We start from the raw sequence: 72,089 nt of genomic DNA, 5'->3' as shown, positions 1-72,089 counted from the left end.
TGGTCAATTCAAACTTTTCTTTTGATTATTCTCGTATTCCGCAAAATACAAATGCTCATTTACTCTCCATTCCACTTGGTAAACCTCCTCACTTTGATGGAGAGGACTACGGATTTTGGAGTCACAAAATGCATAGTCACTTGTTCTCTCTCCATCCAAGCATATGGGAGATAGTAAAGAGTGGAATGCAATTTGATAGTACTGATAGTCCCACATTTATCAATGAGCAAATTCACAAAAATGCACAAGCTACTACTGTTCTTCTAGCATCTTTGTGCAGGGATGAATACCATAAGGTGAGCGGCTTGGATAACGCCAAGAAGATTTGGGACACCCTCAAGATCTCTCATGAGGGAAATGATGTCACCATGCTCACCAAGATGGAGTTATTGGAGGGCAAACTTGGGAGATTCGCAATGATCAGGGGTGAGGAGCCAACCCAAACATACAACCGGCTCAAGACCCTCGTCAACAAAATAAGGAGCTATGGAAGCACGCGATGGACGGACCACGACGTTGTCCGCCTAATGCTAAGGTCTTTTACTATCCTTGATCCACATCTTGTGAACAATATTCGTGAGAATCCTAGGTACACCAAGATGACGCCCGAGGAGATACTTGGAAAGTTTGTAAGCGGGCGGATGATGATCAAGGAGGCAAGATACATTGACGATGCGTTGAACGGTCCAATCCAAGAGCCTCAAACCGTTGCTCTCAAAGCAACAAGGAGCAAGGAGGCGCTACCTAGCAAGGTGGCACAAGTTGAGGCAGCCGGGCTTAATGATGAAGAAATGGCCCTCATCATCAAGCGGTTCAAGACGGCGCTAAGTGGTCGCAAGGAGCATCCCAACAAGACCAAGACAAAGGGGAAGCGCTCATGCTTCAAATGTGGTAAGATTGGTCATTTTATCGCTAACTGTCCCGATAATGATAGTGACCAGGAACAAGGGAACAAGAGGGAAAAGAAGAAGGCTTAGAAGAAGGCTAAGGGCGAGGCACATCTTGGAAAGGAGTGGGACTCGGATTGTTCGTCGTCCGACTCCGACAACGAAGGACTCGCCGCCACCGCCTTCAACAAGTCGGCCCTCTTCCCCAACGAGCATCACACCTGCCTCATGGCAAGGGAAAAGAAGGTAAGCACTCATGATACTAGTACTTACGCTTCCTCAAGTGATGAAGAATCTAGCGATGATGAAATAGACTATTCATGTTTATTCAAGGGCCTAGATAGAACTAAGGTTGATAAAATTAATGAATTAATTGATGCCTTGAATGATAAAAATAGGTTATTAGAAAAGCAAGAGGATCTTTTGTATGAAGAACATGATAAGTTTGTAGAGGCACAAAAATCCCTTGCTTTAGAAACAAAAAGGAATGAAATGCTTTCTTGTGAATTGTCTACATGCCATGACTCTATTTCTAGCTTAAAGAGCATAAATGATGATTTGAATGCTAAGTTAGAAATAGCTAATAAATCAACATCTTGTGTAGAACATGTTGCAATTTGCAATAGGTGTAAAGATTTTAATGTTGATGCTTGTAGTGAACATCTAGTTTCAATTTCTAATTTGAATGATGAAGTGGCTAGTCTTAATGCCCAACTTAATACTAGCAAGAGTGAATTTGACAAACTAAAGTTTGCAAGGGATGCCTATACGATTGGTAGACACCCCTCAATTAAGGATGGTCTTGGCTTCAAGAGGGAAGTCAAGAACTTAACAAGCCATAAGGCTTCCATCTCTGCCAAGGAGAAAGGGAAGGCCCCTATGGCTAGTAGTGCTCAAAAGAACCATGCTTTCATGTATCATGATAGGAGACATTCTAGGAATGTTTATAGAAAATATGATGCTTTTGATTCTCATGCTATGATTGCTTCTAGTTCTTCTATTATGCATGATAGAAATATGCCTAGAAGAAATATTGTTCATGTTCCTAGGAAAGTAATGAATGAACCTTCTACAATTTATCATGCTTTAAATGCTTCCTTTGCTATTTGTAGAAAGGATAAGAAGGTGGTTGCTAGAAAATTAGGGGCAAAATGCAAGGGAGATAAAACTTGCATTTGGGTCCCTAAGGCTATTTGTACTAACCTTGTAGGACCCAACAAGAGTTGGGTACCTAAGACCCAAGCCTAAATTGCCTTGCAGGTTTATGCATCCGGGGGCTCAAGCTGGATTATCGACAGCGGATGCACAAACCACATGATGGGGGAAAAGAGGATGTTCTCTTCCTACGTCAAGAACAAGGATCCACAAGACTCAATCATATTCGGTGATGGGAACCAAGGCAAGGTGAAAGGGTTAGGAAAAATTGCTATTTCATCCGAGCACTCTATTTCTAATGTGTTCTTAGTTGAGTCGCTTGGATATAACTTGCTGTCTGTGAGTCAACTTTGTAATATGGGATATAACTATTTATTCACAAATGTAGATGTGTCTGTCTTTAGAAGAAGTGATGGTTCATTAGCTTTTAAGGGTGTACTAGACGTCAAACTTTATTTAGTTGATTTTGCAAAAGAGGAGGCCGGTCTAGATGCATGCTTAATTGCTAAGACTAGCATGGGCTGGCTGTGGCATCGCCGTTTAGCACATGTGGGGATGAAGAACCTTCATAAGCTTCTAAAGGGAGAACACGTGATAGGTTTAACTAATGTAACTTTCGAAAAAGATAGACCTTGTGCAGCTTGTCAAGCAGGTAAACAGGTGGGAAGCTCTCATCATGTCAAAAATGTGATGACAACATCAAGACCCCTGGAGTTACTTCATATGGACCTCTTCGGACCCGTCGCCTATCTAAGCATAGGAGGAAGTAAGTATGGTCTTGTTATAGTTGATGATTTTTCCCACTTCACTTGGGTATTCTTTTTGCAGGATAAATCTGAAACCCAAGGGACCCTCAAGCGCTTCCTAAGAGAGAGCTCAAAATGAGTTTGAGCTCAAGGTGAAGAAGATAAGGAGCGACAACGGGTCCGAGTTCAAGAACCTTCAAGTGGAGGAGTATCTTGAGGAGGAAGGAATCAAGAACGAGTTCTCCGCTCCCTACACACCTCAGCAAAATGGTGTGGTAGAGAGGAAGAATAGGACGCTCATAGACATGGCGAGGACAATGCTTGGAGAATTCAAGACACCCGAGCGGTTCTAGTCGGAAGCTGTGAACACGGCTTGCCACGCCATAAACCGGGTGTACCTTCATCGCCTCCTCAAGAAGACTTCGTATGAGCTTCTAACCGGTAACAAACCCAATGTATCTTACCTTCGTGTATTTGGGAGCAAGTGTTATATTCTAGTAAAGAAAGGTAGAAATTCTAAGTTTGCTCCCAAAGCTGTAGAAGGGTTTTTGTTAGGTTATGACTCAAATACAAAGGCGTATAGGGTCTTTAACAAATCATCGGGTTTGGTTGAAGTCTCTAGCGACGTTGTATTTGATGAGACTAATGGCTCTCCAAGAGAGCAAGTTGTTGATCTTGATGATGTAGATGAAGAAGACGTTCCAATGGCCGCAATGTGCACCATGGCGATTGGAGATGTGAGGCCACTGGAACAAAAGGAGCAAGATCAACCTTCTTCCTCAACGATGGTGCATCCCCCAACTCAAGACGATGAACAGGTTCATCAAGAGGAGGCGTGTGATCAAGGGGAGCACAAGTTGATCATGTAATGGAGGAAGAAGCACAACCTGCACCTCCAGCCCAAGTTCGAGCGACGATTCAAAGGAATCATCCCGTCGACCAAATATTGGGTGACATAAGCAAGGGAGTAACTACTCGTTCTAGATTAGTTAATTTTTGTGAGCATTACTCCTTTGTCTCTTCCATTGATCCTTTCAGGGTAGAAGAGGCCTTGCTAGATCCGGACTGGGTGTTGGCTATGCAAGAGGAGCTCAACAACTTCAAGAGAAATGAAGTTTGGACACTGGTGCCTCGTCCCAAGCAAAACGTTGTGGGAACCAAGTGGGTGTTCCGCAACAAACAAGACGAGCACGGGGTGGTGACAAGGAACAAGGCACGACTTGTGGCAAAAGGTTATGCCCAAGTTGTAGGTTTGGACTTTGAGGAGACTTTTGCTCCTGTGGCTAGGCTAGAGTCAATTCGCATATTGTTAGCCTATGCTACTCACCATTCTTTCAGGTTGTTCCAAATGGATGTGAAGAGCGCTTTACTCAACGGGCCAATCAAGGAGGAGGTGTACGTGGAGCAACCCCTGGCTTCGAGGATGAACGGTACCCCGACCACGTATATAAGCTCTCTAAGGCGCTCTATGGACTTAAGCAAGCCCCAAGAGCATGGTATGAATGCCTTAGAGACTTTTTAATTGCTAATGCTTTCAAGGTTGGGAAAGCCGATCCAACCTTATTCACTTAGACTTGTGATGGTGATCTTTTCGTGTGCCAAATTTATGTCGATGACATAATATTTGGTTCTACTAACCAAAAGTCTTGTGAAGAGTTTAGCAGGGTGATGACTCAAAAGTTTGAGATGTCAATGATGGGAGAGTTAAGCTATTTCCTTGGGTTCCAAGTGAAGCAACTCAAGGATGGCACCTTCATCTCCCAAATGAAGTACACACAAGACTTGATTAGTTTGGGATGAAGGACGCCAAGCCCGCAAAGACTCCAATGGGAACCGACGGACACACCGACCTCAACAAAGGAGGTAAATCCGTTGATCAAAAGGCATACCGGTCTATGATAGGGTCTTTACTTTATTTATGTGCTAGTAGACCGGATATTATGCTTAGCGTATGCATGTGTGCTAGATTTCAATCTGATCCAAGGGAGTGTCACTTAGTGGCCGTGAAGCGAATTCTTAGATATTTAGTCGCTACGCCTTGCTTCAGGATCTGGTATCCAAAGGGGTCTACCTTTGACTTGATTGGATATTCAGACTCCGATTATGCTGGATGTAAGGTCGATAGGAAGAGTACATCGGGAACGTGCCAATTCTTAGGAAGGTCCCTGGTGTCGTGGAGTTATAAGAAACAAACTTCTGTTGCCCTATCCACCGCTGAGGCCGAGTATGTTGTCGCAGGACAGTGTTACGCGCAACTACTTTGGATGAGGCAAACCCTCAGGGACTTTGGCTACAATCTGAGCAAAGACCCACTCCTATGTGATAATGAGAGTGCTATCCGCATGGCGGATAATCCTGTTGAGCACAGCCGCACAAAGCACATTGACATCCGGCATCACTTTTTGAGAGACCACCAGCAAAAGGGAGATATCGAAGTGTTTTATGTTAGCACTGAGAACCAGCTAGCCGATATCTTTACCAAGCCTCTAGATGAGAAGACCTTTTGTAGGCTGCGTAGTGAGCTAAATGTCTTAGATTCGTGGAACGTGGATTGATTTATAGCATACATGTGTTTATGCCTTTGATCATATTCTTAATGCATTTTGTTGTTTATTTATGGTGCTCAAGATGTACAAGCACTCCCCGGACCTCACAAGTCCATTTGCAAGTGATGCACATATTTAGGGGGAGATGTGCTACAACTTGACCCTTTGAGGCTAACTGTGTGCTTGAGTTTGCTTAATTTAGTCTCAAAGGAGGTTTGAAAGGGAAAAGGTGGACTTGGACCATGCAAGACTTCCACTGCACTCCTATGAGAGAGTAACTCACTCCAAGTTCATCTATGTACTCTTATTGCCTTTTTACTCTTAGTTGAAGATTTTGGTGAGGCAATAGGGTTAAAGGGCCAAAATTGATCCCGTTTTGGTGCTTGATGCCAAAGGGGGAGAAAATAAGGCCAAAGCAAGAAATGGATCAACTACCACTTGAGAATTTTGAAAATAGTAGAGTTAGAGTTTTTGTTTGTCAAAATACTCTTGTTTGTCTCTTATTGTCAAAACATTGGTCTCTTGTGGGGAGAAGGCTCGATTATGGGAAAAAGTTTGAGTTTTTGAATCTTTGATCAATTTCTCTTGAAATATCTCTCTTTATGTTTCAACAAGTGTGTTTGACTTAGAGATAGGAAATTTAGTTTGATTTGCAAAAACAAACCAAGTGGTGGCAAAGAATGATCCATATATGCTAAATTTGAATCAAAACAATTTTGAGTTCTCATTTGAATTGATGTTGCACTTCCTTTAGTTGCTTTTTGTTGTGTTGGCATAAATCACCAAAAAGGGGGAGATTGAAAGGGAAATGTGCCCTTGGGCCATTTCTAAGTATTTTGGTAATTAAGTGCCAACACAAGTGGACTTATGCAAAGTGATGGACAAAGTGCAAATCAAGAGTAAAGGTATGTTTCTATGACCTAGTACATTGTTTTGGAGACTAATATATTGTGTCTAAGTGCTAGAAACAGGAGAAATCATGTTGGAAAAGAGATGGCTTTGTTTCAGCCAAAGACAGCTCGGTCTGGGTGCACCGGACTGTCCGATGGTGCAACGGACAGTGTCCGGTGCGCCTGGCCGGCGACTGTCAACTGGCTGCTCTCGGGAAGCAATTAACGACGTACGACTATAAATCATCGGACTGTCCGGTGGTGCACTGGACTGTCCGGTGAGCCAACAGTCAGCCGGACCAACGGTCGGCCGCGGAATCCGCACGCGACACGTGGCAGAGCCAACGATCAGAAGGGGGCACCGGACTGTCCGGTGCGCCAACGGCTCTGAAACTGCAACGGTCGGCTTCGCCAAATAAGGAAAGAGATCCGCACCGGACAGTGTCCGGTGGTGCACCGGACTGTCCGGTGCGCTAGGCGACAGAAGGCAAGAATTGCCTTCTTGAAATGCTCTCAACGGCTCCTAGCTGCCTTGGGGCTATAAAAGGGACCCCTAGGCGCATGGAGGAGAACACCAAGCATTCCTTGAGCATTGTTGATCACTCATACTTCATTCTTGCGCACTTGTTCGACATTCTTAGTGATTTGAGCTCCGTTCTAGTGAGAACCTCGAGATATTGTCTTGAGCTCAAGTCTTGATCTTGTGTGTGCGTATTTGCTGTGGATTTGAGTGTGTTTCTTCCCTCCCTTACGCTTGTGCTTCATATTGATTCTTATTGTAAGGGCGAGAGACTCCAAGTTGTGGAGATTCCTCGCAAACGGGAAAGAGTAAAGTAAAGAAGAACACCGTGGTATTCAAGTTGATCATTGGATCACTTGAGAGGAGTTGAGTGCAACTCTCGTCCGTTGGGACGCCACAACGTGGAGTAGGCAAGTTTTGTACTTGGTCGAACCACGAGATAAATCCTCGTGTCTCTTGTGCTTGTCCTTATTGTGTCTATTGTGCTTCACAAGAGTTCTCCACTCTACTCACTTGATTTCATTATTCTAACTCTTAATCAAGTTTGTGGTGTTAAGTTTTAAGTTTTCGCAAGATCACCTATTCACCCCCCCCCCCCCGCCTCTAGGTGCTCTCACAGCCTTCGAGACCCCTGGCATTGCCGACAGGACCTCACGGTGCAGGGACTTGACGTTCCTGCGGGAGGTGAGTTCCTAGCTCCCACCGTACATGACATACAGCTTCTTGCAGCGGTCGCTGTCATCCCTGGAGTTGGAATCTCTCCCCCTCGGGTGGTTGATACCCGAGTTCTCGTTCTCCCGCGGCCACTTTGTCATCGTCGACCCTCTCCTTACCTGGCCAGCGACAGGGCGGGGAGCCGTCCTTGGACGACTGCTCGCGTCGCTCACTGACGCATTTCGCGAGCTTGATGATCTCGCGACATTCCGAGGCGCTGTGGCGAGCGCTGGGATGCACTGGGCACGAGCCATTGTTGCCTCCTTGTGGCCGGGGGCACTTATTGCGCTCGCCCTGTCCTCTAGTCGCGGCTGTGACAGTCAAAGCGGCAAGTTGTGGCCTCTCATAGCCGCAGTTCTTCTTCTTCTTTTTGTCGTCCTGGGAGACTGCACCGGTGCCTCCCATCTGGTCGACTCTGGTTTGCGGCGCCGAGTGCCATGCACGGCCCTCGGCTGCTTTGGCGCACTTGTCTGCCAGAGTGAAGAGAGTGGAGGCAGTCTCCATGTCGTGCGTGGCTAACTTCTCCAACATCTTTTCATCACGTACTCCCTGGCGGAAGGCTATGATAATAGAAGCATCTGATATACGAGGTATGGTGCCCCGTACCTTGGTGAAGTGGGATATGAACGTCCGGAGAGTCTCCTCGGGCTCCTGCCTTACTGCGTGGAGGTGGGCCTCCACACCGTGTTGCTGGTAAGCGCTGGCGAAGTTCGCAACGAACCGCGCGCAGAGCTCTTCTCAGGAGTAGATTGACCCTGGGGTGAGGTTCATGAGCCAAGTCTGGGCAGGTCCAGACAAGGCGACATGAAAATATGTTGCCATCAACGCGGTGTTTCCACCTGCTGCTGTGATAGCAGTGACGTACACCTATAAGAATTCCGAGGGGTTTGACGTCCCGTCGTACTTTTCCAGCAGGTGCGGCCAGAACTTGGGTGGCCATGATGCCGCGCGGAGATGATCCGCGAGAGCGGCGCAGCCCACGCCGGCCAAGGGGACACCCGCTTGGGACCGGGCGCCCATTGGGGCCTGCGGTGCTACCGCAGCGAAGTCTTGATCGAGATTGCGACCCTCGATGTTTTGGCGGCGCTCGCGCGCCCTCTCTAAAGAGACCCAGGCATCCTCTCCCGCACGCCTATGGTTGAGCTCGTCCCGGAGGTCCTTGGTCTGTGCGCCCCTTACTAAGGGCGAGCGCACAAACACCGATGCCTCATGTTGGCGCCGAGATGACCGTGGCCTCGACCTGGTCGAGGTAGAATGTGCCATGCCGAGCAATCGATCGACGTCGTCCCGCCACTGCTTCATGGCCCCGGTGAGGCTGTGGAGCTTGGAGGGTGACGCAGCAACTCCCTGGCTGCTGACAATGCTCCCGGAGCCGCCCTCGACGGAGTCCGGGATGTCTACGCAGTTGTATGCTGCCGTGCAGCGTGCACATCAGCAGTGCCCGGCACTGGGTGTTGGGAACCTGTGGCGTGGAAGAAACAACTTCTTCCTCCACCAGGAAATCCGTTGAAATCTCGGCGTGGTGCTCCACGATTTGCACCATCATGCTGAGCGAGGAAACAAGCAAAAACCTAATGCCTAGCCCCCTACCTGGCGCGCCAACGGAGAGGGAATTCTCCGGCCGGGTGGTGGAATGCACCCGCCCTAAATCCTAAGATGAGGAAGGGGCTTAAGCGTTTTGCCTGTCTTGCTAAGCGATCACCGAGCACATGAACACGCGAGGATTTAGAGTGGTTCGGGCCACCGGAGTGTAATACTCTACTCCACTGTGTTGGATTGCTGTGGAAGCTTGAGCATTGAGAGTCTGACCCTATCTGTGTCGTGTGCCCTCACTTTTATAGCTCAAGGGGGGCACGTACAAAGACACTGAACCCCGACATGTGGGCCCAGGGACATAACAGATGGAATACCCGGAGCAACTAATGTCAGTCACCTTGTGCAATCTCCCTGTGCCCCGATATCCGCCACTTGAGTAGCGTTGGTGTGTAGCAGAAGGTTCCCCGGCATCGTACAAGTCATGATGACCATCGCGCGCGCACACAGCGGCATGAGCATACTGCCCGCTGTCTGATTGGACAGCCACGCCGCCTATAGGGTGGTCTGGTCGTCGCCTGCCATCAGAGTGGACGGGGCACATTAAATGCCGAGACGGCACATCGCCAGTCTGCAGAGCGGACAGGCGGTGCGTCTTCTCCTCAATAAATGCAGAGATCGTGTGGCCCAGAGGCCTCATGTCAGGCTCTGCCCGCCGGCTTACGTCACGGGCAATAGGCCACGTGGCAGCACTGGGTCCCCGCCTGAGTGGGGAGTGGAAGCACACTAGGCAAGACCCTGACAAGTGTCTGCGCCGGACCCCTGTACGTCCTTGACTTAGGCCAGGGTATTCTTTGTCTCGGGATCTTGCCGAGGGTGGCCCGGACCTCACTTAGGGGGGTCCAGGTCCCATTCAGGGGAATGCGGAGGTCCCAGGTCGTACCCGGAGGTCCGGGTCATGTATGCTGGGGTCCGGCACTTTCTCACGGGGGTCCGGATCCACTAACGATATCACGGTATATGTTACCTTCTCTGGTCACTTGGCGGCCCCGGAGTCGCCCACGTGGTGGGGTCGGGCGCTGTTTACCGCGCCTTCATGCTATAGTAAGGGGTACCCCTGTTCTAGGGTACCGACACCTGCAACTCTAGTGCCAAAGGATAAGCATCATCAAAAGCAAAATTGCCATGATGAAAATCATCATACCATTCATCATCGTTGTATGAATTGTCTTGACGAAGCTCTTTGTGCTGGGGACTTTGGTCTTGGTCATCCTGGGTGAGGTGACGCATTTCCTCAGCGGTCTCATCTATCTTTCTCTGGAGATCAGCGAGGCGAAGCATTTTTTCTTTCTTCTTTTAAACCTATTGATGGATATCTTCGAGGTCCCTGATTTCTTGATCCAACTCCTCCTCCTGAGGTGTTGGGTTGGTAGCCTTCCTCTTCTGGCTCCTAGCTTCGTGTAGCGTCTCCTGATTAACGTCTAGTGGCTGCAGTGCAGCCCCTGGTCCTGATGTCTTCTTCAGCAGCATGACGAAGGTCAAAGCTTGCCGAAGGTGGTCGAATGAGTTCACCGGAGGTGGGCGCCAATGTTGGTCCTTGTTCTCAGATGCTATACACCAAGAACAAAGCAACACAATTGTTATTGTTTAGGGACCTTCGTCCTTCGAAGCATTATTTCCCTTAGGATATAATGATCCCTAGACGAAGGTCATGAAGCACATACCTTCATCATTTTAGTCAGAGAAGACATGAATAAAGGCGTATGAAACACAAAAAAATATAAACAATTATTCCAAATCATTAGATTATTCATCTCTTTATTTCATAATCATGGATAAACATTAATAGTAATAATATTACATTTGTACCTTCGGCTTGACAGAAGGTAAAAGAGCGGAAGTGACGCAGGAGTGATTACAAGTCAGTGTGAATAGTATTGTGTTACTGTTCATCTATTTATAGGCACAGGACGCAGCCTGGGCAAAATTGCATTCATGTCCCTGACATTTACTATTAGCCAAAAGGCAAGCTATCGAGGACTAAGCAGTATTTCCCCTTTTAGGTTGGTTTCATCCTCCACCGCTGTCCTTGTGCTAAGCCGAAGCTTCTCCAGCCATAGCTTCGTAGCTAGTTCAGTCTTCTTCCAGATCGCGCTTTTCATACCATGCACACCTTCATCTCAAAGTTGAAGCTTCCTGTGATAGTATACTATACTGGAAAACATGTTAGTTGTGTTTTTGAGGACCTTCAGAAGAGGAAGGCCCCCAATAGGGCTAGTTTGGGAACCCCATTTTCCCAAAGGATTTCCATTTTCCCAAGGGAAATTAGTTCGTTTTCCCTTGGGAAAATAGAAATCCCTTGGGAAAATAGAGTTCCCAAACTAGACCTAAAGGGTATGTAAAGATGAAAAGCACAACTTGAATCGAAAGTTTTTGCAGAAATATAATGAATATATTATTGAGTTCTGGTGGCACAACATGATCTGAGTTACATCAGATGAAAGTAAAGGCGATATTCGGCAATGGGATTAGTACGAAATGATTACATGACATAATAAGCTAAAAGTTTTGCCATGATAATAAGAGTATATAAGGGATGCTACCTGAAAAGTCATTTATGGACTAGAGCAAGACTCTAGACAGTAGCATTTAAAGTTGAAGAGACAAAAGAATGTTTGGGTTAAAAAGAATGAGAGGACAATTGTATTTGTGCTAAGTTATATAATGGGAAATTCATTTCCTAATTCTACATATATGGATGACATCTTGCTTGCTAGTAGTGATGTCAATCTACTACAGAAAAGAAGTTTGTGTCCTCAAGATTAAATGAAATTGGTCTCGGTGAACTGTCTCTCATTCTAAGATTTGAGATTCATCGAGATAAAAGAGAAAGGGGTATTATGACTATCTCATAGACATGCTAAGAAAAGTTATAAAGAAATAAAGTATGCATGCGAGAAAACCTAATCAAGGGTAATGGATTTGGCTATTTTAATGTTCCAATGTGGCAATATATAGAAGATTAAATGTGTATGGTACCATGTCGCACCCGGATTTAAGGGATAAAGTTGGGTGCATCTCATATGTGCGCCAAGGAAGAACAACACATATAATAACAGAGTGCATAGAGATAAATGTCATAATTATCATAAATATACTTATTACATAGCGGAAGTCTTACAAAATAAATGATAAAATAAAGCGAACTATTATTATTTCCCTGGTGCCACAAAGCTGAATGGGAGTCGCCACCTAGTTCAAATCGTAAGCATCAGTGTTGGGTGGCTCCTCTTCGATCACCTATTCTTCTCCTGTGGTGGGGTGTGAGACAGCAAGGGTGAGCTCACATATGTTCATCGCTCAACAAGTTGTGGGGAATAATGTACATGAACTCACCAAAGGTGGGAGTTCATGTCAAGTGTAAGGTTGATCAATAAAATAAAGGTTGCAGCTGAGCATTGTTTTTATAAGTTGGTCAAAAATTTTATTAGCAGTTACTAAGTGTAAGTAAATACCAAACCATAGTAATAATAAAATAATCCCAATGCGATGCAAATGACAAATTGAATTTAATTCCATAAATTAATCATGTGAATGTCTGAGCTGCTCATGACCGTGAGCACGGCTAGTATACCAGTTTTACACTCTGCAGAGGTTGCGCATCTTTACCCACAAGTCGTGTTACCCATTTGCCACGGGGATGATCAAGGGCACAACTTGCCTGGCACTTGAGATTCCAGTTACCAGGGTAATTCTTCAGATCCTCGTGACCGCACTGTTAGTCATAGCAATACAAACAGACATGGTATAGACAAAATTAACATCACACCAAACATAAGAACATACTGCATAATAATAGTCTACGCGCTGCTACAAGATCGTGGGTTTGAGAATCGCTAAATTCGGAGCTACGTTTAAGAAGTTATGGTTTTCCGAAGATCCACGTGGTTAAGTATATAATAGACTAAGTGCAACATTTTAACCTATATCTCATGACAAAACAAAGTTACCAGATGATAATAAATATTATTGTGAGACTAATGCAACTAGAATGGATCAAAACAGAGTTATGGTTATTGAGTTATGAATTTCTGAAATTTTTTAGCACCTAGAATAGATTAATTTAATTGAGCAATTTTAATTCAAATTTCATGGTTAAACAAAGGTACTAGGTGATAAACAATATTAATACAAAATTATTGTAACTGGAATGACTCAATTTGGAGTTAAAATGAATTTACTATGAATTTCACAAGTTCTAGAATTATTTTTGTGCTAGAAAAGTATGTTCTATATTGTTTTTCCTACTTTCCTAAATCACTGGACTAGGCGCATAATTATCAGAAACTGTAGGGGCTAAACTATAAGATTTCCCGAGACTCAGTAATCACCGCGCAGGATGGCGGGTTTATTTTTACTAAAGACGGGGGCTGTTCTGCAAATGAGTCACGACTAAAGGGGTATGGTGGCATCTTGACCGTGAGATCTGAGATGGAGTGCTTGGATTAAATCTACATATGCGCTGAACCGGTACGCGATCGTAGTCGTCGGATTCGCGATCTACGGTCGTTAATTAATGAGGCGAAGGGGTAAGTTGTTCTAATCCCGCGCGTTCATCCGCAAATCAACGGCCACCGATCAACCATCGCCAGATCGGATCGGAGCCGCAATTCTGAGATCCCACGGTCGCGCCCACTCCTTTCTCCTCGAGCTGCCTGCCTAACCGTGACCGTTTATCTCAAGACGGACGACACCCGAGCTTCTCCCCCTACGAGCACACTCCACGCCCGTGAACCCGAGCACGGCGGCGCCCCTCGCCGGAGAGGCAAAATCGATTTCCCCCTGGCGACCGATTCACGACAAGCACTGATGCAAAACAATGTGGAGGTGATCACGAGTTAGATGGTGGGCTTACCACGAATAGGACTCGTGTGGAGGTCCGAAGCCACATCGAGGGCGGATCACCCGCAACAGCACTCCGAGTGTCCTTGCCGCCCCCTGTTGGGGACTTGTTCTCAAATGCTATGAATTAAAAACAAGGCAACACAAAAGAAGGTTAAATAATTAATGTCCTTCGTCCTTCGAATCATTATTTCCCTTGGGATATAGCGATCTTCGGACGAAGGTCATGAAGGACATACCTTCATCATTATGGTATATGATAGTGAAAATGAGAAATACATGAAACACAAAAGATAGCATGAACATTTATCTATCATTATTAGATCATTTCTATTTTTATTAACACAGAAAAAATAGAAATGACATTAAATTACAAGTGTACCTTTGGCTTGAATGAAAGCAAAAGTACAAGTGTGACGCAAAAGCAAATGCCAAGTCAGCGTGAACAGTACGGGATCACTGTTCATCTATTTATAGGCACGGGACGCAGCCCATGTAAAATTACACCCATGCCCTTTACATTTGATAATAACTTTATGGTAATCCATCGAGGTCTAAATAGCATTTTCATCTTTAGGTCGGTTTCCTTTTCTGCTATCATGCCGAAGGTCCCCTGCGCATAGCTTCGGCTCTGCGCCATCCTTCGTATTCCTTGTACTTCTTCACACTGTGATTTTGATCCAAGTCCGAAGGTACCTGTTCATGTATTATACTCCAGAAACATTGTCAAATCACGTTTTTGAGGACCTTCTGAAGCCGAAGGCCCCCAACAGTAGCCTCTCGCAATATTAATTTGTTAGGATAATAAATTCAAATTGCGATATGGACGAAGGCCCTAAGCCGAAGGTCCGAAAAAACACCTTCCTTTTGCTAGAATAGCAACAGTCAATGGCAAGCGGGACCCCCCCCCCCACTTGCAATGCCCTGGGCATATAAATATGTCACGACCGCGATGTCATTTGGTATGCTTTCTTGCCATCTGCTCTTGCTTACTCAGTTTTTAGCTCTTTGCGCACCAAGACTTGCTTGGCTTTTTAAGTTTTAAGCTTCGGCTTTGAAAACAGTTTTTTAGCATTTCCGAAGATGTCTGAAGACCAAAAAGCCATTGCTGAAACGAAGCTGAGCCTCTCTGAGGAGAAGAATCTTGGCTTTATTGAATCAATATCCAAGACAAATACAGAGAAGATTACAATTTGGAAGGTTTATCTGAAGATACTGGTGATAGTGATAGTTATGATGTGGAAAGCGGAGGTGAAGACTCCAAAGACCGACCATGGCGACCAAGCCACTTAGTCTTCGGAAAATCGAGTATTAAACAAAGTCATCTTGATAACATGAGGGGGAGATATTTTCAAGACATGTCAACTGTGAGGCAAATGACGGAGAGAGGACTGTGCCAACTCCCAAAGATAATGAAGTCATGATCTTTCGGAGTTTTTTTAAAGCTGGGCTTCGGTTTCCCTTAAACAGATTTGTGGTTGAAGTTCTGAAGATATATCAGATCTACCTTCATCAACTTACCCCCGAAGCGATAATAAGAATGGGAATCTTTGTATGGGCCGTGAAGAGCCAAGGTTTGGAGCCAAATGCAAAAAGTTTTTGTAATATGCACGAGCTAGTATATGAGACGAAGCCCTGGGGTAAAGAGCAATATCATAACAATTTTGGCTGTTACAGCTTCGGTGCTCGCTCTGGGTCAAGCTGTCTCGTGCTGACTTTTCGGAAGAGATGGCCTGGAGACTGGATGAAGGAATGGTTTTATGTGAAAAACGATTTGAAGGCACGGGAAGATATTAAAGATATCATTATGCGCCCTATCTGGCAGCGCTTCGGCCTCCGGAAGCCGAAGGTGGAAATGGATGAAGCAGCCGAAGAATGGCACAGGTCCTTCGGCGTAATTTGCTCTTTCATCGGGACAAGGGATTTAGTCCAGGAGCACATAGCCTTCAGAGTATGGCCACTTGTAGAAAAGTGGGAAATGCCAAAAGAAACTATCACCAAGTCTGACGAAGGTGGACTGATTAGGATGAAGTTCACCTTCAGATACGAGGGTAAGTTTGTCGAGCCAGATGATGATTGGCTGAAATGTATTGAAGCCACAAGCGATGAACTGCTTGGGCCATACTCCAAGACAGAAGATAATGCGCTATCAGCGGCCTTCGGAGGTCGGAAAAAGAAGAGGCTGAACAGAGTTATTGATGCTATTGGATTCGTCTATCCTGACTACCGTTACCCGTTACGGGGTCAGAAAAGAAAAGGTACAGTTTCTGTGAAGGAAGTTGCTTCGGCCGCTCCTAGTGAGCCAACGCCGAAGAGAAAAAAGGTGAAGGTTCTTACCCACCGGCCACGCTACATTGAGCCGGCCATAGTGCCCGAGTTTGTCGGCGAAGCTTCTTCGGCTACTGAAGCCAAAAAACCTTTACCTGCGCAGAAAGCTGAAGAGCTGACTGCAACACCGAAGGCTGAAAAAATTGAAGAGCCGAAAGCTGAAGAGACAAAAATATCAGAAATTTTAAGCCCTTCGGCAGAAGTTGGAGTGCCACAAACTCAGAAAGGTCTAGCTGTAACCCCCAAAAGGAAAAGGATGGTTAATGTTTTGGATGTACTGGAGACAATAAAGTCTTCAAGCTCTACTCCGAAAAAAGTTGCCGAAGCTCAAAAAGCACAAATTGAAACAACAGCCTCTGGAGCCGAAACTACGAAGCACCAGGCTGAAATTGAAACTGGACCTTCAGAGTCTGCCAAGGAGAAATCCTTGGAAACCGAAGGAGAAAATACAAAGGAAACTTTAAAGCAAATTCTGTCTAAAAAAACTCTTTCTTCAACTCCCGAAGCATTTTCTAAATTGCCTGATTATATTGTACGACATGCTTCGGGCAAAATGCTATCTGAAGAGGAAAAGCGAGAAGCTCATCATTATGCCCAGAAATTAAAATATCCGAAAGGGGCGTTGATATTCAATAGCAGCGGAGAAGAAGACTTCTTGTATTGTCTCCCAGACAGCAAGGAGATCTCTGTCTGCTGGGAGATGGCAAGAAGCTTCGGATTCCCAACTCTAGAAGATGGGCTCTCAGTCTTGTCAAAAGATGAATTGGCCGATAGCTTAGCGTACAACAGCTTAAAGGTGAGAAAATAAACTTTTTGCGTGGTTAAAAATTCGTGTGTTTATTTCTTAATACCACATTCCTTTTGCAGGGCCTTATTCTTAGCAATGCCCTCAGAGCGCAGAAAAGCGCTGAAGACGAGGGATGTACCATGGCATTGAATAACCTTCGTTCCGAAGTGATTGAGCTAAGGAACGAAGGTCTTGAGAAAGATAAAATATTAAATTCATTGCTTAACAAAATAAAAAAAGACGAAGCTACTTCCAAGGCCCAAGCTGAAGCCCAAAAGTGCGAAATTGAAAATCTTCAGAAACAGCTGGCTGAAGCGAAATTAAAGTGTGCAACTGCCGAAGCTGACCGAGACGCTAGCGATTACTGGAGGAATCATTGGGAGAAAATAACTGCAGAACTTCGGTCTTCAAAATAAAGATGTTATGAAAAATCCATGAAATGTGTGGAAACATTTAAGACTAGTTTCGCCAGCGTCGACGCATATTCGAATGAAAGCAACTTCGTAGTGGGAGATCCCGAAGGTCCAATTGACTGGATCAACGGCGAGGCCGAAGTTTTTGAAGAAATTTTGAGTGGCCGTGGGGACATATGCGCCTTCTCGGGTGCTAGGGGGATAGTCGCTATCTTAGAGAGGAGAGGCTGCGAACATGTGAAATCCCTGGCGCAGACCGAGGCGGCCTTATGCATTGAAGATATAAAAGACCCCTCGGCCGAAGCAAGCTTGGTTGGTGGAAAAAAATTTACCGACATCTGGGAGAATGGCAGTCGGGAAATGGCTCAAGAAATTATAAGGAAAAGTGAAAAAGGTATTCACGACGCTAGAAAAGTAGCAGAGGCCGCTGAGAAAGTGCGGATCTTGAGAGGCGAATAGGTATTAATTAATAGCTTTTGACTTTATGTTCTAATTTTATGACTTCGAACTTATTTGCGCTTTGCATCACAGCCGCACTTTCTCCTCCCCAGAGCCCGCCGAGCCATTGGCGGACCCCAGAGCAAAGGAGGATGACGAAATTATAAAAATGGCCGAAGCTATTATGGATAAAGTTGTTGATCAACTATTAAACGAAGCTGCAGAAGTAGTTTTAAAAGAAGATTAGTTGTTATTGTAAAGACATTTGCAATGTAATATTTGCTGGACAATTTGTGTAATATTTTGTAATTTTGAATGTAATATAGAAGTTGTTTTATAATTCAACTCTTTACAATGCATGAAACTTTACGTACATACCATTTTTGAGCCTTCGGCGAAAAAACACCTTCCCTTCTTTTCATGCTTCATGAAGAATATCCATATTCCATGAAAATATACAGTTTCCGAAAAAACATTATGCTTTGTAAACAATGGATCTCCTTTTCATTTCAAAGTGACGAAGCTGTATTTCTTGAAAACTTATTTTGTGCCTTGGCACTTCTTCGAAACAATCTCCGAAGCTCAATATTGTATGTCAACATTGTCTACCTTTCCGAAGATCAACATTGCATCCCCTTCTTGTACAATTTATGCAATATGATGTATGATGATATGCTATGCACATGATGTAATGATGTAAATGACATGCAAAATGATATTTGCGCCGAAGGCACACACACATTCCCCAGTGGAGCACACAATCCTTTTGCCGTTTATTTTTCGGCCTCACCGTTTATTTTTCGGTGTATCAGCGTTGACTTTTCACTGTAAGCTTCCCTTAGGAGCTTCTTCGCCTTTTATTTTGGCGGTATCAGCGTTTATTTTTCGTTGTAAGCCTCCCTTAGGAGCTTCTTCGCCTTCTATTTCGACGGTATCAGCGTTTATTTTTCACTGTAAGCCTCCCTTAGGAGCTTCTTCGCCTTCTATTTCGGCGGTATCAGCGTTTATTTTTCGCTGTAAGCTCTGCATTCCCTTTTGGAATGACTTTTGAGCAGAAAAATTACGCTGCATTCCCTTAAGAACGACTTGTGTTGCTTCGACAATGCAATGCATTCCTTCGTCAAAACCTTTAGAACTTCGTCGATGTTTGAAGAAGGTATATTCATTATGATAATGACGAAGCTATTACAAGAAATTGAAAACAACAAAAGAACTGAGTTTTCAATGATTGTTCTTTATTGAAAAGGTAAATGATAACAAATGTAAAAGCTGTTTCTGAGGTAGGATATATCTTAGTAGATGTGCTTTGATTCTGGCACAGTACTGTTGACTGTGCGAGCTTCGGACTGCTCCCTAAAGTCTCTCTGCCGGTGACTGTGCTGGCTCCCTTCTGGCTGCTGGCCTTAAGGATAAACGGGTTGCATTGGTGGTGGAGGTGGGGGCTGTTGCCAAGATGCCTGAGGTTGGCTTGCCGAAGCAACAGAAATTGCAGGATGGTTACCCACATACTCTGGAATGTATGGTGAGTGATACGAAGCAGTATGCATAACCTGCTTCGGCTGGCTCTGTTGGGCTGCAGCTTCTGCTATCTCTTTCTGTTTTTGAATGGTGACATGGCACATCCTGGTAGTATGGCCCTTGTCCTCACCACATAATAGGCAGTAAATTTTCCTGGGCCGATCCCCAAACCTTCCTCCGAAGCCCCTGGTGCCTCTGCCCCTTGGAGCTGGGGGCCGAGGATAGTTCTGTTGCTGCCCCAAAGCCTGAGAGGAATACTGCGGCCTTTGTTGCTGACTTCCCCTATCGTCATTCTGAGTAGAATGGATAGATCTGACGTGCCTAGGGTGAATTCTCCCTCCGAAGACCCTGGTCATTTCGGAGAACCTGTAAGCTTCCTCCCTTTTTTGTCGAAAGTCATTATCTGCTCGGATATATTCGTCCATCTTCTGAAGCAGCTTCTCCAGGGTCTGAGGAGGTTTCCTGGTGAAGTATTGGGTTGTAGGTCCTGGTCGAAGCCCCTTAATCATGGCCTCAATAACAATTTCATTAGGCACCGTTGGCGCCTGTGCCCTCAGTCGTAAGAACCTTCGGACATACGCCTGAAGGTATTCTTCATGATCCTGAGTGCACTGGAACAAAGCTTGAGCAATGACCGGCTTCGTCTGAAACCCCTGAAAGCTGGTGATGAGCATGTCTTTCAGCTTTTGCCACGATGTGATTGTTCCTGGCCGAAGAGAAGAGTACCAGGTCTGTGCAACATTTTTGACTGCCATGACGAAGGACTTCGCCATGACTGCAGTATTGCGAGCATATGAAGATATGGTTGCTTCGTAGCTCATCAGAAATTGCTTCGGATCTGAGTGTCCGTCATACATTGGGAGCTGAGGTGGTTTGTAAGACGGGGGCCAAGGTGTAGCCTGCAGTTCTGCTGACAAAGGAGAAGCATCATCAAAAGCAAAATTTCCATGATGGAAATCCTCATACCAGTCATCCTCGTTGACGAAGCCCTCTTGGTGAAGCTCTCTGTACTGAGGCCTCTGGTTCTGCTCATCTTGCATAAGATGACGAACCTCTTCAGAGGCTTCATCTATCTGCCTTTGTAGGTCAGCTAGCCGGGCCATCTTTTCTTTCTTCTTTTGCACTTGCTGATGCAGCATTTCCATGTTCCTGGTTTCTTGGTCCAAATCGTCCTCCTGAGGTGTTGGACTGGTGGCCTTCCTCTTCTGGCTTCGGGCTTCCCGAAGAAAAAGGGTCTCCTGGTTCGGGTCCAGCGGCTGCAGAGCAGCAGCCCCTGTTGCTGAAGCTTTCTTTGGCGGCATGACGAAGGTCGTGCTTGCCGAAGGTGGTCAAAAAGGGTTCACCGGAGGTGGGCGCCAATGTTGGGGACTTGTTCTCAAATGCTATGAATTAAGAACAAGGCAACACAAAAGAAGGTTAAATAATTAATGTCCTTCGTCCTTCGAAGCATTATTTCCCTTGGGATATAGCGATCTTCGGGCGAAGGTCATGAAGGACATACCTTCATCATTATGGTATATGATAGTGAAAATGAGAAATACATGAAACACAAAAGATAGCATGAACATTTATCTATCATTATTAGATCATTTCTATTTTACTAACACGGAAAAAATAGAAATGACATTAAATTACAAGTGTACCTTCGACTTGAATAAAAGCAAAAGTACAAGCGTGACGCAAAAGCAAATGCCAAGTCAGCGTGAACAGTACGGGAGCACTGTTCATCTATTTATAGGCACGGGACGCAGCTCATGTAAAATTACACCCATGCCCTTTACATTTGATAATAACTTTATGGTAATCTATCGAGGTCTAAATAGCCTTTTCATCTTTAGGTCGGTTTCCTTTTCTGCTATCATGCCGAAGGTCCCCTGCGCATAGCTTCGGCTCTGCGCCATCCTTCGTATTCCTTATACTTCTTCACACTGTGATTTTGATCCAAGTCCGAAGGTACCTGTTCATGTATTATACTCCAGAAACATTGTCAAATCACGTTTTTGAGGACCTTCGAAAGCCGAAGGCCCCCAACACCCCCAAACCAAGCACCCAGGACTCCCAATCGAGATTTGGACGACGACGGCGCCAAAGTCATGGCCCAAACACTACTCCTTCCCTAATGCTCTGTTCGCACAACACACGATTCGCTCAATTCCTCCTCCCGCGCGAGCAGTGGATGCGTGACGAAGGCCCGAGGCGACCACACCCGACTATTTACGGTCTAGGAACTAGGTGCCCGCCGCGCGGATTTCGGCAATTGGCGGAGACTTTGGTTGTTGCAACAACCCAGAGGATTCGGCATGGATTCGCAACGGCCAAAGCTAGAAGAATCGGAGGAGGGGTCTGCGGATTGGGGTCGAGCTGGAACGGCCAAATTTGTAGGAGCTCGACAGGGAATAAGGGAAGGGTTTACCACGGCCGCAAGCCATGCGCGATCCTCAACAAAATCCGACCGGTCAGATCGGTCTTCTGTTGAAGACACAGCTGACTAGAGCGGCCCACAAGCAGTGACGGTGATACACCCAGCCCAGGTGGGGTTGGCCAAGATCCAACAAATTAGGGTTGCCCAGAGCCCAACAGTTCATTAAGCACACCCAACTGAGGGAAAGACCCAATCGCCCCAAAAGACTAGTCCAATGTGGGAAGGGTGCCTCTCCCTTTTAAAGTGGCTTCCTCCTCCCAAGTTAAGCGAGGTGGGATAATTCTAAGGCTCACACGGTCACCGTTCGACTATAATTGGGCCAATTGGGCCAATTGCGTCTTTGCCAACGGGTAATAGTGGAGGATGTCCTCATCATTCCCACCTTCTTAAAATGGGCCCTAGCTTTGATACCAGATGATACACCCAGCCCAGGTGGGGTTGGCCAAGGCCCAACAAATTAGGGTTGCCTGGAGCCCAACAGTTTATTAAGCACACCCAACTCAGCGAAAGGCCCAATCGTCCCAAGAGACTAGTCCAATGGGGGAAGGGTGGCTCTCCCTTTTAAAGTGGCTTCCTCCTCCCAAGTTAAGCGAGGTGGGATAATTCTGAGGCTCACACGGTCACCATCCGACTACAATTGGGCCAACTGGGACAATTATGTCTTTGCCAACGGGTAATAGTGGAGGATGTCCTCATCAGACGGCGCGCACGAGGGAGGGAGAGATGACAGACCGGGCCCGCCAACAAGTGACTCAACGCGATCGTGCCTGGAGCCAAGCACATTGCCGCGCGTGGACTTGGGCCATGCAAGGGGAAAAACTAAGGTGGGTCGAGGCGCAGGGGAGAAGTCGGCCCAAGCAGCGAGTTTCTCTTTTTTTCCTATTGTTTTCCTTTCTATTTTTAATTCAAATTTGAATCCCAAATCTGCTCTAAATTCAAGTCTTAATGCACAAATGGAATTCCAACATAATGTGCATTAATTATACTAAATTACTTTATTTAGTATTATTATTTTATTCTAGGTAATACTTTCAAAATGAGATTCACACCTTATTTATTCCAATGGGATATTATTTTAGGTGTGTTGTTAAATTAAAGGTATGTTCCAATGTTCTTAACCCCCTTTGTTTTGATAGAAAACATTTTCCAATGTCTAATCTTAATTAGGTTACGATTTAACTAATATCTCTACTAACTATTAAGGCAATAGTGTAGACTATAGCACATGCCCCCGCCCCGTCCTCATCCCGCGCGCTCCGCTAGTCAACCAACCGAACCTCTCTCTGCTAAAACCCCACTGCCTGCCTCCGCTATGGCTGCCTCCCCCACCCGACGCCCCCATTTCCCTGACCTCGGCACCATGATTGTCGCCCCTGCGGCCGCCCCCACCGTCGCACACCCAGCGCCACGCCCGGGATACCCAGAATCCACGACCACTGCCCCTGCTCCCGCCGCTCCTAGCATCGGTCGTTCTTGGTGCTCGACCTCGCATCTGCATTGGACTACGCCTCGCCACCATCCATGGCCCGCGCCCCTACCTGTCGTGCGATCCCCGCCCCGACAATTGCCATGCGGACGCCCCATTCGTGATGCAACCTATCAGTTTTAGAGGTAGTGTTTATTTGTAGCGAGACGGGGATCAAGATCGAGGGGTGAACTAAAGCTGACTACGTATGTACTGGTTGATTATTTTGGTTCTCGATTTGTGCATGCGTAGGTGGCGAGGAGCGGACCCCGGATCCAAAGCCCCGGTGGAACCCCAGGCCGGAGCAGATCCGGATTCTAGAGGCCATCTTCAACTCCGGCATGGTCAATCCGCCGCGCGAGGAGATCCCCCGCATCCGCATGCGCCTGCAGGAGTACGACCAGGTCGGTGATGCCAACTTCTTCTATTGGTTCCAGAACCGCAAGTCCCGCTCCAAGAACAAGCTGCGCACTGGACACTAGGGCTGGGCTTTGCGCGCACGCCAGGTTGCGGGGCCGCTGCGGCAGCGGCACCCGTCATGCCGCAGCCACTGCCCTTGATCCAGAACCAATTCCAGCTGCTCGCCTCGCTCGCACAGGCGCAGGCGCCAGCTTCCTCGTCCTCGTCCTCCTCCGACCGCTCCTCTGGGTCCAGCAAGCCAGCGCCGTAGCCGATGTTCGCGACGACAGCGGTCATGGACATTCTAGGGCCGCTTGGTGCGGTGTGTGCGTAGATATACTACCAAGCCCACCCTGTGGCGCCGGTCTCGGCGCCGCTAGCGCACAAGGTGTAGGACCCTGTAGCCTCCGACGAGCCCGTCTTCCAGCCGTGGCCACAAGGCTACTTCCTGTCGGCTGCCGAGGTCGCCACCATTCTCGGGGGCAATATAGGCACGACGTGCCCGTGCAGCAGCAACCACCAGCGGCGTTACCTGCGGGAGCGTTCTTGGGGCTGTGCAATGAGGTGACAGAGCCGACTGTCACTTGTCACAGGACATGCGCCTGGGGCCCGGCGGGGCTCGGGCAGTTCTGGCCCGTGGGTGGCGCTGATCACCATCAACACCATAAGAACAATACCACCACGGTGACCAACACCGTGGCAAGCGACGCGGCGCACGAGCACAACACGACGCTGGGGTTGCTGCAGTACGGCTTCGGAGCTAGCGTGGCCATGGAGACGACTTCCGCGGCGGTGTCCCTTGCTGCGTCGCGGGGAACCGCTACGAGCATGGCGACCACTAGGCTCACATCTTTTCCTACAAGTACTAATGTTGTTGTCGTCAACTATGATCTGCTGCAAGGTAATCTTGGAGTACCATTTTTAAAAGTCCATACATTTTTCCTTAGTACATTATTATTGTATCATCGTATGCTTGGATTGTGTTCGTATGGATTGGGGCTGTCACTGTCAGTGTTTCGCATCACATGATTAGGAGGTCCTTTCTCTCGCATAGTTATATTGGATCTTTCTTCAGGTAGTTTCATTTTATCGGTGACCTGGAGGGGATCACAGAGGATATTCTACTCGCACACGGTCCTCACGCAGAAGAGCCCGCTAGGCACCGTGTGGATCGCTGCGCACTTCGAGCTCTTCGAGCAATGTCAGGTCCGTCGGCTCCGCTAGCTCATGATCATATGTCCTAGAAGATGCTTAGCGACATCATCGACATCCCCACCTACATAGGTCCGTCGGCTCTGCCCATCCCTCTGTCGTCATCATGTTTTTCCCTTACCTCTGTCGTCCGCTGGTAGAAAATAGCAGGATAATTTTCTGCTCCCAATGTTTCTTTGGCGACAGATTCTTTCGAGCATCTGGTGGAGGCTTAAAAGTGCAGTGCTCTCTATGGCCTCTGGCGCAAATGCAGTGGAATCATGCGACACAAGTTCAATCATGTGAGGAATTGGTCCCCAACCGGCATTCCACAAGTTAAACAGAGAAGGGGATTCTTTGGGTTTGGGTTCAGAACTCCCGTGTAGATGATTTCCCAGTTATTACGGGTTTCTGTCCATATTTCAGTTAGTGATTATGAATTTCATCTAATGCATGGTTCTTGTCACAGAGTTTATGCATAATCGCAAAACAAAAAAACAGTCATTATCCGCCTATTTTGTTTCTTGCAGGGAATATTTAAACTCAATTGATATTCTCTTGTGTAACACTAACACTGTGCGGCGCACTCTGGTTGCTGCAAGCTGCTGGCGTACTACAGGCTCTAGCCCGTCAACGCCATGTTCTAGGCATCCCCAGCATCTGGCGCGACCACGACGGCGAATGGCATCGACTGTCATGCGTGGAGCAATGACCGACGGGTGTTGTGTTTCCAGTGCGACGCGTGCAAGGACCGATGGTTTAGTTCATAGATGTTTGGGGTTTGGTGACTATTCAGTTTAATATGTCTGTAGTCTTTTGATGTTTATACCTACCAAATGTTGACACAATTATATTACAAATAGCACCTATTAGGGCTTTAAGGAGATTATATTCCAAAATAATGCCACAAATGTTCAGAGCTAACACTTGGATGGCTATGCATTCTTTGTTGTTGGGTAGTATGCAGCAGGTGGGCTGGCAGTGCCTCAGGGCGGACTACACGGAGCTACGGTCCCGCGCCATGAAGCTCGCCGAGCTCCTGCGGCAAGCGGCACGGGTCGAGCTGTACGAGCGCCCCGCCGCGCGCATCATGGCCGACATGGAGCGGGCGCTCCACAAGGCCGCGGGCATGGCCACGCGCTGCTTCCAGAGCCACTCCCGCCGAAGCCACACTCCTTTTATTTATCCATATCTGCTTGGATTCTCAATCTCATGTTTTTTACTGAGGATGGACTATGGTTTATGGACAAAAAATTGTTGCAGTACCTATAACAAATGGGATGGTGTATTACCCTCTAAAATCTAGGTGCTGAAATTCTATGTCTCGTAGTATTTCTAGACATCCAAATTAACCATTGCTTGGTGACAACTATTAGAAGCAGCACCCTATCCGCAAACAATCGAAATCATGTCTTACCTAATGTTATGGTCACATTTGATATAGCTCGAGTAAGCTCATTTCTGCAACTGTTACCATAAAAAAGTAGTATTGACAGAAGTTGGTGCTTCCAACACCTAGGCAAATAGGTTCTTCTACTAGGGTATGCTACTGATTGACATCATCTTCAAATGGTAGGTGTTGGGGGCCTTCGGCTTCCGAAGGTCCTCAAAAACGTGATTTGACAATGTTTTCTAAGTATGCGAGCAGGTATCTTCGGAATCAGGTTGCGGGTATACAGAAGCATGGTCAAGACGAAGCTTGACTGAAATGGAAGACAATCATGATGAAGGATGAAACGATCACGAAGCTATGTGCAGAGGAGCTTCAGCATGACAGCAGAAAGGGGAAACCAACTTAAAGACGAAAAGCCAAATCAGCCCTTGAAGAATTACTATAGAGTTATTGATAGAAGTAAAGGGCATTAATGTAATTTTGTACGGGCTGCGTCCCGTGCCTATAAATAGATGAACAGTATTCCTGTACTGTTCACGCTGACTTGGCATTGGCATCACGCTTGTACCCTTATTTTCCTTCAGACCGAAGGTACATCTGTAATTTGCCATCGTTTATACAAGTAAAATAAATAGAAATAAATTAATAATAATGTTTAGAATAATTATGATATTCTATCTATTTCATGCATAAATCTTTTCTTGTCTTCTATTGTAATTATGAAGGTATGACCTTCATAACCTTCGTCTGAAATTCATTATATCCAAGGGGAAATAATGTTTCGAAGGACGAAGGGCTTTGATATTTAACATTTTATGTTGCCTTGTTCTTAATTCAAAGCATTTGAGAACAAGTCCCCAACATTGGCGCCCACCTCCGGTGAACTCACTTCCATTTCTTGAGCCTTGAACGCCTTCGGCAAGCATCACCTTCGTCATGTCGCCGAAAAAAGCTTCAACGACAGGGGCTGCTACTCTGCAGCCGTTGGACCCCAATCAGGATGTCCTTTCTCTCAGGGAGGCCTGAAGCCAGAAGAGGAAGGCTGCTAGTCCAACGCCTCCGGAAGACGACTTGGATCAGGAGATCCAAAACCTGGAGATCCTTCAGCAACAGGTGCAACGGAAGAAGGAGAAGATGGCTCGTTTAGCTGACCTTCAGAGATAGATAGATGAAGCTTCCGAAGAGGTTCGTCATCTTGTTCAAGATGATCAGAACCGAAGGCCTCCGCGCAGAGAGTTCCATCAGGAAGGCTTCTACAATGAGGAAGACTAGTATGAAGATTTCCATCATGGAAATTTTGCTTTCAATGATGCTTCTCCTCTATCAACAGAATTGCAGGCTACACCATGGCCCCAGTCTTACAAGCCACCCCAGCTCCCCATGTACGACGGTCATACAGATCCGAAGCAATTCTTGATGAGCTATGAAGCAACCATATCTTCATGGCAGAAGCTGAAGGATATGTTGATAACCAGCTTCCAAGGGTTTCAGACGAAGCCAGTTACTGCTCAAGCTTTATTCCAGTGTACCCAGGACCACGAAGAATATCTCCAGGCGTATGTCCGAAGGTTTCTGCATCTGAGGGCACAAGCACCAACAGTGCCCAATGAAATTGTCATTAAGGCCATGATTAAGGGGCTTCGGCCGGGACCTTCAGCGCAATACTTTGCTAGGAAGCCACCACAAACTTTGGAGAAGCTGCTCCAAAAGATGGATGAGTACATCCGGGCCGACAACGACTTCCGCCAAAGAAGGGAGGAAGCATTTAGGTTCTCTGAAATGACCAGGGGCTTCGGAGGAAGATTTCATACGAGGCATGTCAGGTCAATTCATAACTCCACTCAGTGATTATAGAGGGAGCCAACAGCAAAGGCCACAATACTCTTCGCAAGCTTCGGGACAACAACAAAGCTCTGTTCGGCCGCCAGCGCCAAGGGGCAGAGGCGCCAGGGGCTTCGGGGGAAGATTTGGGGATCAGCCAAGAAGAATTTACTGTCTATTCTGTGGCGAAGACAAGGGCCATACCACCAGGATGTGCCACGTCACCATCCAAAAGCAAAAGGAGATAGCAGAGGCTGCAGCACAACAGAGTCAGCCGAAGCAGGTCATGCACACTGCTTCATACCATTCGCCTTACATCCCAGAATATGTAGGCAATCACTCTGCAGCTTCTGTTGCTTCAGCAAGTCAACCCCAAGCATCTTGGCAACAGCCTCCACTGCCACCACCAACGCAGCGAGGACAGCAGCTAGAAGGGAGTCAGCACATTCACCTTCAGAGGGACTTCAGAGAGGAGTCCGAAGCTCGCACAGTCAATAGCACTGTGCCAGAGTCGAAGCACATTTACTAACAAATATCCTACCTCGACAGCAGTTTTTTCGCATTTTTACATTCAGTATTACCTTTTTGTTAATAAGGAACAATTATGGGAAGTCTAAGAGTTTTTTATTGTTTTTCAATTTCTTGTAATAGTTTCGCCTTTCGCTATAATGAAAATATATCTTCTCCATAGGCTTGAGTTGTTGAAGCATACGAATTTATGGTGGCATGAAGGACCTTTGTATTATCAAAAATTTGTTCCAAGGGACACAGTGCAATTTATTCGAAGAAGTAAAAAGTCATTCCTAAGGGAGCGCAATGTAAGTTTTCTAAGCCTACAGCGAAAAGTCAGCGCTGATTCCGCCGAAAGTAAAAGGCGAAGAAGCTCCTAAGGGAGGCTAACAGCGAAAAGTCAGCGCTGATTCCGCCGAAAGTAAAAGGCGAAGAAGCTCCTAAGGGAGGCTTACAACGAAAAATAAACACTGATTCCGCTGAAAGTAAAAGGCGAAGAAGCTCCTAAGGGAGGCTTACAGCGAAAAGTCAGCGCTGATATAAAAAGATGGTGTGCTTTATTGCAGGGATGTGTGTATTTTCGACACAAATATCATTTTGCATAACATAACATCATCACATCATTTTGCATAACATAAGCATCATACAACATATTGCATGTGGAACAAGAAGGGGATACAATATTGATCTTCGGAGAATATTTTGAAAAAGAGAAAATCGTGCTAAGGCACAAGATAAATTGAGAAGAAGTGTAGCTTCATTAGAAAGGCAACATAAAACTTTTTATAGCTTCGGAGAATATTTCACGAAGCCTGGATATTTCTCATCAGAGAAGTATGGAAATTCTTGTGATATATAAAAGATTTTCTTCACGAAGCATGAAAAGAAGGGAAGGTGTTTTTTCGCCGAAGGCTCAAAAAACGGTATGTATACAAAATTTCATGCATCGTAAAGAATTAAACTATAAATAGATTATATATTACATTCAAAGTTACAATGTATTACACATGTTACATTCTGAATATTTTTACAATAGCATCTAATCTTCCCTAAGAACTATTTATGCAGCTTCGTTCAGCAGCCGATCGACAACCTTGTCCATGATGGCTTCGGCCATTTTTCTAATTTCATTGTCCCCATTCCGGTGGGGGCCCGGAGTTGCCTCAGCAGGTTCTGAGGGAGGAGAAGATACGGCTATATTACTATTACAAACCGCGAACAAAGTCTGGAATCAAAGATTACAACAGAATAAAAAAACCACTAGTTGATACCTATTTGCCCTTCGGGCTCTGTGCCTTTCTCAGCAGCCTCTGTTATCTTCCTAGCATCATGGATGCCTTTTTCGCTTCTTTGAATGATTTCTTGAGCCATTTCTCGGCCTCCATTGTCCCAAATGTCGGTGAAAAACTTTCCACCAACCAGGCTTGATTCGGCCGAGGGGTCTTTTATGTCTTCGGAAGACAAGGCGGTTTCTGTTTGAGCTAAAGATTTCACATGATCACAGCCTTTTCTTTCCAAAACAGTAGCAATCCCCCTGGCGCCTGAAAAAGTGCATATGTCTCCGCGGCTATTCAAGATTTCTTCGAAGGCCTCAGCTTCGTGACCAATCCATTCAATTGGGCCTTCTGGATCCCCCCTTGTGAAATTCTCTTCGCTAGAGAATGTGCCAACGCTGGTGAAGCTGGATTTTATCTTCTTAACACACTCTATGGATTTATCATAGTATCTTTTCTTGGAAGCACGAAGCTCTTCAACATTTATTTCCAAATGATTTGCCCATTGATCACTAAGTTCTCGTTTTGTTTCTTCTAGTATGCGTTCTTCTTTAGCTCTGGCCAGTTGTTTCTGAAGATCTTGAATTTCGTGTTTTTGGGTTTCAGCTTGAGCCTTAGAGGTAGCTTCGTCTTCCTTTATTTTATCCACTAGTGTAAGCAGAATTTTATCTTTTTCCAAAGCTTCGTTCCTCAGCTTGATAACCTCTGCTCGTAGGTTGTTGAAAGCGATATTATAGCTTTCGTCTTCAGCATTCTTTTGCGCTCTCAAGGCGTTGCTTAGTATCAAACCCTATGTGGAAAAAGAATTACTATAAGAATAAAAGAATAATTCAAAAATTGTAAATTTCCAAATATACAATTCTCACACCTTCAGACTATTATATGCAAGGCTATTCGCAAGATCGTCCTTCGTCATAGCGCAGAGTCCAGCTTCAAGCTTCGGAAACCCCATGCTTCTAGCCATCTCCCGGCAGACGGATAATTCTTTGTTGTCTGGGAGGCAGTATAGGAAGTCATCTTCGTCTGTCCCATTGAACACTAGTGCCCCCTTCGGATATTTCAATTCTCTGGCATAGTGATTAGATTCAAAAATCTCTTCTTCGGATAATTTCTTCCCCGAAGCGTGTCGCACAATATAATCGTATATTTTGGAAGGTGCTTCGGGGGCAGCAGTGTCAGTTTCTTCAACCAAAATTGGCTCTGACATTTGTATTTTTTTGGCTGCCTTTGCAATGTTCGTTTCTTCGGTTTCCAAAGGTTTTACCTTGGTTGGCTCTGAGGGCCCAGCTTCAGTTTCAGATTGTTGCTTCGAAGCTTCAGCAACAAAGGCTTCAGTAGACACTTCAGAAGTTTCAACAGTTTTCTTTGGAGTTATGCTTGAAGATTTAATTGTCTCCAAAACATCTAACACATTAACCATCCTTTTTATTTTCGGAGTCACTGTTGGACCCTTCTGGCTTTTTCCTGTCTCAATCTTTGTCGAAGGACTTAAAACTTCTGATGTTTTTGCTTCTTCAGTCCTTGGTTCTTCCATTTTTTCTGTTGCTGGCACTTCGGCCAGCTCTTTTATTTCTGGCAGCAGAGTTGATTCTTTAGCTTCGGTGGCCGAAGAGGTCTCACCGGCGAACTCAGGCACTGTGGCCAGTTCAATGTAACGTGGCCGGTGTGTGAGAACCTTTACCCTTTTCCTCTTCGGCGCCGGCTCACTAGGAGCGGCTGAAGTAGTCTCCTTCACAGAGGAAGTGTTCTTTCTTTTTTGACCCCGCACTGGATAATGGTAGTCGGGGTAGACGAACCCAATTGCGTCAAATACTCGGTTCAGTCTCTTCTTCTTTCGGCCTCCGAAGGCTGCTGACAATGCAGTATCTTCGGCCTTTGAATATACCCCCAAGCAGTTCATCACTTACAGTTTCAATGCTTTTTAGCCAGTCATCATCTGGCTCAACGAATTTGTCTCCGAACTTAAATGTGTACTTCAGCCTGACTAGTCCACCTTCGTCAGTCTCTTTAATGGTCTCCTGCGGCATTTCCCATTTTTCCACAAGTGGCCATACTCTGAAGGCAATGTGTTCTTGGACCAAATCCCTCGTCCCAATAAAAGAGCAAACAACTCCGAAGGCTCTCTGGTATTCTTCGGCGGCTTCATTCATTTCCACCTTCGGCCTCCGTAGGCCGAAGCGTTGCCAGATGGGACACATTATGATCTTCTTTATATCTTCTTGTGATTTCAAGTCATTCTTCACGTAAAACCATTCCGTCATCCAGTCGTCAGGCCACCTCTTTCGAAAGGTCAGCACGGGGCAGCTTGACCCAGACCGGGAGCCGAAGCTGTAGCAGCCAAAATTGTTGTGATACTGTTCCTTACCCCAGGGTTTTCTCTCGTATAACAATTCGTGTATGTTGCAGAAACTTTTCGCATCAGGCTCCAAGCCTTGGCTTCTCACGGCCCACACGAAGATATTCATCCTTATGATTGCTTCGGGGGTAAGTTGGTGAAGGTAGATTTCAAATGTCTTCAGCACCTCTACAACAAAGCTGCTTAAGGGAAATTGTAGTCCAGCTTTCAAGAAGCTTCGGAATACCACGACTTCATTTTCCTCAGGAGTTGGACAAGTCTTCTCTCCTTCATCAGCCCTCACAACGGACAAGTCCCGGAAATATCTTCCCCTCATGTTGACAAGATGTTTTTCTTTAATACTTGATTTGCCAAAAACCGCATGGCTTGGTCGCCAAGGTTGATCTTTGGAGTCTTCACCACCACTATCCACATCATAGCTGTCGCTATCACCAGTATCTTCAGATAAACCCTCCAAAATTTCTTTAGTAATCTTCTCTGTATTAGTCTTCGACATTGATTGAAGGAAACCCAGATGCATCTCCTCAGAAAGACTTAGCTTCGAATCACTAACAGCTTTTTATCTTCAGACATCCTTCCAAATGCTGAGAAAGTGCTCTCAAAACCGAAGCTTTAAAATCTAAAAAGCCAAGCAAGCGTTGTTGCGCGCAGGCTAAAAGTTGGGTGAGTAATAGCAGTTGGCAAGAGAGCGTACCAAATAAACCCGGGATGAGCTCTTATTTATACGCCCAGAGCGTTGAAACTGGAGGGTCCCGCTTGTCAAAGACTGTTGCTATTCTAGCAAAGGGAAGGTGTTTTTCGGACCTTCGGCTTAAGGCCATCGTCCATATCGCAATATGAATTTATCATTACAGCAAATTAATATTGCGAGGGGCTACTATTGGGGGCCTTCGGCTTCCGAAGGTCCTCAAAAACGTGATTTGACAATGTTTTCTAAGTATGCGAGCAGGTATCTTCGGAATCAGGTTGCGGGTATACAGAAGCATGGTCAAGACGAAGCTTGACTGAAATGGAAGACAATCATGACGAAGGATGAAACGATCACGAAGCTATGTGCAGAGGAGCTTCGGCATGACAGCAGAAAGGGGAAACCGACTTAAAGACGAAAAGCCAAATCAGCCCTTGAAGAATTACTATAGAGTTATTGATAGAAGTAAAGGGCATTAATGTAATTTTTTACGGGCTGTGTCCCGTGCCTATAAATAGATGAACAGTATTCCTGTACTGTTCACGCTGACTTGGCATTGGCATCACGCTTGTACCCTTATTTTCCTTCAGACCGAAGGTACATCTGTAATTTGCCATCGTTTATACAAGTAAAATAAATAGAAATAAATTAATAATAATGTTTAGAATAATTATGATATTCTCTCTATTTCATGCATAAATCTTTTCTTGTCTTCTATTGTAATTATGAAGGTATGACCTTCATAACCTTCGTCTGAAATTCATTATATCCAAGGGGAAATAATGTTTCGAAGGACGAAGGGCTTTGATATTTAACATTTTATGTTGCCTTGTTCTTAATTCAAAGCATTTGAGAACAAGTACCCAACAGTAGGCATACTGATGATTTGGCTACCAACATAAGTACCTGACATTAGGCTTTGTTCGTTGTACACCATCTTATTGTTGCCAACTTAAAATTATAGGCAAGCTGATCACTCTACTCCTTATTTTTAGTACTTCATCATAATGTCCAAATATGATGCTGAGAAGTTGTAGTCTCTATTGTTGTCCTTAGTACAAACTGTTGACATTGGACAAGGTGATGTCATACTATGTCAAGAAGAGAAAAGATCCGATCAATTTTCTCATGCAAGCTTGAAGATGTGATGGCATATTATGGCAAGAAAAGACCTATCCCATTTTCTGATGCAAGCTTGAAGTTATGCTGCACATTGTTGAAGTTATGAAGTGTTTGATTTGTTTCAGTTTTAGTCTTAATGCACATCTGAACATTTGAAAAGGGGTCTGTAGTAATGTACTTTTCACATTGAACTGAGTTGTTTTGATGGTCGTGTGCCTAGGACTGTTGTCCTTTGTTCCTGAACTTTGAGCTACATTTGTCTATTCAGACCACTCACATGATTATGAAAAATGACAAATTAATGGAATCAATTTGGTTATCGATTTTTGTGTCATCAATATTAATCATCATTTGATATATTACATTTAATATTTATATATATATCTACTAACTACTAAGGCAATAGTGTAGACCATCTCCTGTGTTCCCGCCTCCCCCCTCTACGCGCACGCCCCCATCTTTCCCCCGCGAAAGCTGCAACCACCACGCCGAGAAACCTGCCACGCCCCCAACAGTTGTCATCCAGTCCCATCCCCATTCCACGTCCGTGATGCTCGAGGTCCGCAACTACGCACGGTAATCGACACGCCGCTCTTGCGGAGGGACAGGGAGGCAGACGCGGAGGATGTGGAGGTGGAGGGGAGAAGCGAGGAGGACTGGGCAAGGAAGACGACATGATCGAAGTCGGGATCGTAGACCTGGTACCCGCAGGCGGCGCAGAAGAGCTCGGCGCGATCAACGTCGACGGTGATCTGGTGGCCGGGCCCCGCGGAGGCGGAGGCGTGCGTGGCAGCGTGGGAGGGGCAGAAGACGGTGGCGTAGGAGAGGCAGGCGTAGAGGTGGGAGGTGGGGGCGGGGACGCGGCGGTGCAGGGCGAGCCGCGCGGGAGCTCACACGGGTCCCGCTGGATCTTGGGGCGGTCGAATGGGCGCACGCGCAGGCAGCGGCGGAGGAAGCGCAGCGGGTGCGAGGACAGGCGGTGCGCGGCGAGGTGCGGGCAGGGCGGTGGTACGGATGGGGTGGAAGCGAGGTGGGTGACGAGATGTCGGACGGCGTTGCTTTGCGCGAACAGGTCCTAACACTTGTGGCTATGGCGCGCCAGCGACGCGATGGCGTCCACGACCGCGGCCTGCACGCGCATCGGTGGCTCCTTGAGCGCAGCGACGAAGATGGAGCACACCCCGGAGTGGAGGAGCTTATGCAAGTTGTCCTCGTCACAGCAGAGGAGGCCGATCGCCATGGCCGTGGCCTCCTGCCTGTCGTCGGTGCCTTACTTGAGCAGCTTGACGAGGGGCGCAACACCGTCCTCCTTGACGATGTACTTGGCGAAGTAGGAGTTGCCCACGGCGAGGGAGGCGAGGGTGGCGGCCGCGTCGGCCCACGCGGTGAGGCCACCGGTGTGGAGGCGCGCGATGTTGTCCCATACCATGCCAAGCATGGGCTCATTCTGCGCGATGTTGGGGAGCCCCCGTAGGTCGCCGTCGTCGACCTGTGGGGACGAGACGTGGATGAGCCAGTCGATGTCCTCGAGCGCGGTGTCGAGCAGGGCGAGGGTGCGTGGGAGCCCAGACACCGGGTTCAGCATGAAGAAGCGGCGGAGGCGGGAGTGGCTCTGGAAGCAGCGCACAGCCATGCCCGCGGCCTTGTGGAGCGCCCGCTCCATGTCGGCCATGATGCGCGCGGCAGGGCGCTCGTACAGCTCGACCCACGCCGCCTGCCGCAGGAGCTCGGTGAGCTTTATAGCACGGGACCGTAGCTCCGTGCAGTCTGCCCTGAGGCACTGCCAGCCCGCCTGCTGCGCCACCTGGTCCATGAGCTGGATGGGCTTGGCCAGCATCGCCATCGACCCCTCCCCCCATTGTCGTCGCTCGGGGTTGCAGGCGAATTTTGGGCAGAGAGCGTGCTGCGTCTGGGCAATCGGCAGGATACGTCGATCACCCCCCCACCACGAACTGAACTTTAAATCGGGGGCTATAGCTCCCGTGGCGTTGGCACGGCGCCGAGGGGCAGAGGGGCTAATACGGCAGCAGGGAAATGCAAGGAAAAATCCTGCCACTAACGAACCGCCGCACGCCCAGCATGTCCAAGGCGCCGGGCGCGTGGGTTCCTAAGCTGCTTGCTTGGCTTTAGTGTGGTCGCTGGTGTGCTGTGGGCTATGGTGTTGCCGTCTTGGGTTTCGTCGCTTGGCGAGCACGGATGAGGATCGAGGAGTGCTCGGGGCAGATGGGTCAGTCAGTCGTGCAACCAGGTACATAAATTACCATGATATTATATGTTCCCGTTGCAACGCACGGGCACTCACCTAGTTATTCTATTATGAGCATCTACTTTATAAAGAGTGAATTCTAAAGTTCAAACATTTATCTAGGGCACTAATTATGATGACTTTATTCATTATTATTATTATTATTATTATTATGATTTAATTTTGCAATTTTGGGCTTTACAAATCCTACACCCTTAACAGAAATCTCGTCCTCGAGATTTGTAAGAAAAGGGTATCTAACCATGTTATCTCAAAACATATGCACAAACAAAAATCTCAGCATGATGTATGATATATTAGCAACACATGGGTCAATTAGACCTTATTATTCCTCCTGAAATAGTATCATACCATTTACTAACTAAAGTAACATTTAGATCTTACAAATAGTAGTAATTTATATATATATATATATATATATATGTTTATGTAGCTTGGTGGAGTTGGTGGTAGTGGTGGAGGTTGTTGTTGTCGTTGTCTTTCCAACTGTGCTTGCCTTATTTCTCGACGTATCTCCATCCGGTCCTGACGTATTTCCTCGCGTTCTTGTCTTATTGGTGGAGTTGGTGGTAGTGGTGGAGGTTGTTGTTGTCATTGTCTTTCCAACTGTGCTTGCCTTATTTCTCGATGTATCTCCAACCGGTCCTGACGTATTTCCTCGTGTTCTTGTCTTATATGGTTTTGCATTTCGGTAACCATGTTTGCCATTTGTTGTATTACCATCATTTGGGTGGCAACCACTTGATCGATTCCAACCAGTGGAGGATTTGGAGGATTCATTTCGGTTTGCTGTTGTCTGGTAATCTTCCCTTCCTAGTATTGACCATGAGAGTTAGAAGCATATGGCAAAATAGTTTTGCAAGGGAATTTATTCGATAAGCGGAATGAATAAGCTAGTAGCTGGTTATGATCTGATGATTCTTTAGTAGGGCTTAATCTTTGTTTTATATCAAGATTGGGATAACTAGTCGTATACGGTGAATGTCCAAAGGTATGATAGAATCTATCATAATGAGATAGATATGGGTGAGATAGACTACATGATGTAGATCAAAAGTTTGTTTGATGTTAGGTGGGGATAGATAGATTATGCAATCCATCATGACTCTACTGGTTGAGTTAGATCTTTTGTTCATGGTTGAGTTCGTCTAATGTGCTAAGTTTAGTTAACACCTGGCTAGAAGGGTCCAAGTACTACTAACTTTTTTAAGCAGACCACATTGGATTAGATCACACTAGAATCCATGATCCCATTTAAGAATACCATTTAATTGAGCATATCCAGCTGACTTATCTTTACGAAGTTCTAGTATTATATTTTTTATCTAAGTAGAACTTCCAATACGTTTTTTTCACACCTAAATTTTCATGCCATTAATAGGTGTGGTATAGAAACAAGGGTACATCATGTTTTAACTATTAGGTGAGTGTTGACATAGAATGAGTGTACCATGGCATAATCGAGATTCTTTTGGGGTCTGAATTAGGAATCATCGGTTGTGGTGTTGAATGCCTTTATCTGAGCTGGGATAACCACTGCGGTTACATGGGGTAGGTAGATTAAATAGAATTTTACTTTGCCTTTGAGATAAATGGGTTTGGGCAACCTATACCATAGGCTAGGTCGTGGTTTCACGGACGAGTTGGAATAGATCATGTTTGTTATACAGTTATGAGATAAGCAAAGTGGTGGGGATAAGTATGCTTATTAGGACAAGATGAGTCTTTAAGAATAAGATAGAATCTTTGCGATCAGGGTAAGATAAAATCTTTTCGATATAAGATGGATCTATTAAGATAAGAGAGAACCTTCTAAGATAAGATGGATCTATATAAAATAGATACACTTTAATGGAGGACAATCTAATTTGTTTAGTTATCTCATGAATTTTATTTATTTATATTTATGCCTATACGTATATGTAGATGTTATTGTGGATACTACTCCACGACTCATCACACTCAATCAAAAATCCAAATCAGACATGTATCACAAGAACAAACATTCAAGCGTGTAGATACCTATAAAAATAGTTTTGTTTTTGTTCTTAAGAGTAGGTCTCCTATTCCTAAAGGTCACTTTAGGCACAGGATTTCAAAGTGTGAAATCCACATTTGTCTTTAGAAGGAAAAGGTAAGAATAATCAGAGTAAAGCGGAAATAGATGAGAAAAGATTAAGATAAGTTTAGAAAAGAATCAAAGTAAGGTAAGTAAGTAAGGGTTATCCATTTCTATCTAGGTTTCGTCCTACAGTCAACATTTTCTCTGATACCACTTCTGTCGCACCCGGGCTTTAAGGAACAAAGCTGGGTGCATCTCATACATGGCCAAAGAAGACAACACATATAATAACAGAGTGTATAGAGATAAATGTCACAATAAAATCAGAGTACTTGTTACATAGCAGAAGTCTTACAAAATAAAATATAAAAATAGATCGAACTAAAATCCATCCTTGGCGCCAGAAAGTCAACTGGGAGACGCCACCTAGATCGAATCGAACTCCTCGATGTGTGGCTCCACTTGAACCACCTATTCTTCTCCTGTGGGGGGTGTGAGACAGCAAGGGTGAGCTCACATACGTTCATAGCTCAACAAGTTGTGGGGAATAATGTGCATGAACTCAGCAAAGGTGGGAGTTCATGTGAAGTGTAAGGCTGATCAACAAAATAAAGGTTGAGGCTGAGCATTGCTTTTATAAGTTGGTCAAAATTTTATTAGCAATTACTAAGTATAAGTAAATTTCAAACCTTAGTAATAATAAGTAAAAGTAATAAGAAAATAATCCCAATGCGATGCAAATGACAAATTGAATTTAAGTTACATAAATTAATCATGTGAGGGTCCGAGCAGCTCATGACCGTGAGCACGGCTTGTATACCCGTTTTACATTCTGCAGAGGTTGCGCATCTTTACCCACAAGTCATGTTACCCATCTGCCAAGGGATCATGAACCCCATACACCTCTACCAAGGAAGCGATGCAGGGTAACACTACGAGTCCTTTACAAAGTTCCACTAGCTTCAGAAAACACGCTACAGTTTCTAGGAAGCTCCAATGCAGGGATCCCTCGCCTGACCGTCATTGCAGCAAAATCAACCCAAGGACCTCCCTACACTAACCACTCCCCTACTGCCCTTGCCCCTTTCGGGTAAGGTAGTCATCCACTAGCTTTCCTAATTAGTCAGCCAAGGGCATTCCATACTACCCTTGTGGTAGCACTGTTTTCCCGGGTGGTCGCTCCATGTTCCCATTAACATAATGATCTTATCATGAACATAAATAACATAATAGAATAATAGGAACATGGATATAATGAAATATTAAACCAAAAAATGTGTAAAGCAATAGCATAACTACCTAATGATTCAGGGGTGAACAAGGTAAAAAGATAAACAGTCTAGGGTGACCTATTAGGTCCCATCAAAATTAAACCTATGCATGAATAAGTGATAATAAAGAACATTATTGGGTAACAAAAGTGGATCTAGGGCACAACTTTCCTGGCACTTGAGATTCCAGTTACCAGGGTAATTCTTTAGATCCTCGTGACCGCACTGCTAGTCGTAGCAATACAAACAGACATGGTATAGACAAAATTAACATCACACCAAACATAAGAACATATTGCATAATAATAGTCTACACGCTGCTACGAGATCGTGGTTTCGAGAATCACTAAATTCGGAGCTACGTTTAAGAAGTTATGGTTTTCCGAAGATCCACGTGGTTAAGTATATAATAGACTAAGTGCAACATTTTAACCTATATCTCATGACAAAAAAAAAAGTTACCACGATAATAAATATTATTGTGAGACTAATGCAACTAGATTGGATCAAAACGGAGTTATGATTATTGAGTTATGAATTTCTGAAATTATTTAGCACCTAGAATAGATTAATTTAATTGAGCAATTTTAATTCAAGTTTCATGGTTAAACAAAGGTACTAGGTGATAAAAAATATTAATACAAAATTATTGCAACTAGAATGACTCAATTTGCACCTAGAATTATTTTTGTGCTAGGAAAGTATTTTCTATATTGTTTTTCCTACTTTCCTAAATCACTGGACTAGGCGCATAAATATCAGAAACTGCAGGGGCTAAACTATAAGATTTCTCAAGACTCAGTAATCACCGTGTAGGATGGCGGGTTTATTTTTACTAAAGACGGGGGCTCTTCTGCAAATGAGTCACGACTGAAGGGGTATGGTGGCATCTTGACCGTGAGATCTGAGATGGAGGGCTCGGATTAAATGTGCATATGCGCTGAACCAGTACATGATCGTGGTCGTCGGATTCGTGATCTACGGTCATTAATTAATGAGGCGAAGGGGTAAGTTGTTCTAATCCCGTACGTTCATCCGCAAATGAACGACCACTAATCAACCATCGCCAGATCCGATCGGAGCCACAATTCTGAGATCCCACGGTCGCGCCCACTCATTTCTCCCCGAGCTGCCCGCCTAATCGTGACCGTTTATCTCAAGACGGACGGCACCCGAGCTTCTCCCCCTACGAGCGCACTCCACGCCCGTGAACCCAAGCACGGCGGCGCCCCTCACCGGAGAGGTAAAATCGATTTCCCCCAGCGACCGATTCACGACAAGCGCTGATGCAAAACAATGTGGAGGTGGTCGCGAGTTAGATGGTGGGCTTACCAGGGATAGGACCCGCATGGAGGTCTGAAACCATGCCGAGGGCGGATTTCCGATGATGAATCTGGTATGATGAGCAATTCCTCGCGCGTTGGTCGAGTATCACCCACAACGGCACTCTGAGTGTCCTTGCCGCCCCCAAACCAAGCACCCAGGACTCCCAATAGAGATTTGGACGACGACGGTGCCAAAGCCGTGGCCCAGACACTACTCCTTCCCCAATACTCTGTTCGCATAGCGCACGATTCGCTCAATCCCTCTGCCCGCGCGAGCAATGGGTGCGTGACAAAGGCCCCAGGCGACCGCGGCGGCTATTTACGGTCTGGGAACTAGGTGCCCGCCGCACGGATTTCGGCAATCGACGGAGACTTCGGTTGTTGCAACAACCCGAAGCATTCAACATGGATTCGCAACGGCCGGAGCTAGAAGAATCGGAGGAGGGGTCTGTGGATTGGGGTCGAGCTGGAACGACCGAATCCGTAGGAGGTCGACAAGGAATAAGGGAAGGGTTTACCACGGCCGCAAGCCATGCACGATCCTCAACGAAATCCGCCCGGTTGGATCGGTCTTCAGTTGAAGACACAGCTGACCAGAGCGGCCCACAAGCAGTGACGGCGCGCACGAGGGAGGGAGACATGATAGACCGGGCCCGCCAACAAGTGACTCAACGCGATAGTACCTGGAGCCAAGCACATTGTCGCGCGTGGACTTGGGCCACGCAAGGGGAAAAACTAAGGTGGGCCGAGGCGCAGGGGAGAAGTCGGCCCAAGTAGTGAGTTTCTCTTTTTTTCCCTATTGTTTTCCTTTCTATTTTTAATTCAAATTTGAATCCCAAATCTGCTCTAAATTCAAGTCTTAATGCACAAATGGAATTCCAACATAATGTGCATTAATTATACTAAATTACTTTATTTAGTATTATTATTTTATTCTAGGTAATACTTTCAACATGAGATTCACACCTTATTTATTCCAATGGGATATTATTTTAGGTGTGTAGTTAAATTAAAGGTATATTCCAATTTTCTTAACCCCCTTTGTTTTGATAGAAAGAGTGAATTCTAAAGTTCAAACATTTATCAAGGGCACTAATTATGATGACTTTATTCGTTATTATTATTATTATTATTATTATTATTTTGCAATTTTGGGTTTTACAATACGGTAAGCTCTTATCCCAACTTCCACCATGTTTAAGAGCACAAGCCCTTAACATATCCTCCAGTACTTGGTTGGTCCTCTCGATCTGCCCATCAGTCTGAGGATGGTAGGCTGAGCTGAAATTCAACTGTGTATCCAAGCACTCGTGCAACTTCTTCCAAAACCGAGAAGTGAATTGTGATCCTCGGTCAGACACAATCTTCTTAGGCACCCCATGTAGACAAACTATCTGAGTCATATACAATTCTGCTAGCTTGGCTCTCGTGTAATTAGTCCTCACAGGTATGAAGTGAGCCACTTTGGTTAGTCTATCCACAATCGCCCAAATAGAGTCATACCCTGCAGGAGTGCGGGGAAGTCCAACAATGAAATCCATGCCAATTTCTTCCAATTTCTACTCGGGTATCTTAAGCGGGTGCAGTAGTTCAGCTAGTATTTGATGTTCGGCCTTGAATCTTTGACACACATCACACTTAGCCACATATGCAGCCATATCTCTCTTCATCCCATACCACCAGTACTTCTGCTTCAAATCCTGATACATCTTAGTGCTACCAGGGTGAATAGAGTAATCAGAATCACGGGCTTCTTTCAATATAGTCTCACGAAGGCTATCAATCTCAGGAACACATATCCGATCCTTGAACCATATTGTGCCTTGCTCATCCTCCGTGAATTTTGGACCTCTACCTTCAGTAATAAGATCCTTGATCTCTTGAATTTTTAGCATCACCAATCTGACCCTTACAGATTTCTTGCTCCAAGGTAGGTTCCAATTCAATGGTGACTCCTTCAGTGTGTGCAACAATTCCTAGGTTGAGTCTCCTGAAATCTTCAACAATCTCATCGCGTAGCTAGGCAACAATAGCTGAATGGACTTGTTCTTTATGACTCAAGGCATCTGCAACCAGATTCACCTTGCCAGGGTGATAGTGAATCTCCAAATCATAATCCTTTATGAGTTCCAACCATCAGTGTTGCCTAAGGTTGAGATCATTCTGAGTGAATATGTACTTCAAACTCTTGTGATCGGTGTAAACTTGGCACTTGGTTCCCATAATATAATGTCTCCATTCTTAAGCGCATGCACTACGACTGCCAGTTCTAAGTCATGAGTGGGATAGTTCAACTCATGTTTCCGCAACTAATGAGACGCGTAGGCGATCACATGTCCTTCTTGCATAAGCACACATTCGAAGCCTTGGCCACATGCATCACAATAAATGTCAAATCCCTCCTGTAGATCTGGCATAACCAACACTAGGGGTGACATCAACCTCATCTTTAATTGATCAAAGCTATCTTCGCACTTCTCGTCCCACTTAAACTCTCTTCCCTTCTCCAGAAGTGAGGTCATAGACTTAGCAATCCTAGAGAACCCTTCAATAAATTGCCGATAATAGCCTGCAAGTCCGAAGAAACTCCGGACTTCAGTAACTGTACTGGGTATTCTCCACTCCACTATCTCCTTGACTTTAGCAGGATCCACTAATATCCCACCATTAGAAATGATATGTCCAAGGAATAGCACTTCATCAATCCATAACTCGCATTTGCTATACTTGGTGTAGAGTTAATTATCCCGTAGCTTTTGTAGCACCAATCTCAAATGTTCCTCATGATCGCTATCATTCTTGGAATAAATAAGAATATCGTCGATGGAAACCACGACGAATTTGTCAAGATACTCCATGAACACCTTATTCATTAGATTCATAAAATAGGCTGGTGCATTAGTTAGTCCAAACGACATAACTGTGAATTCATATAAACCATATCGAGTTGAGAAAGCCGTCTTGGGAATATCAGATGGCCTAATCTTCATTTGATGGTAACCCGATCGAAGAATCTTCGAGAATACCCTTGCACCTCTCATCTGATCAAATAAATTCTCAATGCGGGGTAACAGATACTTGTTCTTCATAGTAACATCATTAAGGGATCTATAATCCACACACATCCTTTGCGATCCATCTTTCTTCTGTACAAATAGAACTGACGCTCTCCAAGGTGAGGAACTCGGACGAATGTACCTAGCCTCCTGTAACTTAGTTAGTTGCTTCTTAAGTTCTTTTAGTTCTTCTACGGACATCATGTATGGCCGTTTAGAAATAGGAGCAGTCCCAGGTAAGAGATCAATGACAAACTTAACTTCCCTATCTTGTGGCATCCCTGGGAACTCCTCGGGAAAAACATCTAGAAAATCCCTAACCACACGGATGTTGTCACCAACAAACTTCCCATCTACTAAGAATGTCGCAAGTCTGGTAGTGGTAGTTACTATAATTTCAACTTCAAATCTTTCTCCTTTAGGGCTAGTGAGTTCTACAGTACCCCTACCACATTGTATAACGGCCTTTGCCTTTCTTAACCATGACATACCAAGGATCAGATCTGTCTTTCTGCTAATATTATAGGGATAGTCTAGAATTCTCTTCCCATAATTGTCAATGTCAATCTATGTGTCATATGATTTGCCTCAACAGGCCCTTTAGGTGTAATTACTATCAATGGTGTTTTCATATTTCTCAGTGGTAACTCATTTGTGTTAGCATATCGAGCAGACATAAATGAATGTGTAGCACCAGAATCAAATAATGTTGTTGCTGGAATTGCATTAATATAAAACATAGCAAGTGCGATGTCGGCACCATCAGTAGTGGCCTCAGCGTTGACTTGATTTACCGTGGCAATGCTTAATCCATTGTCAGGAGTCTGTTGCTTGTTTAGAGCTGATGCACTGAAATTCCCCGCTGGACAAGCATTTGCATAATGCCCAACCTGACTGCACTTGAAGCATGTAGGGCATGTCTTCTGTCCTGTAGGCCTTGCCGGGGTGCCAGTGGGGGTAGCCTGACGAGTGTTGGGCGTCTGTGGAGTCCCCTATGGAGTATACTGATCTGGGCGTGGTCCTCCTCCTGGATGAGCTGGTTTACCCTAGGGCGGAACGTAGCGAGGACGAACACTGCTGCTACCCTGCCCCTGGGCAATGGCCTTCCTCATCAAGTCACCCAGTTGAACACGCTTGTGTTCAATAGCTAGAGCTTTATCAAGCAGCCTCTGAAATGATGGAAATGTATGAGAAACCAATGCATATTGTAGTGGCCCATTAAGTCCTTCTGTGAAGTGCTCTTGCTTTCTCTCATCATCAGCCACCTCATCAGGAGCATATCTTAACAGCTGAATGAATTTATCACGGTACTCGCTGACAGACATGTTGCCTTGCTTCAATGACAGAAACTCCTTCTTCTTGATCTTCATTAATTCAGCAAGAATGTGGTAGTTTCTGAACTGAGTTGTGAATTCGCCCAAGTAATAGTGTCAGCAGCATCATGGGCAGCTACATAAGAATCCCACCAGTCAGCAGCAGGACCAATCAGACGACCAGAAGCATAAAGAACCTTCTCTCGGTCAGAGCATTAGGCGATGTTTAGCATCTTCTCAACTGACTTCAACCAGTCATCGGCATGTAGTGGATCTGGCGAGCTGGCGAAGGTAGGCGGCTTGTGGCTCATAAACTCCTGGTGCTTGTCCCGGGGTGGAACTGGTGGTGGCGGTGGTGGAAATGGGGCTTGCTGCTGTTGCACCCTCCTTTCCTGGCGCATCTCTTGGCGTTCCTGCCGCATCTGTGCGTGCATATCCGCCATAGTATCTTCCATCTGCTGCATTATCTACATCTGGGCTGCAACTGTTGGGTCATCACCGGCTGGTGGAGGATTAGGAGGATCCAACTCAGCTTGTTTGTTATTGTGGTTGTCTAAATATCCTCCGACTGTGTCGATTGGGGGGTAGATCAATTCCACCACCCTTCCTGGTATTGACCATCTGAGTTAGAAACATATGGTAAGAAAGAATTGTAGACAAGGCAAGTAATTACGAATCATGTTACTTTGGGGGATTTATTAGCTAAGTAGATTAATATGTTACCTACTAAGCTAATACATTACCTTATGGTGGTACATGCTAACATGCCCAACTATAATGTTTCAATCAATCAAAGAAGCAAATCAGACATTTATCATCAGAACAATAAACCAACATTTTTAAATAAGAAAATAATTTTAATTTTGTCTTAGGTCTCCTATCTCTTAAGAGGGTCATGGATGTAGGATTCCAAGGTGTGAAATCCTCCTTGTCTTAGAATAGAAAAGGTAAGAATAATCAGAGTAGAATAGTAGAAGGTGAGACAGGATCAAGATAAGTGTAGACAGAATCAGAGTAAGGTAAGTAGATAAGGGTTTTGTCCATTTCTATCTAGGTTTCGTCCTATAGTCAACATTTGCTCTGATACCACTTCTGTCACACCCGGATTTAAGGGATAAAGCCGAGTGCGTCTCATATGTGCGCCAAGGAAGAACAACACATATAATAACAGAGTGAATAGAGATAAATGTCATAATTATCATAAACGTACTTATTACATAGCGGAAGTCTTACAAAATAAATGATAAAATAAAGCAAACTATTATTATTTCCCTGGCGCCACAAAGCTGAATAGGAGACGCCACCTAGATCAAATTGTAAGCTTCAGTGTTGGGCGGCTCCTCTTCGACCACCTGTTCTTCTCCTGTGGGCATGTGAGACAGCAAGGGTGAGCTCACATATGTTCATCGCTCAACAAGTTGTGGGGAATAATGTGCATGAACTCACAAAAGGTGGAAGTTCATGTGAAGTGTAAGGCTGATCAATAAAATAAAGGTTGCAGCTGAGCATTGCTTTTATAAGTTGGTCAAAATTTTATTAGCAGTTACTAAGTGTAAGTAAATACCAAACCATAGTAATAATAAGTAAAAGTAATAATAAAATAATCCCAATGTGATGCAAATGACAAAATGAATTTAATTCCATAAATTAATCATGTGAGTGTCTGAGCTGCTCATGACCGTGAGCACGGCTAGTATACCAGTTTTACACACTGACCTGGCACCATGCGACGCAGTGGACGCTTCGTCAGGTGGGAAGGCAAAAAAGGGATCATAGACTTATGTGTCGTGCATCTAATATGAGCCATCTACAAAAGACATTGTAAGCACAAGCGTGAGAGTAGAACTATAAGACTAGAAAGTAAACAGAAAGAAAAGTGAGACAAAATTTTGTGAGATAAGTAGATAACATAGAATTGGTCAAGATGACCAACTTTTGAAATGACACTTAGGTCAAGGTAAGAGTAGGGGTCTATAGTCCTTAGGGTGACCATTCTAGTCTAGGTTAGCGTTCCTACAGTCAGCAAGGCTTTGATACCACTTATGTCACATCCGGTTTTGGAAGGCAAACCGAATGCGAACCATGTATGTGCCAGGATCAGAACTCACGTACAGAGCGATTACATAATTGGACATCATCACACAATGCTCAAAGTAAATAGCGGAAAGGTACTTTAATTACATCAAGATGTCCAAGACATCCATAGAGTCTAATACATAACCATTGTCTTTAACATTAATATCAAAGTGCGGAAAACGAAATGTAGAGGATAAGCCTACACAGGCAGCTGACTGGGGGTTTGCCACTAAGATAAACTAGAACTCATCGTAGTCCTGAAACTCCTCAAAGTCCTCCATGTTGCCAACATCTCCTCCTGAGCACTGAGTACAATGGGGACAACCTGGGGTGGGGTGGGGTGGTTTGTAAAGCAAGGGTGAGTACACATCAACGTACTCAACAAATGTCCCATTTGGTTAAAGTGGACTAGTTGTATGTGGAGTTAAGATTAAGCTGTTGCTTTTAGCTGGTCAAGTTTTGTTACTATAAGTAGAGCCAAATTTTAGTAATAAACCCAGTTATTACCTAGAAGCCCTCCCTCCAAGAGGAAATACCAGAGATCAAAATTATAACCATCATTGCGAACCATCATTATAAAAGTAACCAAAGTTCTTCCAATCAAAGAGGATCCCAAGGCCGCTCATAACCGTGAGCACGGATGATATACCAGTTTCTAACACTCTGTACATGTCGCACACTTTATCCACAAGTCGTGATTCCCATTCTGCCCGGGGTTATAGCCTCCCCATTGATCACTACCAAGGTGACCTAGCAGGGTCTCACTACGTAGCCTTTACAAAGATTTCCCAGAGGTCATAGTCGCCCGTTAGGTTTCTCCAGTTTGATAAACATAGTACATCTCCCCAAAGGAAGGGTGACTAACAAAACCAAATCAAGAACCTCTGCAACCAGCCTCGGCAGAGCAAGTACCGTGCCCGGACCCCATTGGCGGCCCTATGGCGAAGCCAACTACTCCTCTGGTTCCTCTAATTAATCAGCTAAGGGTGTCTCATTCCACCCTCATGGTTGCACTGTTATCCCGGGTTGGCACTCCCCAAACAGGTCCTTACGAAGAGGTACTCAGAAAACAGCCTGAGTCCCCTAAAGTATTACAGGAACATCATCGGGATAACATCATCGTATCATAAATATTCACATCATGTCCATTCATTAAGTTAAAGCAATAGCATCATGCTAATCAGAATAACCCAAAAGGTAAACAAGGAGAAGGTAAATACAGACTAGTCAATCCTTAAGTTTTAAATAATGTAATGCGGGACAGTGGATTATCTATACTATACTTAAAGCACCAGTTTCAACGGTCGTCATGCGTCATTTTTTTACAAATAACCCCTCACAGCTATTTCAAATTAATCCGATGCACATCTATAGATGTCAAACGACGTCCGACACGGGCTAGATGCACGCGGGCCACAACTATGACACAGACACATTATGCCGGCCTGCTAACTGTGTCGGGCCAGCCCGTTAGCCCGTCGATACATTTAATTAAATCAGCGTAACGACGCCCGATACGGGCTAGATGCACGCGGGCCACAACTATGGCACAGACACGTCATGCCGGCCTGCTAACTGTGTCGGGCCAGCCCGTTAGCCCGTCGATCCATTTAATTAAATCAGCGTAAAATGTTAAAAAACGGTGCAGGAGGTGGGGTTCGAACCCATGCCCTAATGGAAGAAGGGCGGGAGACACTGGATAAAACTGTCTAACCAGTAGAATATCACGCTAAAATATTTTTAATATTGAATATAAATTGTATATAGGTATATACGTTTTTTTTGTAAAATAAAAAAATAATCGTGTCGGGTCGGGCCAGCACTACGGGCCGAGGCTATAGCCCAAGCACGACACGACGTTCTTGGCTCTTGCAAGTATTAGGTCGTTTCCGAGACCACATTGGCGCAATGGACTACATGGTGTTTGAGGTTGCTGAATTGGATGGAGCAGCAATGATTTGTCACACTAACAGCACAATGAAAGGTTATTTATTGGTTTTAAACGTTAGTAATTGCTACGAAGTAGCATAATTTATATGTAGCACATCCAATTTTTATTGATGTCTGACTTTAGCAATCACTCCATATTTTGATCTATCTTTTTTATAAGTTTGACTTCATGGGACTTATTTTAAAAACTTGATGTCACAAACTTTATCTTATTTGGTCTCTGCATGATGGAATTATGTCATTTTATAATCTTTGTTCATTCAGTCAATCGTTGAGAACTCTCTTCTAATCACTTACTTCATCGGCTGTGTTGTACCAAGACATATTTGCATGGAGTAAACAATAACATTAGTTAGCCGAATCAAAAAATATATTATACAGAGAGCGGAGACAATCAATAAAAAATCTTGAAATTTTTTTATGGATAGTTTACGTGGATATTGTTGTAAGCCGTTGCAACGCACGGGCAACCGACTAGTTATACTTAAAGCATCAGTTTCAACGGTCGTCCCGCGTCATTTTTTTTATAAATAACCCCTCACAGTTATTTCAAATTAACCCGCTGCACGCCTATAGATGGCCAAACGGTGGCACGGGTCGAATGCCCGCGAGCACAACTCTGGCCCAGACACGTCATGCCGGCTTGCTAACTGTGTCGGGCCAGCCCGTTAGCCTGGCGGCCCATTTGATTCAATCAATGCAAAATGTTAAAAACAGTAGAACATTGTCGGCGTTTCGGGACAGGGGGGGTCCCTAAGCCGACGAGTGAGTGTGCTGCGTGCCCCAGTCCAGATGGGTCGAGCGCGTGGGCGAGCGCGAAGGGGGGAGAGGCGAGGTGGCCGGAGTCGGGCATGAGAGAGGTGGAAGTCCCGCGGCCTTCGTGTTCGTCCCGCGCCCAGGTCGGGTGCGCTTGCAGTAGGGGGGTTACAAGCGTCCACGCGGGTGAGGGAAGCGAGCGGCCCCAAGAGAGCGCCTGTCTCGTCCTCGTCCCCGCGCGGCCAACCTTTTTTAAGAAGGCCCTGGTCCTTCCTTTTATAGTCGTAAGGAGAGGATCCAGGTGTACAATGGGGGGTAGCAGAGTGCTACGTGTCTAGCGGAGAGAGAGAGCTAGCGCCCTGGGTACATGCCAATGTGGCAGCCGGAGAGGTCTTGGCACCTTGCTGGCGTGATGTCGTGGCTGTCGGAGGAGCGACGGAGCTTGGCGGAGGGACAGCTGTTGGAGCGGTCGAGTCCTTGCTGACGTCGCCCTGCTGCCGTAAGAGAGCTAAGAGCCGCCGTCGTCACAGAGCTTGGGGGCGCCATCATTGCCCATCCGGCGGAGCTGGCCAGATGGGACGCCGGTCTTGTCCTTCGTGACCCAAGTCGGCTCGGGGTAGGTTGGTGATGGCGCTTCCTGTTGACGTGGCGGGCCTGTGCCCTAGGCAGGGCGACGTGGGGGCTCCCCCGAAGCCGAGGTCGAGTCTGTCTTCCGTTGCCGAGGCCGAGCCCGAGCCCCCGGGTCGGGCGAGGCGGAGATCGTTTGGCCGAGGCCAGGGCGGAGTCCGAGCCCTGGGGTCGGGCGAGGCGGAGATTCGCCGTCTTCCGGGTCTTAGCCCGAGTCCGAGCCCTGGGGTCGAGCGGAGCGGAGTTTCGCCGTCTTCCGGGTCTTAGCCCGAGTCAGAGCCCTGGGGTCGGGCGGAGCGGAGTTCGCCGTCTTCCGGGTCTTAGCCCGAGTCCGAGCCCTGGGGTCGGGCGGAGCGGAGTTCGCCGTCTTCCGGGTCTTAGCCCGAGTCCGAGCCCTGGGGTCGGGCGGAGCGGAGTTCGCCGTCTTCCGGGTCTTAGCCCAAGTCCGAGCCCTGGGGTCGGGTGGAGCGGAGTTCGCCGTCTTCCGGGTCTTAGCCCGAGTCCGAGCCCTGGGGTCGGGCAGAGCGGAGTTTCCCATGGCGCCTTTGGCAGGGCCCGACTGCCTGTCAGACTCACTCTGTCGAGTGGCACTGCAGTCGGAGTGGCGCAGGCGGCGCTGTCCTTCTGTCAGACTGGTCAGTGGAGCGGTGGAGTGACGGCGGTCACTTCGGCTCTGCCGGGGGGCGCGTGTCAGGATAAAGGTGTCAGGCCACCTTTGCGTTAAATGCTCCTACAACCTGGTCAGTCGGCGCGGCGATTTAGTCAGGGTTGCTTCTAAGCGAAGCCAAGGCCTCGGGCGAGCCGGAGGTGTGTCCGCCGTAAAATGGGGGGCCTCGGGCGAGACGGAAGTCTCTCGAGGTCGGCTGCCCTTGGCCGAGGCTAGGCTCGGGCGAAGCGTGATCGAGTCACTCGTGTGGACTGATCCCTGACTTAATCGTACCCATCAGGCCTTTGCAGCTTTATGCTGATGGGGGTTACCAGCTGAGAATTAGGCGTCTTGAGGGTACCCCTAATTATGGTCCCCGACAGTAGCCCCCGAGCCTCGAAGGGAGTGTTAGCACTCGCTTGGAGGCTTCCGTCGCACTTTTTTGCAAGGGGACCAGCCTTTCTCGGTTGCATTTCGTTCCGGTGGGTGCGCGCGAGCGCACCCGCCGGGTGTAGCCCCCGAGGCCTCGGAGGAGTGGTTACACTCCTTCGAGGTCTTAATGCCTTGCGTAATGCTTCGGCTGGTCTAGTCGTTCCCTCATGCGAACTGGCCGTAGCCCGGGTGCACGGTCGGGGCCCAAGCTCTCGGGCTGGTATGTTGACGCTGTCAACGGTTTGGCCGGAGCCGGGTTTGCGAGAGCAGCCCCCGAGCCTCTGCACAGGGCGAGAGGACGATCAGGGACAGACTCGGCTTTTTTACATACGCCCCTACGTCGCCTTTCCGCAAGGAGGAGGGGGGAGAGCGCCATGTTACCCTCGATGGGCACCGAACATGGTGTCTCCGGTGAGCTGCAAGCGGGTAATCCGAGTGGACGTCCGTGCCCCGTTCGTTGGGGGTCGGCTAGGGGCCCAGAGGCACGCCCAAAAGTACCTGCGGGTGATTTGCCGGACCCGGTCCCCTGGCGACGGGGTCCGAGGGCTCGATGCCTCCCTCCGATGGGATTCCGTTACAAGATCGTTCCCGCTGGTCTCGGAAATGTCCTAGGGTACCTCGGGAGCGCAGCCCGAGCCTCGGTTATGTATCGAACGTACCCCCGGTCATCCCTCGCTCGGTGTCTGAGGCGACTGTGAACCCTTCGGGGGCCAGCCTTCGAACCCCTGATCAGTAGTGGGCGCGGAGCCCGAGTAGCCTGAGGCGGCCATGGAACCCTTCGGGGGGCTGGCCTTCGAACCCCTGACCAGTAGTGGGTGTCGGGCCCACGCGATCTGAGGCGACTGTTGAACCCTTCGGAGGGCCAGTCTTCGAACCTCTGATCAGTAGGGAGGGGCTCGGAGCCCGGTTCCTTCGCGGAGAAGGATCCTTTTCGGGGTATCCCCCTTTCCCGGTCCCTGTTGCAAGAGATAGAGAAAGAGGAAAAAGGAAAAGGATGTGAAATCGAACGACGTGGCGTACCTCTTTTTGACGCGGTTATTACGGCGAAGGTGAAGCGTCGTCCGCTTCTCCTGCCAGAGGCACCGCCTGTCCCGCCGCGGAGTTAATGCGACGGGGCGAGTGGTCGGTGGGGCGGCCGTTACGCGTGCGCGAGCCGTTCGAGGAACGGCTGTTTCGCCTCACGTTTTTTGAATCTCGCGTCCGGTCCGGGCGGTGCGCTGGAAACGGTTTCGCCCTGGCCTTCATATACTCGAGAGGGGGTCCGGTGACGGTTCTTTGCTCTGCTTCCTTTCTTTCCCTTTAGGTTTTCGCAACCCGGGAAACTTTAGTCGGAGAAGAGAAAAAACCGCCCTCCCAGCCCCCCGCGCCGCCATCTCTTCCATTTCGGCGATGGCAGATCGAGTGACCATAATCCCCCCGCGCGATCCGTGGCCCTTCTCCACGGTGACGGCAAGTGATCTGGAGGAGCTGGTCGGCGAGGGTTTGCTCCGCCCCCTCACCGACAAGCAGCGGCCAGAGTGGATTCCTCCCGTGGGCGGAGCCGCTCCGTCTCCACCGCCGGGGTACGTCGTGAGCTTTGTCTCCTTCCATGAGCGGGGATTTGGTGTGCCGACGGGCCGCTTTATGCGGGCCATCCTATTCCACTACGGGGTGGAGTTGCACAACCTCTCCCCCAACTCCATCTCGCAGGCCGCTATTTTCGTAGCGGTATGCGAAGGGTACTTGGGGATCGCCCCTCATTGGGATTTGTGGACCCATCTCTTCCTCGCCGAGCCTTTCGCCTTGTCGACGGGGGAGAGGAGGATCCGTGCAGCGGTGCGGGCCGGCGGCTGTATTCTCTTGTTGAGGCAGTCGCGGGCGTTGCAGTACATTCCTGCCATTCTTGCGTCTTCGAACAAGGGGTGGCAGCGCCAGTGGTTCTACCTCCGGAATGACGGTGAGTTGCTCCCACCGTTCTCCCAGCGAGTAGTTACTGCTGCCACCGACGCTTGGCGCCACGGGACCCCACACGAGAGGCAGAAGAATCTCGAACCCCTTCTCCAGGCCCTGAAGGAGTTGCGGGAGGGGGGACTTACCGCTGCGGGAGTGATCGCCGCTATCCACCGTCGAAGGGTGCTTCCATTGGCGGAGCGGCGGCTGTCGCTCTGGGAGATGACCCCGGAAGCTGACTGGGAGGGCTCGCGAATGTCCCCTGATCCTCTCCCCTTCAACGCCCTCCAATGGCGGGTGTCGGCTGCTATGGGGAAGCCGGACCCCCACGCATACTCCCAGCTTCGGATGCGCCCCGACCAGGGGTGTGTCACTTTGGTAAGTGTTCGCTCCTTCCTTCTTCGTATATCGGGTCGCTCCGGATCCTTATGATCGGGTTCCTTTCTCCCCTCCCTTCAGGATGTGGGGTGGCACAAACCCTCCCAGCCACGGGTCCCGGAGGACGCGGTGGCCCGTGCAGCGCGGTGGGTCACCGCGGAGGAGAAGAAGAAAAAGAAGGACGCGGAGAAGGCTCGGGCCCACGAGCGGAGGCGGGCTCAGGACGCCTTGGAGAAGCGCCGTCGCCAGCAGGAGAGGGACGGACTCCCGAGGGAGCCGTCGCCGGAGACGCCCGACGACGATGATGACGATGATGATGATGAAGAGGATGACATGGCCGCCCGTCTCGGCCTCAGCCCTGGCTTGGGGTGTGGCCAGGAGCCGTCGAGCCAGCCCCCGAGCGGGCTGACTCCGTCAGCCCCCGAAGTCGGGGCGTCGGGCTCCCGACCCGAGGCACGGGGGCGAACCGAGAGGTCACCTGACCCCTCAGCCGGAGGAGCTGAGGCAGCTCCGGAGGTCCAGGCCGAGGCGTCTGTTCTCCAGGGGCCGCCGCTCGTGTCGGCGGTGCATGGGAGTGACCCTCAAGTCGTCGCGGCCGTGCCCAGGGGATCTGCTTCCCGGGCGCCCCAAGCAGGGGCGGTGCCGAAGGTGCCGGCGAAGCGGACCTCGGCGGCTGCTTCGGGAGCCGGGACCCAGGAAGGCTCCCCCCAGGCGCGGTGGATCATGGCCCGAAGTGGGTGAGTATCTCGGAATGTCTCCGTCTTGGTTTCCCATTCATATGTCTCGGTCGTGATCTTTCTTTCCTCCTCTCTTTTTTTTATATCCAGCAAGCGAAGTCACGGCTAGACCGACCTGGCACCCCGGAAGGCCCTCAAGACGGCGCCGGACTGTGTGGCCAGCGCCATTCAGCCGACCCTTCCGCGGGGTACTTCACCGCAGGGGGCTCGGGCGTCGCCAATCTCTGAGGAGCGGGCTCCCGAGGCTGGCTCTTCAGCCGAGGCGGCTATCGTGGTTGAGGAGGCGGCTGACGCCCACGTGGCCCTGAGGTCGCCTGTCGTGCCGGTCATGCCGGCGCCTGCCACCGCCGAGGTTGCCGCCGTCCCTGTCGAAGGGCGTCCAGTTGCCGCCAGCGTCGGGACGGCTGATGCATCGGCGCCCAAGACCTCAGAAGAGGTGGGCGTGGACGCGCAATCCGTCCAGCCGGGTGACAGCCTCATCGCTGTGCGGCGGAGCCCCGAGGCCCGGCGCCCGTTGCTCCGATTCCGGACCCGCGAGGCCTCGGACCCTGTCTTCGTTCTCGATGACGAGCAGGAGGACCAGTCCTGGGGTGAGCTCCGCGAGTGTGCAGAGGCAACGGTGGGGTCGCTCCGGTCATCGCTGGAGGTTTTCTGCAGAGACATCCCCAAGATCCTCCAGGTAGCGGTTTCAGGTATACCTTTTTTCCTTCTGTGAGTGAGACACTCGTCGTGACGCCCTGTTTCCTTTCCCCAGGATCTGACGGATCGGAGCGCCGCCAAGTCGTCGTTCATCCGCCGCGAGGTTGATGTCTGGGGCTCGCTGCGATCCCTGAGGTCCTCGCTCGCCGGGGCTACCGCGCGCCTTTCTCAGCAGGATGCCAAGGTGGCGGACCTCCAGCTGCTCTGCGCCGACCTGAGAGCCGAGGCGGCAGCAGCGCGTGCGGAGGCGCAACAGCAGCGATCGGAGCTCGTCCAGGTCGTCGAGGAATGGGACCGATCTCAGGGTCGGGCTGCCGAGGCCGAAAGCCGAGCCGAGACCCTCGCGGCTGACCTAGCCGCGGCCCAGGTCACGGCCTCGGAGCATCGTGCCCGAGCCGGAGGTATGTCTTGGTCCTCCCTGGTTCTTGTTCTTGTCCGTTTCCTTCGCTTGTGCTTGAGGTATTTCTCCTGGTTGCTTGCAGAGCTTGAGTCCGTCCTTGACGAGTCCGCCAAGGCGCTTGCCGAGGCGCTTGCCGGAGCTGCCGAGCAGAGGGAGGCGGACCTCGCTGCCATGTCCGAGGCCGTCTCGGACTTTTATCGTGTCCTCGGCTCCGGCGACGTCCCTTCAGGAAGCTCCCCTCAGAGCCGCCTTCGAGCCTTGGGTGATCACGCGCGCGGCAGAGTCCGCGAAGCGCTACACCACGGCGTCAGGCGGGCCTTCGCCGTGCTTGCTTCCCACTACGTTGTGGACCTGGAGCGGGTTAGTGAGGGGTACTGTCTTCCTGACGAAGACGATGCTGCCCTGGCGGAGATCCAGCGGCTTGACGCGGTCGCCGCGGGTCCGAGCGCGGTGCTGGCGACCACCTTTGAGGCGGAGATCCTTCCCCCTGCGCCGTCGCCGGAGGCCGAGATGGACCCCACCGACGGCGGGGATGGGGCTGAGGGCGCGGCTCCTTCCCAAGGCGGCGCCTAATTCTTGTTTGAACAATTTCTTGTTGGATGTGCGTCTCACCATGGCCGCTGAGGCCTGAACACTTTGTCTTTCTTGCTTGAAGTCGTACTCTCCTTTCTTTCCATCTGCATGTTCGTCCTAGCTTGTCAATAATAGGGTGGCTTCTCGAGTTGGGTTATTCTTCGTGGCAGGTGACGAGTGAGGTATCCCTAACCCGGAGGCACGGGAGTTCCTCGGCTCAGTCGGTCTTGCCATTTACATGTGCCCGCGTTCGCTCCTCGAGACCCTGCTTCTGACATAGCTGGGAGAACGCAAGAGGCCCCTTTTTTGATTGAAAATTTTTGATACGGAGAAGTACACCCAATCTTGACGCAGAGGGGTTCCCCTTTATTAGCCCCCGAGGGAGGGTCGGGCTCTGGCGAGGCGAGGCCGACCCTTCCTTGACGACCGAGGCGCAGAGGCTGCCTGACGGATCGGGCTCCGGCCCGGATATCCAGCGAGTGCTCGGCGACATCCCTCGGTATGCCGGGCATGTCCGAGGGACTCCACGCAAAGACGTCGGCGTTCGCGCGGAGAAAGTCGACGAGCACTGCTTCCTATCTGGGGTCGAGCCTGGAACCGATCCGGATCTGCCTGGTGGTGTCGCCACTGGGGTCGAGTGGGACGGCCTTAACCGTCTCCGCTGGCTCGAAGTTGCCGGCGTGACGCTTCACGTCTGGCACCTCCTTAGAGAGGTTCTCCAGGTCGGCGATGAGGGCCTCGGACTCGGCGAGGGCCTCGGCGTACTCCACGCACTCCACGTCGCATTCGAACGCGTGTTTGTACGTGGGGCCGACGGTGATGACCCCGTTGGGGCCCGGCATCTTGAGCTTCAGGTAGGTGTAGTTGGGGACGGCCATGAACTTCGCGTAGCATGGCCTCCCTAGTACGGCATGGTAGGTTCCTCGGAACCCAACCACCTCGAACGTCAGGGTCTCCCTTCGGAAGTTGGAGGGCGTCCCGAAGCAGCCGGGGAGGTCGAGTCGTCCGAGGGGCTGGACGCGCTTCCCAGGGATGATCCCGTGGAAGGGCGCAGCGCCTGCTCGGACGGAGGACAGATCGACGCGCATGAGCTTGAGGGTCTCGGTGTAGATGATGTTGAGGCAGCTGCCCCCATCCATCAGGACCTTGGTGAGCCTGACGTTGCCGACGACGGGGTCGACGACGAGCGGGTATTTCCCCGGGCTCGGCACGTGGTCGGGGTGGTCGGCCTGGTCGAAGGTGATGGGCTTGTCGGACCAGTCTAGGTAGACTGGCGCCGCCACCTTCACCGAGCAGACCTCCCGGCGCTCTTGCTTGCGGTGCCGAGCCGAGGCGTTTGCCGCATGCCCACCGCAGATCATGAAGAAGTCGCGGACCTCGGGGAATTCTCCTGCTGGGTGATCTTCGTTCTTGTCGTCGTCACGAGCCCTGCCACCCTCGGCGGGTGGCCCGGCCCTGTGGAAGTGACGCCGAAGCGTAATGCACTCCTCGAGGGTGTGCTTGACGGGCCCCTGATGGTAGGGGCACGGCTCCTTAAGCATCTTGTCGAAGAGGTTTGCACCTCCGGGGGGCTTCCGAGGGTTCTTGTACTCGGCGGCGGCGACAAGGTCCGCGTCAGCGGCGTCGCGTTTCGATTGCGACTTCTTCTTGCCTTTCTTCTTGGCGCCGCGCGGAGCAGACGCCTCGGGAGCCTCTTCCAATGGGCGGCCCTGGGGCTGCTTGTCCTTTCGGAAGATAGCCTCGACCGCCTCCTGGCCAGAGGCGAACTTGGTGGCGATGTCCATCAGCTCGCTCGCCCTGGTGGGGGTCTTGCGACCCAGCTTGCTCACCAGGTCGCGGCAAGTGGTGCCGGCGAGGAACGCGCCGATGACATCCGAGTCGGTGATGTTGGGCAGCTCGGTACGCTGCTTCGAGAATCGCCGGATGTAGTCCCGGAGCGACTCCCCCGGCTGTTGCCGGCAGCTTCGAAGGTCCCAGGAATTCCCGGGGCGCACGTATGTGCCCTGGAAATTGCCGGCGAAGGCTTGGACCAAGTCGTCCCAGTTGGAGATCTGCCCCGGAGGCAGGTGCTCCAACCAGGCGCGAGCAGTGTCGGAGAGGAACAGGGGGAGGTTACGGATGATGAGGTTGTCGTCGTCCGTCCCGCCCAGTTGGCAGGCAAGGCGGTAGTCCGCGAGCCACAGTTCCGGTCTCGTTTCCCCCGAGTACTTCGTGATAGTAGTCGGGGGTCGGAACCGGGTTGGGAATGGCGCCCGTCGGATGGCCCGACTGAAGGCCTGCGGACCGGGTGGTTCGGGCGAGGGACTCCGATCCTCCCCGCTGTCGTAGCGCCCCCCACACCTGGGGTGGTAGCCTCGGCGCACCCTTTCGTCGAGGTGGGCCCGACGGTCGCGTCGATGGTGCTCGTTGCCGAGGTGGCCCGGGGCCGCAGGCGCGGTGTTACGCGTGCGCCCGGTGTAGACCGAGGCTTCCCGCATGAATCGGGAAGTCGTGGCATGAGGTTCCGAGGGATGTCCCTGCCTTCGGGAGGCAGTGCTCTCGGCCCGTCGGGCCGCAGCGCCTTCCAGGAGATTCTTGAGCTCTCCCTGGATTCGCTGACCCTCGGTGGTTGATGGCTCCGGCATCGCGCGGAGGAGCATCGCCGCGGCTGCCAGGTTCTGACCAACCCCGCTGGATGCGGGCGGCGGCCTGACCCTGACATCGTTGGCGACGCGGTGCTGGAGACCTTGGGGCAGGTGATGTATTTCTCCGGCCAGGGGTTGGCCCGCCCATACCTGCCCGACGTCCCGACGGATCGGCTCAAGCGCTCCCGTTCCCTCGTTGAGCCTGGCCTGCACCTCGTGGACTTGCTCGAGTTGTGGGTCGTAACCCCCCGCCGGAGCGGGGACCACAGCTAGCTCCCGTGGGATGTCGGCGCGAGGCACCGGCCTAGGAAGATCACCATCCTCCGGCATGCCGAGACGGTTGCCTTCGGAGGGATCCCCTAGCTCGATGTGGAAACATTCGCGGCTTGGGCCGCAGCTCTCGTTGTCAAGGCTGCGGCTTCCGTCGGAACAGTCGGAGAGGCAGTAGTCACATGCGGTCATGAAGTCCCGCATGGCACCGGGGTTGCCAAGTCCGGAGAAATCCCAACAGATCCTGGGATCGTCATCTTCCTCAGACCCAGAGGGCCCGTAGGTCGAGACGTCCGTCAACCGGTCCCAAGGTGACCGCATACGAAACCCTAGTGGGGTTGCACTCGCCTCAATGAGAGCGCCCGCCAAAGCGAGGTCGTTTGGCGGGTTGAGGCCGAGTCGAAATGACGTAAGATGGGAGTTAGTCGGTACCTTTTGGTCGACGAGGAGCGACGTAGTCACATCGGGGACTGGTTGCACCGTCATCTCAGGTACGAGGGCGACGTCCTGCAGGCTTTCCGCGAGCGCGCTGGCGTCGTCTTCTTGCTCGGGATCAGCGTGTCGCGGGGGGACGGCGCTTGCCTTCGTCTCGAACGCGAGGTCGACGTCCGGCGTGCCTTCCGTCGGGGCGTCGGGGGCGTCGATTCGCTCGACAGCCGACGGAGCGCGGCCTCCCGCTTGGCCTTGGTTGCCTCGCCTCCTCCTCCGTTGACGGGGGAGAGGACGGAGCGAGCTCGAATGTTGTTCTTCCACCACGCGGGGAAGGTGTCGTCGATTCCGCCGCCGGCGGGCGGGTTGTCGGCCGCCATTGTCGTTGTCGCGCGGTGGTGGAAGAAGTATCATGTCGTAGCCGCCGTTGAAGGACATGAACTCAAGAGTCCCGAAACGAAGCACCGTCCCGGGCCGGAGAGGTTGCTGGAGACTGCCCATCTGGAGCTTGACGGGAAGCTGTTCGTCAGCACGCAGCGTGCCCCTACCTGGCGCGCCAACTGTCGGCGTTTCGGGACAGGGGGGTCCCTAAGCCGACGAGTGAGTGTGCTGCGTGCCCCAGCCCAGATGGGTCGAGCGCGTGGGCGAGCGTGAAGGGGGGAGAGGCGAGGTGGCCGGAGTCGGGCGTGAGAGAGGTGGAAGTCCCGCGGCCTTCGTGTTCGTCCCGCGCCCAGGTCGGGTGCGCTTGCAGTAGGGGAGTTACAAGCGTCCACGCGGGTGAGGGAAGCGAGCGGCCCGAAGAGAGCGCCTGTCTCGTCCTCGTCCCCGCGCGGCCAACCTTTTTTAAGAAGGCCCTGGTCCTTCCTTTTATAGTCGTAAGGAGAGGATCCAGGTGTACAATGGGGGGTAGCAGAGTGCTACGTGTCTAGCGGAGAGAGAGAGCTAGCGCCCTGGGTACATGCCAATGTGGCAGCCGGAGAGGTCTTGGCACCTTGCTGGCGTGATGTCGTGGCTGTCGGAGGAGCGACGGAGCCTGGCGGAGGGACAGCTGTTGGAGCGGTCGAGTCCTTGCTGACGTCGCCCTGCTGCCGTAAGAGAGCTAAGAGCCGCCGTCGTCACAGAGCTTGGGGGCGCCATCATTGCCCATCCAGCGGAGCTGGCCAGATGGGACGCCGGTCTTGTCCTTCGTGACCCAAGTCGGCTCGGGGTAGGTTGGTGATGGTGCTTCCTGTTGACGTGGCGGGCCTGTGCCCTAGGCAGGGCGACGTGGGGGCTCCCCCGAAGCCGAGGTCGAGTCTGTCTTCCGTTGCCGAGGCCGAGCCCGAGCCCCCGGGTCGGGCGAGGAGGAGATCGTTTGGCCGAGGCCAGGGCGGAGTCCGAGCCCTGGGGTCGGGCGAGGCGGAGATTCGCCGTCTTCCGGGTCTTAGCCCGAGTCCGAGCCCTGGGGTCGGGCGGAGCGGAGTTCGCCGTCTTCCGGGTCTTAGCCCGAGTCCGAGCCCTGGGGTCGGGCGGAGCGGAGTTCGCCGTCTTCCGGGTCTTAGCCCGAGTCCGAGCCCTGGGGTCGGGCGGAGCGGAGTTCGCCGTCTTCCGGGTCTTAGCCCGAGTCCGAGCCCTGGGGTCGGGTGGAGCGGAGTTCGCCGTCTTCCGGGTCTTAGCCCGAGTCCGAGCCCTTGGGTCGGGCGGAGCGGAGTTTCCCATGGCGCCTTTGGCAGGGCCCGACTGCCTGTCAGACTCACTCTGTCGAGTGGCACTGCAGTCGGAGTGGCGCAGGCGGCGCTGTCCTTCTGTCAGACTGGTCAGTGGAGCGGTGGAGTGACGGCGGTCACTTCGGCTCTGCCGGGGGGCGCGTGTCAGGATAAAGGTGTCAGGCCACCTTTGCGTTAAATGCTCCTGCAACCCGGTCAGTCGGCGCGGCGATTTAGTCAGGGTTGCTTCTAAGCGAAGCCAAGGCCTCGGGCGAGCCGGAGGTGTGTCCGCCGTAAAATGGGGGGCCTCGGGCGAGACGGAAGTCTCTCGAGGTCGGCTGCCCTTGGCCGAGGCTAGGCTCGGGCGAAGCGTGATCGAGTCACTCGTGTGGACTGATCCCTGACTTAATCGTACCCATCAGGCCTTTGCAGCTTTATGCTGATGGGGGTTACCTGCTGAGAATTAGGCGTCTTGAGGGTACCCCTAATTATGGTCCCTGACAAACATCATGCTCAAATGTTTTTTAATATTGAATATAAATTGTATATATGTATATACGTTTTTTGTAAAATAAAAATATATAATCGTGTCGGGTCGGGCCAGCACTACGGGCCGAGGCTACAGCCCAAGCACGACACAACGTTCTTGGCTCTTGCAAGCATTAGGTCGTTTCTGAGACTACATTGGCGCAATGGACTCCATGGTGTTTGGGTTGCTGAATTGGATGGAGAAACAGTGATTTGTCACACTAACAGTAAAATAAAAGGTTATTTGTTGGTTTTAAACGTTAGTAATTGTTACGAAGTAGCATAATTTATAGAGCGCATCCAGTTTTTATAGATGTTGACTTTAGCAATCACTTCATATTTTGATCTATCTTTTTTATAAATTTGATTTCATGTGACTTATTTTAGAAACTTGAGCTCACAAACATTTTCTTATTTGGTCTCTGTATGGTGGAATTATGTCATTTTATAATCTCTGTTCGTTCAATCAGTCGTTGTGAACTCTCTTCTAATCGTTCACTTCATTGGTCGTGTTGTACCAAGACATATTGGATGGAGTAAACAATAACATCAGTTAGCCAAATCAAAAAAATATTATACGGAGAGTGGAAACAATCAATAAAAAATCTTGAAATTTTTTTGGTGGATAGTTTACATGGGTATTGTTGTAAGCCGTCGCAACGCACGGGCAACCGACTAGTAAAGTAAAATAGGACATAATGGGTCAGAGGACACTTGCCTTCACCAGGTTGTTGCTCAGGAAGATCTTCAGCAACACACTCAGGAACCACGGACTGCTCGTTGTCTAAATAAAGCGATCATGCATTCAATACATTTGGTAAATGACAAATAAACAACACATCAATCATGTACAAACATGGGAACACATCTCAAAAGAAAAGCATAGAACCAAGAGGGAAATCAAATTATAGGGTGAACTAAATCTCATTTAGATTATTCCCTAAGTAATGTCCATGATTACATAATCTAATTTAATTACTTTCAATGAGACATAAAAATTAAACCAAAGATAAATTCATGTACTACACACTATTAATTCTACAAGATTAAGTATACTTTAATCTCTAGGGTTTCCCTTTTATTTATTTTATTAAATGAATAAATCTACACATATACTAGTTCATAGTTAACCATAAAACTTAGAGTGTGCAGGTAGTAAATGGAACTAATTTATTTAAATAGAGAATATTCCTATGAATATTTTGCAATTTGAATCACTAAATTTGGAGTTCATATGCAAAAGATATGAAATAAACAAGTTTGGGAATTTAAAATATGAAAATAGGTCTAATTCTGTAATTATTTAAACGCCCAGGGTTCAATCTACAAGATTACAGGGTCCTGCGCGCGAAAACCAGGGACGGCGGGTTGATTCCCAACAAACCGAGGGTTTCTTACGCAAAATAACCACGTGAAGGGGTACGGGATCCACTCAACCGTCAGATCTAAAACCAACAGCCGAGATTAGATCGGCGGGCGAGGGCGCGCGCGGGGGCGAGCGAGCGCTGACAGGCGGGCCGGCGGTGTCAGCGACCGAGAAGGGGGTGGACTAACCAGTTGGGCCCTGCGCCAGGAGGCACAGGTGCTGACAGGCGGGTCGGCACACGGGGCACGAAGCGATATCCCGTGATCTAGGCCGTGCGATAGAGATCGGACGAGGGAGATCAAAGCCGAAAAGGGGTTAGCAGCTGCGGCGGTGCCGCTCCTTCTCGTGGCGGTGAGGTCGTCGGAGTTGGGGCGGGTGCGAACTATGGTGGCTCTGGGGTCGCCGGAGCTGGCCAAAAACGAAGGGGAAGGCACGGTGAACTCACTGGTAGGGTTGTGGTCGCGAGACCGGGGTCAGAGAGGAGAGAACGGCTGAGGGAGGACTCCGGGTGGGTCGGGGTAACTCCGGTGAGGGATTTCGGCCACAGGGAGGGGTCTGAGGCGCGCTAAGGCCTGGACTATCTTCAGTAGGGCGAGGGGAACGCCAGGGGCCGGCGCGGGGGGCACTGGATTGGGCCAATTTGGCCGGCCACCGCGCGGGTGCGGCAGACCGCCACGACCGACTTCCGGAGAAGCCAAAATTGACCAACAACGTAGCACAATTGGGAAAACCGAGCATGGGAGAGGGTGTCTCACCTTGGGGTGGAGCTCGGGGTGGCTTGACGCGGCTTCCGGCGGACTGGACGACTGGCACGGCGAGTGCGGGTCTTCGGCGAGGTCCAACGCCGTGGACAGAGCGTGAGAGAGGGCAAGGCTGTGCGAAATGGGACGGGGGAGCGAGGGCGGGCGCGGGCGGTGCTCACAATGGAGCTAGGGTGCGTGGGCGGGCGACGTGGCCGGGGATCTCGGTGTGCGTGCGCGAGTGCGCCCGTGCTAGTCCACGGTGGGTGCGGGGAAGGCGGAGTTGACAGGGTGGTCCCACGGCGCAGCGAGAGAGAGAGCGGGCACGCGGGGGTAACGGTTTGGCGCACTGACGATGCGGACCCGCGAGGCAGAGGGGGAGAGGGGCGCGCGGGCGAAGGCAACTGGCGCCGACAGCCCGGCCCCACTGGGCAGAGAGAGGGAGAGAGAGCGTGCGGGGAAGGCAACCGCCGCTGACAAGTGGAACCCACCTGTCAGGCGGCGCGGGCGCATGGCCTGGCTGGGCCGAGCTGGGCCAGCTAGGCTGCTTTTGTAACACCCCAGGTGCGTAACAGCAATTATGGACGTAAGTAAGAAAGGCCGGGGTGCATAATGATTTCGATAGTATGTCTATTCCTGATTTCCGAGATTATTCAAAAAATCTCATTTATTCCGAGATTATTCAAAAAATCTCATTTAGCCTGGAATGCAATCATCGCGCATGATGACAAGTTCTACGCTTGTTTAAAATTGCTCGGTTAAGTAAATGCAATCTGGAAAGCGCCTGATCTGATAATTTTGACTGCGTGTTTTATCCAAGAAATTGTGCGCAAGGTTAATAATTCAGATTGTTTCTTCGGCACGTTATTTTGGGCAATGAAATTGAGTGTACATTAGCAGATCTGGTTTCGGCTAATTTCGGTCGAATCACGCAGAGCAGATTATCGAAGTCGAAATCGGTTTTATTTGAGCTGTCGTTTCTCGCTCGGATCCAAATCTTCGGATATAAGCAATTGGTACATAATTTGGTTCGCTAAATCCGGAAAATGAAATGTGTATTCGTGTAACGTGTCGACCCAGTATACATTGCTAAAAAATCGTGATTCAAAATATCTGCGATTCTCTGTAAAAAAAAGGAAACTATAAAAATGAAAAAGATCTCCAGCAGCTGCCTCTCTCCATCTGATCTTTTCAGCCGTTGATCTTTATCTCCCTCACGCACGTCTCTCTATCCCTCTGATTTTTCTTCAGCCGCCACTGCTCTCTCGTCTCTATCCTTCAGCCGCCACTGCTCTCTCGTCTCTATCCTTCAGCCACAACTGGGATTTTTTTGCCATCTTCCTGCCGAGCTCCCTGCGCGTGCTGCCGCAAGACCCTCTGCCCGGCCACCGTCGAGCTCCCTGGCTCGCCTGGCCGCGCCCCTGCTTCCCCTCCCTAGCCGTGCGTCTTCCCTGCTCGCCGAGCTTGGTTTGCGCCCAACTTCCAGCGCCGCAGTCGTCCTCTCTGCTCTCCACGCGCGGAGCTCTCCCCCCAGCTCCTCCCTGCCGCGTTCCTGCTCGGCGCCCATCTCCATGTGCTCTGTGCGCGCGCGCCCATATCCCCTGCTCCTCCGGCGTCGCGGCTTCCCAGCTTCTGCCAGCCGGCCGAGCTCTCTCGCCAAGACCCCATCCGAAGCTCCCTGGCTTGACTCTGCCCAGTTCGTGCCCTGCTCGCCTCTGCGTCGCGCGCTCTCCCTGCTATCTCCCATGGCGCTCTCTCCCCGCTCGGCCTCCGGCTCCGGCACTGTGCCGAGCTCCCTGGCCATCGCGCCCATGTCGGCCAGAGCTTGCTCGGCCGCGGTCTCGTCCCGGCTCCCTGCTGCGCTTGTCCTGGCAGCCGCGCCCAGCCGAAGCCCCTTTCCTGCGAGCTCCTCCCTGCTAGCCGCAAGCTACCGAGCTCCTATCTCCCGTGCGCGCGCCCCTGGCCGCATCGCTGGCCCTCGGACCCGGCCATCGTTTGCCGCTTAACCACTGGCGAATTAATTTTTAGCTCCTCTCGCGCAGCTCTCTAGAGCTAAGCTCCTCACCGGCTGTCGCTCCCAATCTTCAGCTCACCGACTGACCGTCGTGTTCCTTGTTTTGCCTCGTCGGCCGACCTCGCCGCGACTAAGTTCGTCCATCGTGCTATGTGCCTCGGTCTCTGGTCGAGGGACATCGGTGCCCTCTGCCCCTTGCTCACCTCCCTGGTCATGCTCGCCGGGACATTATTCTCTAGCCAACTGTCGCTGTGAGCTCTCCTAGACATCTCACCTCCCCGTCGCATCATGCGCTATTCCCCAGCAACGTGTGTACGCCAAGTCCGTGTAGCCCGTTGCCACACCTTGTAGCTGCTTCCACGACGTTATCGTGGGGACTTCTTTACGTCACGAGTGCTTCTGCTCATCGCGTTAAACCAATCTGTTTCCATTATGTCGTCATCAAACCGTGAAGATGCTCTTGTGCTGGCCACGCACCACCAGCTCGACAAAATGCATCCCCTGAGTATCTAGTAAAAAACGAGATTATGTGCATCGCTCGTCAGGTGTGTGCGGTCAAAGACGTCAAGCGAAAACCATTGTCGTTCTTCCGACTATCGTGTCAGATCGGTCATGGTAAGATGATCTATTATTCCTGCTAGCTAAATTGTTGAATGTGGTGATTTTCTTGATTTAGCATATGTGTGTTGAAATCAAGATTTTAGATGTGATTCATATGAAAGGTAAGGGTAGACACATCTAAATTATGTGACCAAATTAATAATAAAAAATTATAGGACTAGTGTTTCTAAGGTCTGGCAGATAGATGTTGATTAAATTGCTTTGGATTTATTTCGTCGATGCTTGAAGTAGATCTTAAGTAAAATCCGAGAATTTCATAATGGCCAGTGTACATAAGTACTCTCGATATTTAAGTTGTTGAGAATGTAGTTTTATCAAACGCTATATTATTTGATAATGTTTTATCCGTTAGAGCGAATAGTGTAATGTCCTATTTAATTAGTATGTAATTCAAATTAATCTAAAAACCTGATTTAAAAGGTTAGTTAAATTATTCCTGCATGTACTATAACTCAGGGTGTCCAATAATAGGAGTTTGAATATTGTTAGTCTTTCGGTGTTATGCGCTATCTAAGGAAAATATAGGACTCGTACAAGGTTTAGGGTTTCTTGATGTATGAGCTACCTCCGACTAGACTGGAATAGCGTAATTATTATAATTAGTCCTATACCGTTAGCTAGTATTTGCTTAATGCTTTATTATAAGTCTTTCATCCTCTTTGGTGTAGATTATTTGTCTTATGCTATTCCTATGTACATTCATACATGTGCATCATGCATCTCATTAGGTACGGTAGTTGATCACGTGATGCGGAAGACAAGAACTGAGTCGACCCCAAGATGACGTAACTAGTGGACTACTCCGCATAGTGAAGCTGATGGACGAACCTGAAGATGGATAATCTGAACGAGTGCCAACACAAAAAACTAGTCGCCAAGTGATCGACGTCTAACAAACACAAACCTAGTGTTATCCAGGCAAGCCCCGGTGCATTTGCCACCTCCTTGCTGTTTTAAAATCTTTTATCACTTTGTTTGATGCATTAGGTGATATGAGTTGTGTGCTAAACAATTGATGCATTTCCTTCCATAGAAAATTGATTACCCTTCCTTGATACCCTTTTATGAAAAGGATTTTTATGATGCTTAGCCTTGCTTTAGAAAAACAAAATATTTTTTTAAACAAAAAGTGATGCTTCACAGTGGATGGGAATGTTTTCAAAAATAAAAGTTGATGGTGGATCCATCATGGCCGTGATGGGTTCAACATCGGAAAAGATGTACCTCTGTCAGGTACCAAACTTTGGGTTGAAAATAATAAAGCTGAGACCGGGCGGTTGACTTGCACGAGAAGGGAGTCTCAGTGTAGTGTCTCCGTCTGAGTCGATTAAGGACCGTGCCGATGTAGGCCTGATGATCGAGGACCTTTTAACTGGTCACATGCCTCATCATGGGTAAGCTTTGCCTCGGGTAGACTAATATCAGAAAGGCCAACCCGCAATGGGAGTGGAGAGATGGCAAGAGTAGCGTGTACCCTCCGTGGCATGAGGCTAGACGGTGGTGTATCTGTGCTCTCGGTTGGCGTGAACCCGGTCCGGTCTTAAGAAACCCGGTGACGAGTTGACATATGCAAGGGTTAAGTGCTACATATGTCGTGTGATTAGAGATCCCCAGCTGGGTATTAATCGATTTGGATCGCCGTTACTTCTCGGATATGAGGACTTGGTCACTGACTTACACGTAGCAATCCAGTGAACTGATGGGAAGATAAAAAGACGGCTAGTATAGGCCAAGTGATTGAACTAGGGTAGAAAGAACTCTAGATGCCGGTAACTTTACTTACCTGACAAGTAAAAATGAATTTTTAAGGATCCACTCATAGTAAGTTTTTCTGCAAATAGAGTCTTTGATTCTTGATAAGCCATACCTTGAATCCTTCTAAAACCAGCATACCCTTGAGAGTCTTTTCTTTAGTCGGGTAAGTGTCTTGCTGAGTACTTGCGTACTTAGGGTTTTATTCCCATTGTTGCTGCAGGTTACGAGTCACTTTGATTGTGATTGGTGTTAAGCGCCGGTGGGCACGACCTTCTTATAAGTCTAAGTAACTCTTCTATACTTCTTATTGAGGATGGTCACTTAAGCTAGCATATATTTCAAAACTATAAATAATTTATAACAGTTCAAAGTTATTGCTTTGAATCACTTTTGTAATCACTCCGATCATGTACAATGTAAACTGGATGTAACTTGTAAAATTTGGTAATAATATTTCCGCTGCAAATTGTTGGTGTGTGATTTGTGTTTACTTAATCCTGCGGTCCTGGATGTAAGTGGTTTATCCGAGGTCCTTGGGACACTCGGACAAATCATGTTAAGTTATCTGGTGCACATGCATAGCCATCTGAGGTCTTTTAGATAAGGGCAGGTGCATGTGGGCCCAATAACTTGGGAGGTTCTGCCACAGCTTTGGCTTTTTCGTTTTTCCTAGAATTTCTATTTGATTTTCCATTTCTTTTTCTCTAGGGTTTTTAATTCAAATTCAAATCAAGTTTCAAATTCAAACTATCTCAAACATGTGCAACAATTCAAAGAATATTTAAGCTCAGCATGATGCAACATGTCATGACTCACAATGTTTTGGCAAAAAAATAAATAATTAATCTCTCCTAATTAAGCTAACTCTACTCAAAAGGGAAAAAGAGAGAGAGAGGATCTAGAGATAGAAAGAAACTAGATAGAGAAGAGTAACACCTGAATTTGGTGATAATTAGAAAGAAGTTTTATACCCTAAATTCAGGGTGTTACATCCGGGTCTGGGGCAACGGCGCCGCTTTACCCGCACGAGTGGTTGCGCACGCCCGCGGCCATGGCATCGAGAGAGAGGGAGAGAACCTGAAATTGGGGCCCACACGACCATGTCTAGTGAGAACAGCGGCGCGAGCGTCGCGACACTGCCACCACGGGCCCACCGATCTGCGCAGTACACAAGAAACCGGACTGCACAGCGAGGGGAGGGAGTGGAAATGGGTCGAGCGCTAAGAATTAGGCCCATTCGCGGTTTTCCCTTTTCTTTCTTTATTCTTTTCTTTTTTTTGTTTTCTTTTCTTTCTATTTAAAAATTCAAAATTCAAATTCCCATTTAAATTCAAACTTCGTGGTAATTTGTCTTCACATTAAATGTCCCACTTAAACATGGTACAAGATGAATTTACTTATTTTTGAATTTTATTTTGTGATGACTAGTGCTTCTCTTTTCTCAAATTCTAGAATTTCCAATTAGATGTTTACTTCCAAATTGGGTTACTAATATATTTTTTCTATTAACATTATTTATTGTTACCAAATGCACACACAAGGGAACTCCAATATGATGCATGATTTGTTTTATAGCTCATTAATTAATTACTCACTTAAAAATGTGTTTGTTCACATGTTCAAATGAGTGGAAGCCACACACATAAAGAGATTCATCTCTATTTTCATTGTTTACACTTTTGGGTATTACATACCATATGCATCAACTGTTGGAAGCTCAATGAATGCACAAGTATGGTGTTACCTGACGTTGTTCACATATCTGGGTTGTTTTGACAATGTCCAGTCCAGATATAGGTCACTGGAATGGAGTTACGAATGTTGGTATCATGATGAAAAAAAAGGAACTAGTGCTCTCAAAGATTGTGAGTACAAAGATAGAACCCTCTGAAATTCGTCACAAAATCCACAATTGTCGCTAACATTCACACTTGGAGTTTTTGTGTAGAAAACTCCAAACAAGCATTTATCATCAATGTGATGCAAAGACATGATATAGCATGATATGAGGCTAAGGGACAGGTAAAATGGTTAAGGAAAATTGTACCCAGAATTGATAATGGTTGACAACACCAATAAGCATTCAAATAGTTCACTCATATAAAACGGGTCAAGTGTGCTGTCAAACATGTTGACACAAAGTTATACGTTATAAAGGAGAAAGCCCGGAATAATATCAAAAGTATTGAACATATAAGTAACAGACAAGTGCTTGCGGATCCGCTTACTAAAGCCTCACCACCAGAAAACACACAGTCGACACGAGTTTATGATATAGAGTATGTTTTCCGGACAATAAAAGGGCCTAAAGTTAAACGATCTATTTCATAACAGAGACGTGTATTGTAGCTGATAAGTCTATCAGCGATTGACCGTGACGACGAAGTATGTTCTATGCACTAATCTATGATGGAATACGAAAAGAATTAAAAGGTATAAAATTGAAAGTACAAGATAAGATCAAGGGAGAGAATATTAGAATTGATCTCCATCAGTTAGCCCAATGGCTTACTCTTGACCTCGCATCCTAATCGGGAGTGTCTAGCATAAGACGAGATTGGTGAGCTTCTATTGTGCAGTCTATAAATAGAGAGGTGGGAGTTGATGGCCTAGTAAGAGGTTCTACTGTCTCAATTTCCCACCTCAACCCTAGACCGATCTCAAGGGGAGGCTAACAGAAAGTCCACCAGCGACATCGATCTCGCTTCCCCTACCACCGCCGCTGCCCTGCCCTAGTGAAGAACGCGACATAATCAGATCTAAACAAAGGTACGATCTGTTTTAGGCCTTGTTCGTTTCTATCGGATTACACCCGGAATTGTTCCAGCTAACCAAAGTTTATATAAATTAGAGAAACAATCCGGTTAGGAATCGTTCCGACCCACCAATCCGACAGAAACGAACAAGGCTTTATGCATTTGATCTAGTGGTTAGGGTTATTGGTAGATCCAAAAAGTCTATCAAAAATACGTATCATTCATACGAAATAAGTAAATGGATAGCGATCATTAATCACAACACGATTGTTTTGCATAAATAAATCCCGCTAGTCCACGGTATTCGCATGGTGGGGGAGTGACGGTGAGCGCCGCCGGAGAGAGGCTGATGCCGACTGTGTCCGGACCGGAGGTGTCGTCGACCTCATAGGCCATCTGAGGTGGCAACACAGCACACCGAAGCTCTCCCGGAGGCCTGCCTCCTGCCATGCAGCGCGAATATTCTGTGGAGATGAAGCAAACATTCCTCAATATGCACAAGTGAATGCAAGCAATTCTTGATGAAACCAAAGCACGTATCAACATCACCATGCAGCAACATCAACATGCAGCAGAGGTAGAAATTGGGTGGCAGACGGTAATGAGCCATGGATTGAACGTATACAGCAGTTCTCAAAGACAAGGAAAATTAACCCCATATGAAGCTGACAGTAGTGTCCTATCCTTATACAACTCAAGTCTGAACCATAGTGGGCATAAATGGTTCACAAGCTAAAGTACAGCTTCCTGAAAAATCAGGAAAAAAAAACAGTGGAAAATGGAGGCC

At 48.5% G+C, this 72,089-nt stretch overlaps 1 protein-coding gene and 3 pseudogenes across 1 annotated transcript; 3 read left to right on the top strand and 1 right to left on the bottom strand.

The window, feature by feature from the left end:
• Positions 1-23,111: 23,111 nt before the first annotated feature.
• On the top strand, positions 23,112-26,167 carry LOC103655404 (WUSCHEL-related homeobox 7-like; annotated as a pseudogene).
• A 9,263-nt stretch (positions 26,168-35,430) lies between these two features.
• On the top strand, positions 35,431-35,974 carry LOC103655403 (uncharacterized; annotated as a pseudogene).
• A 29,512-nt stretch (positions 35,975-65,486) lies between these two features.
• LOC100192508 (uncharacterized) lies at positions 65,487-67,879 on the top strand. The gene has a single exon (NM_001137728.1). It carries the CDS (start codon positions 65,728-65,730, stop codon positions 66,160-66,162), a length of 435 nt encoding a protein of 144 aa, NP_001131200.1. The 5' UTR covers positions 65,487-65,727; the 3' UTR covers positions 66,163-67,879.
• Positions 67,880-71,871: 3,992 nt separating this feature from the next.
• The window catches only part of LOC103653512 (transmembrane 9 superfamily member 9-like), a 6,209-nt pseudogene continuing 5,991 nt past the window's right edge, over positions 71,872-72,089 (bottom strand).

The sequence above is a fragment of the Zea mays genome, chromosome 4 (assembly GCF_902167145.1).
Source record: "Zea mays cultivar B73 chromosome 4, Zm-B73-REFERENCE-NAM-5.0, whole genome shotgun sequence".
NCBI lineage: Eukaryota > Viridiplantae > Streptophyta > Magnoliopsida > Poales > Poaceae > Zea > Zea mays.
Note: the sequence above shows the minus strand (reverse complement) of the source record. Positions and strands in the feature narration are given on the sequence as shown.

Coding starts and splice junctions, on each gene's coding strand:
- LOC100192508 (NM_001137728.1), top strand. CDS start 65,728: ATGTGCTCTGTGCGCGCGCGCCCATATCCCCTGCTCCTCCGGCGTCGC.